Source organism: Magnolia sinica, chromosome 3 (genome assembly GCF_029962835.1).
Source record: "Magnolia sinica isolate HGM2019 chromosome 3, MsV1, whole genome shotgun sequence".
NCBI classification, from domain to species: domain Eukaryota; kingdom Viridiplantae; phylum Streptophyta; class Magnoliopsida; order Magnoliales; family Magnoliaceae; genus Magnolia; species Magnolia sinica.
In genome coordinates, this window is record NC_080575.1 from 13,276,745 (window position 1) to 13,333,447 (window position 56,703).

The 56,703-nt window shown below is 40.4% G+C and overlaps 2 protein-coding genes across 4 annotated transcripts in view; both read right to left on the bottom strand.

Annotated features, from left to right (window-relative positions):
- Window positions 1-4,133: 4,133 nt before the first annotated feature.
- LOC131239553 (actin-related protein 2/3 complex subunit 4) lies at window positions 4,134-33,333 on the bottom strand. Of its 2 annotated transcripts, XM_058237312.1 has the most exons (8): window positions 33,050-33,315; window positions 27,071-27,136; window positions 17,896-17,948; window positions 16,845-16,872; window positions 10,234-10,308; window positions 8,397-8,501; window positions 4,511-4,600; window positions 4,134-4,372 (listed from the first exon to the last, which is right to left on the bottom strand). In XM_058237312.1, exons 1-8 carry the CDS (start codon window positions 33,050-33,052, stop codon window positions 4,283-4,285), a joined length of 510 nt encoding a protein of 169 aa, XP_058093295.1. In that variant the 5' UTR covers window positions 33,053-33,315; the 3' UTR covers window positions 4,134-4,282. The 2 variants fall into 2 exon arrangements, with proteins under 2 accessions (XP_058093295.1, XP_058093296.1); XM_058237313.1 differs by lacking the exon at window positions 10,234-10,308 and having other exon boundaries at window positions 33,050-33,333.
- A 16,540-nt stretch (window positions 33,334-49,873) lies between these two features.
- Window positions 49,874-56,703, bottom strand: part of LOC131239554 (eukaryotic peptide chain release factor subunit 1-3) — an 18,395-nt gene continuing 11,565 nt past the window's right edge. For both annotated transcript variants that reach the window (XM_058237314.1, XM_058237315.1), the window contains exon 2: window positions 49,874-53,132. In XM_058237314.1, coding sequence (XP_058093297.1) covers window positions 51,779-53,092 — 1,314 coding nt within the window. In that variant the 5' untranslated portion in view covers window positions 53,093-53,132 and the 3' untranslated portion in view covers window positions 49,874-51,778. The remainder of the gene's footprint in view (window positions 53,133-56,703) is intronic.

The window sequence follows — 56,703 nt, forward strand, 5'->3', positions numbered from 1 at the left end:
CGAATAACAGAGGATCCGGACTCATGCATTATATATGTGCGTGTGGGTGGGTAAATAGGTTTGGATGAAGGTCATCCCTTCCGGCATTCTGTCATTTCTGTACCGAGAAGCTAAAACCCCTCTCTCTCTCTCTCTAAAACCCCAGTTTTCTCTCATTGAAAATCCACAGCTTCCTGCATCACTAGCTCCGCCATTTCTGAACCAGAAGCTAAAACCTCTTTCTTCTCTCTTCGTCTGAGAATCCATGGCTTCCATCATCCGCTCCCGCCTCCGGTCTCTAGACCTCTTCCAACCCCACTTCTCTGCATCATCCATCCCAACTCCCGAAAACCCCAGCTTGATTCTCGCCACACCCATCCCAACTCCCGACAATCCCAGCTCGGATAATGAAAATCCCAGTTCGATCCTCGCCACACCCATCCCAACCCCCAACGATCCCAGCTCGAAGAAAGAAAATCCTAGCTCGATCCTCGCCAGGAAACAGAAGTCCCGTGCCACCCTAGCACTCCTCAAATCCGAATCCGATCCCAATCGCATCATCGACATTGCTCGGTCAGCCTCCCTCAACCCAATTCGCAATCTTCTTAAATTTTTCAAAAAAATAATAATAATAATAATAATAAAGGACCGATCCGAACCTTGCCCAATCCGATCCGACTCGGTCAAGACTCGGATCGGTTCAAGCTAGCAGGTGTTCGGGTCGGTCCGAGTCAGATGACTCGAACTCAGTTCCCGATCGGTCCGAGTTCGGGTTGGGCCATGTAGAATCCGAACTGAGTCGAGTTGGATCCAATCCGATCCGACTCAGTCCGATGCCTATCTCTATTTGGTCTCTAAAATCACACAAGTATTTATTCCTAAGTTTGTTCAATCCACCCTTAATATCCATCGTCCATCATGTGGGCCTAACCTTTGATGTAAACCATTCATTATATTGGGCCTGCATTGGCCCTGTCTTCAATGTGAATGTCCATCATGTGGGGCCTATCAATGTGGACCATACACCTTGAGAGGCCCACTTTTGATGTGGGTTATCCATCATGTGTGGCCCACCTTGGATGTGGGCCGTCCATCATGTGGGCCCACCACCATTAATGTGGACCATCCATCGGTCTGGAGCCCACCTTAGATGTGAGTCATTCATCATTAGAGGTTGACCTTCAATGTGAATTGTCCTCATGTGGGGTGGGGGCCACCTTGATATGGCCATCTATCATGTGAGCCCCACCATCAATGTTATTGTCCATCATGTGGGCCTTATTTTAATATTCATTGCCCATCAAATGAAGCCCACCTTTAATATAGACCGTCCATCATGTGGGCCCCACCTTCAATGTAGGTCATCCATCATGTTAGAACCACCTTAATGTGGTTCATTCATCATGTGGGGCCCACCTTCAATGTCCACCAACCATCATACGGAGCCCACCTATGATGTGGGCCGTCCATCATGTGGGCCGCCTATCATACAAGATCCACCTAGATGTGGACAATTCATCATTAAGGGCTGACCTTTGATGTGGATTATCCCTCATGTGGGGCCCACCTTCAATGTTATTGTCCGTCATGTGGATCGTCCCTCATGTGAGGCCCACCTTCAATGTTATTGTCTGTCATGTGGGGCCACCTTCAATATCCACCGTCCCTCATGTTGAGCCTGCCTTTGATATGGACCATCCCTCATGTGGGTCGTCCATCATCCACGGCTCGCTTTGAATGTGGGCCATTCATCATTAAGGGTTTATCTTTGATGTGGACAATCCATTATGTAGGCTCACCTTGATATAAGTCATCCATTAAGTGGGCACCTTTGATGCAGACCTTTCATTGTGTGGGCCCCATCTTTGATGTAGACCGCTCATCATGTGGGCCCCACCTTTGATGTGGGGGGCTTCTTTGACATGGATCATCCATTACATAGAGAGAGAGAGAGAGAGAGAGAGAGAGAGATATAAGTAGAAAAGCGAGAAAAATAAACTTACGTGAACGAGTAACTTTTATCACATAAAATTACATACCAAACTAATTTAAATTTTTTATTAAAAAAAAAAGTAACTTATTTACTAACATTAGTTTTAAAAAAGTTATTGGGAGGTATCCAAACAGGACGTACGTGCCAAAAGAATTTGCAGTCAGGATGGTTAGGCATCTTCACGATTTGCGGAGCAAAGACAAAGCCTTGCACATGGATTAGATACATGGTGTGATAGTTCAACTAGTAGGTCCCACTGCCTAAGTGGTTCATCTTCAACCCTTGGTTAAAATCGCTAGGATTATTTGATTATAACTGAATTGAATGGCTGGATGCAAGATCCAATGATATATCTAAACTAGTATACATGGTCCACGAGGTTTACTCTTTCTCTGGTGGTAAACTCTTAGGAGTTTCAACTCCGGGTCAAGGGTTCGAGTACCCATAGGTGGTGAAATTCCACTACGGTGTGAGTGTGTGTGGGGGTGTGGGTGCGTGCGTAGTACAAAAAAAAAAAAAAAGCGTTCAATTTGAATTCCTTTTATGCCATTACAAGCAATTTGTAGGTAATTTGTAAGTACCCTTGTATCATCTATCACACTCTTTTGAGGTACCATACTTTTGCCCATACGACACTCAGACCAAGCTCATACGGACTTACAACTTAGGCATGAGACAACCCTATAAGAGGTTACTTGAGTGTGATGATTAGTGCCAAAGGACTCATACATTGGACACGTGGCATTTGTTTATGAACATTGATTTGATAAGTGTCCACCCATCAACAAGTTATAAAATAAAAAATAGTGTAATTTTGGGGTTAGGAGCATCTAAACATGATCTAGATGGTTTATTTAAGTTGCAGTTGTATGTCTGAACCAAGACTGGCCATTAGTGGATCCTACCGCAGGTGGCCCATCCTTCAAAAATCACATCGGGATCCTGGCCATTCCATCAGTGGCTAAGATTGTTAATCAGTTTGCTCTAGGAAGATGGGTTATCTTCAGTACGTCCACTTAGATCAACGGTTATAATTGATACATACCCAGGTCACACCTACTGTATCATCTCCCTTGTAATGGCATGCTACCCCATGCATAGCAAAAACACAACTAGTTTTTGGAGAGTTGGATAACTATGAGATTTAATAGTACACTAGAAGGTTATGTCGGGCCTATTTAGGCAATTCAAGCCTTGGATTTTACCCTCTGCAGATGAGTAGTGCAGACTCTCTACTACTTCAGAGAGGGTGTAAACCCAACCTGACCCCTTTCTCACACAACACATTCCTCATGGCTATTTTTGACCCAATTTGTTGGTTTTTGGACCACACAATCAACAACATAGATCAACCAAATGCACAAATGTGCAGTGTGAAATAGAAAATGCAACCTAGGGCCATGTTTGAATGCATGTATTCTAAGAGAAAAAAAAAAAAACCGAAGACGAAGAAGAAGAAAAAGATGTTAATGTTTAGGCTATGATTATTTTCATGAGGATTATTAATGCATAGGTTTCATTTTTTTTGGATCTTGTATCAATAGTGAGTGAAAATTTTACATTTGTGAGACAAAAGTTACCTAGTTTTTTTGCCAGTGAACACAAACTATGAATTGTAGTATCTTTTGTTCCGTTTTCCATCCAAACATCTAAACTATCAATGGAAAACCTCCATTACCTTTGGCTTCCAGGGAATTGGCCATATCCAAAAGACTGCAATGTGTCAGGTCAGCCCTAGGGACAAGCTGGGTAGTGGGTCAAGCTCAGGACAGAAATTAAGGCCCATTTTACTAACCCCGTCTGGCTTAAGTTGAACCCCCACCAGACCTCACCCACTCATATATTGATTGCTCTCACATTGCCTATGGAGGCTGTTGGAGTAGGCGACAGTACCCTTATGGGAGAACAAGGAAGACTGGTGAATTGCTTGCTTATAGATGGTTAATTTGGTATAAGACTACCACAACAGGACTTTTATGACAAGCCAACAGACGTGGTTGAATGGGCAAAATGCTATTCTATTTTTACTGATTCGTAGTAATCTTTTGATCGTTATTAGGATAGTTTTTTATCTGATGATCTCTCAGCATAAGTCTTGCTTTTCCTCGTTTTCTCTAATAAAATTTCCTTTATGCCAACAAAAAAAAAAAAGCCCCTACCAGATACAAAGAAATATTGGTTGGATCTACAAGCAGGCCTACATTTAAACAAAATACAAGCAAAGTTTTTTTTGTCTTTCTTTTTCTCAAACATACATGCCCAATAAAGATAAAGCCTCCCTTGGATGTTGTTATAGGCCATATCTGCATCTTAGATGAATTGCTTCAAAAATTCTGTTGCTACAAGCCGCCCTCGTGTATTCACGGACAATTTCAACTCATTGATCTCCTTATCAATGTCCTGTTGAAACCAGAAGAAAGCAATGCAAATTTTCAAATATGAACAAGGTGAACCAAATGAAAACATTTCTAGTAAATGCAAGAAATGGAACCAAGTAAAACGGAGATAGGTAAATATTTAAAAGCAAAAATAACTTGCCTCCATAAATTGCATGATAAAATCTATAAGCTTATGCTTCTGCATGTCCTCGCAATGGTAGTTCGTGATTAGAAAGCTAATATCATAACCCTGGAAAGAGAACATAAAAGGATAAGTTGACGAGTCATGGGTGATCTGGTAATTCACATATTATAACCCTCGAAAGAGAACATAAAAAATCAGTTGAGAGTCGTTCATATGGGTCACACACACACGGGAATGTTAATGTTGCCAGCTTCATCCACCCGCATTGGGATGTTAGCAATGTCTCTGCTTGTAAGTTGCATGTGGTATACTTATTTGTCAAACAGGATGGTCCATTCATTTGTACCACTTTAGGCTAGCTATGGTGAAAAAATAACACCGATTGGATGATCCTACCCATCCAATCAATGGCATGAAAAATGGACAGTCAACATCAAGCAAGGAAACAGAGTCGGTCCAATCATCATCTTAAAACATCCATTCAACAGGTCCTATCATGGATTGCTTACAATTACAAAGAAGCACTTAGGTTTGATGATGCTAACCATCCAGTCTAAGGCTTGTATGAAACGGATGGTTGTAATAAAATGGCCCATATTCATAGGATCATCTGGTCAGCGTGGTTTTCTACACATGCCTTGCCCCTGGTGGTGTGAATAAATTGACATCTCAAATAATTCACCCCATCAAGGCGTGATTTTTTACACATGCCTTGCCCCTAGTGGTATGAATGAATGGACAGTTCAGATAACATTGCCCATATAGATGGATGGATGGTGGATACAATAAATAAATAAAACTTTAGTGTGCTTCAGCTGACATAGCTAAGGAAGAGAGAGAGAGAGAGAGAGAGAGAGAGAGAGAGAGAGAGAGAGAGAGAGGAAAATGAATGATCTTGCTACTAAACTCAGCATTTCTGGGATTTTCTTCCTTTTTTATGTATGTTAGGGATATCTAAAATGCAGATACATGATTTTGGTATGCTTCAATTGGCACAGTAAAATAAAGAACCACCTGATTAAAACCTGAAAAGCTCTCATGCTTCATGTGAACTAAAAAAATATAATGTAGGCATACTACCCAATGCGATTATATGGGGTGTGAGGAATACAACTGAAGAAGCTTCAAGGATCTCACCTGCCTAGTGGATCAGTTCGAGCTGAAAACCACATCTTTGTCGGTTTATCTATTATATATAGCTCTGGTAATTTTTAACATTTCGCCCTCACAATTAGACTTAGGAACTTTTAATTTTACAAAAAATATGCATGGCGATTTTGAAATCATTAAAAAAAATAATCAAAACTATTAATTTTACAATCAATATGCATGGCGATTTTGAAATCAATTATTTAAGCAAAAATTAGACTTAGGAACTTTGGTTAGTAGAAGGTTAAACCGTCACTACAAATGTAGTTGTTTGGCAAGAGGAGATTCACATTTTAGCGCACAAGGCGCCACGAACCTGCTTCCTTTCACTTCTTTCAATGCATCTAGCCCGCAGCCAATGTTCATAGTATTGGTATTGTTACACGTATCGCTGGCTAGGGAAATAGAAATATGTATTGATATCAACGATACCCAGAAATGTATCCTACGGGAAACATGGTGGAATTTCTCAACGAAACTTTAGGAGATGCTAACATATACCTATTTGCACATTTAGGAATCAAATAATTACAAAACAAGACGCATACAGAATAAGTTTCCCTTTAATGGGGACCTAAAAGCATGTAACGCTAACTCAAGTAAGTATTGGGGAAACATGGAGAAAATGGTGGAATTTTTTTTATGAAACTTCAGGAGAAGCGAAAATATACATATTTGCCTATTTTAAGAATCAAATAATAGTAAAAAAAGAAACATATTTGCATATTTAGGAATCAAATAATATGTTTCCCTTTAATGGGGGCCTAAAAGCATATATCATTGACTCAGGAAACATGGGAAAATGGTGGATCCATCCATGCATGTGCATACATACATACATACACACATCCATCTAACCATCCATCCCCATCACACTAAAGTCGGCCCGGAAGTGTGGGTCCATAGGATCCGATGGTCTACTCGACATGGAACCATCACAAAAACCAAAAATGAATGGCGCACGTCCGGTGGTCCACCTAACCACTACGGGAGAAGAGAGATCTGATCACCCCTCTAACTCTGTAGTTAAGATGACCCCGGATTATGATCTACAACTTGGATTGTATAAGGGCAGGCCAGATGGACATATAGGATATGGTAATCACCCTCTCCATTTTCTCTCTGGATTCTCAGAGTTACGGGATGCATTTCACGGGATAAGACCTCCTCATCTTATAGGGAAGCATTGGGGAGTTTGGATGAGGCTGTAAGTTATCCAGTCTCATCCAATCTCACCCTTATCCAATATAAATTCAAAGTTGAGAGAGAAAACACATTGAGGAAAGAGGGAAACTCTCATGGGACCCACCCACTAGTGGTTGCCCACAAGTGGGCCCCACGTCCAACACACATGCATACATACATATAATGACAAGCATCCATGCATGCATGCATTCATGCATACATCCAACCATGCATGCATGCATACATACATACAAACACGCATGCATACATCCATCCATCCATCCATGCATGCATACGTACAAACACGTGTGCATGATCCATCTATCCAACCATCCATCCATGCATGCATACACACATATATATACATCATGCATGCAGGCATGCGTACACATATACATCCATCTAACCATCCATCCATCCATACACACATATATACATCCATATACTTCATCACACAACCATGCACCCGCAAATAAATTTCGAAATGAAACTTTTTTTAATAAAAATATTTTTTTGCAAAATTGATACATTGGCCATATTATTGAAATATTGCCAATAAATTGGCAATACAAGCGACACCTGAAATTTACAGTCTAACACACTAGCAATATATCACCAATACCTGGAATTTCTTATACTACTAGTGTTATCAGCATTGCCAAGCTGGCGATACTGATAATATCGGCAATACTCGGAACAATGCCCACAACGACCTCTCTTCTTTGTGTGTAGCCCATACAAAGCATCTAATTAGGGAGAGTGCGATAAAGGCTTCATAGGGCCCACCATAATTATTGTGTGACATTCACCCTGTACATCTTTTGTGTGCTCATTTTAGGATATCAGCCCAAAAATTAGGCAAATCTGTGACTTGTGTGGTCCAACAAGGGAAAGAGTGGCAATGGGCGCCGACTGCTCTATGTGTGTGCGTGCGAACATCCCCCACCCCCCCAAAAAAAAATTATCTCTCCCCTCCAAATCTCTCCCCCTTTTCTGTCTCTACATTCCCTCCTTTATGATTTTACGAATGCAATGGTTCTTTAGGCAATTGGATGCACTGCATCACTAGATTGTGCATGTTAGCTGCTTTAGCAAATGACACACTATCTTGACATCGAGTTACACTATTATCGATCACATTAGTACAGGAAAGCGTTGCAAATGACACCATCAAGGCATCAAAATCCTCTACCATGGAAGCATTTGCATTTGCACATATGGAATTTGGCTTCTATCTCTACTAACATTGTAAAGGTTCAAGGTTTTTTTTTTTTACACACGCACACACACCCCACACACTCATGCTAGTGGAATTTCACCACCTATGGATACTTGAACCCTTGACCGGGGTTGAAACTCCTGAGAGTCTACTAACATTGTAAAGGTTCAAAGTCGTAGCAGCATAAGTATGACATTTCTATGGACTCTTCTTCATACTACTACAGATAAACGCATATCAACAAACTGCCAATTAACACCACTATCGATAACATTAGCAATTGCTTAAAGACTAATAGTAAGAACATCAAAGCTTGGAGAGAGAGAGAGAGAGAGGAGCAAAACATACCTGTACTGGCTTTCTCCTTAGAACTTGGAATGCCTCTGCCCTCATCGACAAAAATCTAAGAAATTTTTTAGTTAGTATGTTTTCAAGCTCATCTGCCTGCTTTACCTATACAAGACGAAACATATATGGATATAAGAAGAAATCGAAAACAAATTGCAAAGGAAGAATATGCCTTTGCACATTAAAAATCAATTCCACATTCGGTAGAGATACCAATACAATGGCCAAAATACAAATAAAAGAAAATGTATGCTCTGGAGTATTTATGGTCTTTTCATAATTTGTTACTGTTAGGGTCAGATGCCATGAAACTACTCTCCCAACATATGACAAATGTAATTATTCACCTCGCCATTTTTCCTCATACCATATCTCCCAACATATGACAAACAGAATCATTTGCCACATAATTGTTCCTCTTTCCATATGCAGCCCAGAGACGCAACACACAAAACTTCCCTTAATTGAAAGACCCAAATGATGAAAAGATCAAGACAAGCATCCAATATGGATTTTGCTACCTCATAGTTGATGTGTTTAGATGATGAACTGTTGCCTCCTCCCTTCTGCACATGTAGCACAATCTAGGGAGCTTGTGTTGCCAATTTTGAGATGGCCTATAAGGTGAGGATTTAGTCTGTTGTGGCTGACCAGGCAAACAGCTCAACCTTGGGACCAACAATCCTCGAGCTGAAGGTGGAACTCTTCTCCAGGGTCTTCATATTCTTAAAGACCATTTCCATGGAAGAATGGTAATCGAAGACAAACCTTCCTATCTATCTCACGGGATCCAACTCAGCAAATGAGCCTTGAATGCTATCTTTTATACTCAACGGCTTTCAGGGTTAAATTTTGAATTTGTTTGTATTCCAAGGGAAGCTAATGATATTGCTAATTCCGTAGCTAAATCAGGGGAGATCACAGGGAGTGCTTTGTTAGCAGGCGGATTTTCACCTTCATCAAATAAATAGAAAGTGCATTGCCAAACGTCGATGACATTGACTATGTTTCAGGTTCATCTCACTGTGAACTGTAGTATAAATGCAATGTACTATTTTTTTTGGAGAGGTAACAACAACTTTATTATAAGCCTAGCAGCAGGAAAAGAATACAGCAACAAAAGAAACAATTAACAAAAAGGATAAGCTGGGATGGCTTTAACATATACGGCCCAGTTTGAAACGAGCCCTTTGATTCTAGAGATAACCTCCTCTGTGCTCTCACTGATATTCCTCAAGCACTGCCTATTTCTCGATCCCCAAATGGCCCATAGAACTGTCAAGATAGACAGCCTCCAGTAGGCTCTCCCAGCTCCATGCCAAGCCCATAGAAGGCCCTCTATCGACTTGGGCATCACCCAACCAGAGCAAAATAATCCGAGGAAGTTCCAAACCTTAAGAGGCAAAAGGGCAATGAATGAACAAGTGGTCAATCAACTCCTCGTCGTTCATACACATGAGGCATATATTAGGGAGAATTAGAGCTCTTCTTTGGAGATTATCTATCATAAGAATCCTCTTCCAACCCACAAGCCAAACAAAAGCCCCCAACCAGGGAGGGGCTCCATAAAACCAATGGTGGAACGGGAGAGGCAGACCATCATGCTGAGGGAAGTCCGAAATCAGCTGCAAGAGAGACTTAACAGAGAACTTCCTCGAAGCACTCCGCGAAATGCAATGAACTATAATTTTACTTTTAAAAAAATGCAACAGGGGCTTATGTAATCATTGAAATGCAAAGATACTGCTAGGAAATTCAGTATAGATGCCAATACTCGTAACATCTTTGTAAGCTTGCTAAGCAACAACCAATGACAGAAATAATAGATTAAATTCACCTTGATGCTAATGCGAATTGAATTGATAGATGTCTCTATCAAGCATTTTTCTGCTTCATTTCGACATATCAAAACCTGAAATAGCAATTGCAAAAGCGGTTTGACAATCAATAAGCAATCACATGGTTGAATTCAATATATAACAAAGTAACAAGTTCAGGCACAAAGTAGAACATTTTGAATGCTGAGGATCCATGAAACATCATGATTAGAGAGGGGGGGAAGAGGAAGAGGGAGAGGGAAGGAGGAAGAAGAGAAGACGAAATCCATGGGAGAGGGCAGGAGGGAAATCAGACAGTGAAGAGTAACATTAGATGGATGGTAACGACACTTTCACACAGGATGAATCCATGGGAACAGTATTCATCTAAGAATGAGAGAATAGGATGACACCTACAACCCACAATCATCTTTTCATTGTAATTGGTGGGCATCAAGAGTCATGAATTCTTTACCCACTTAAACTCTGCGTCTATCCTAAATAATTTTGGGGAGAGGAGGAAAAAAAGACCATTATTCAAGAGAATGAATGGATTCGGCCTACACTTGATAACCTTCCATTAAGTCCAATTTCAAAAGGTGAAGTGGAGAATCTTGAAAAACAGATTGATGAGGAAACCGAAGTAGTTGTTTCTTCTTTGGGGAGGAATAAGGCCCCTGAGCCAAATGGTTTTCCTATTGCAATTTTTCAGATCTTCTGGGATGAGGTGGAGGATTTCATTTCATTGTGGAATTTTATGAGAGTAGTTAGCTAACTGCGTGAATTAGGAACTTCTTTCGTTGATTGTATCCCAAAGAAGGGATAGAGTTGTTGTGGGATTGATGAGGACATCACGTCATGTACACCCTTACATACGTATAAGAGGAGGAGGCGGGTCACGCCGATTTTCCTGTGGCTAAGCGAGTACCCGTGATCATGTTGAAGACCACATGTGCATGTGCGAGCATCTGGAAGACCCCACACTGGGAGGATACACATGGGTTGCTTTATGGAGTGATCTAGACCGTTGGATCGGAGGGACGCAACGATCGGGCCATTGATCATTGATCGTCCACATCAGTTTTAGGGTTTAGTTTTTTATTATTTTTATATTTGGACACGTTATGAGTGTTTTAGTTGATTTTATTTAGACTAGTTATTTTTGTTAAAATTCACAGATGGGGGGATTTTTGTAATTTTTGAAACTTCTTGGATCTATAAAAAGAGGGGGCGTGCGACCTCTCTCCCATTGAATTTTGTGATTTAAAGAGATAGAGAGAGAGAGAGAGAGAGAGAGAAAAGCTCTTGCTTTCTTCTGCCATCTTTATGCGATTTGAAGATACTTCCATGCCATTTGGAAGGAAGGTTGGTGCGAGGCTAATCTTTATCAACGGATGTGCGAGGTCTCCATCTATCCCCACACCGTCTTCTCTTTTCTTCCTCATCCAGGTATTTTCTTCAAATTCTTAATTCTCTCATCTCAAATCTTCATCTTTTCCCAAACCCAACTTTCACATACCCATCCACAATCAAAACCCTAACCTTAAACTGAAAATTCCCAATTTTCCTACTTTCCCAAATTACCCAAATCCTAATTTTGAAATAGACTATATCATATGCTAATTGGATGTCCCTACATCCATTAGATCCTAATTTCTTTTTATTTAATGATCTTGAGTTACGATGTTGGTAGCTTACGCTAGGATTATGCATGGTTGTCTTTTGATTTTCATGATATTTGTGATGATTATAGTGATGTTTGTGTTTTTTTTGTTAAATATCTTAATTCCGCTATTTGATCTCACATGTAACTTAATTCATGCATCGGTCCTGCATCAAGGATTTTAGGCCAATCAATTTGATCAAGGGCCCATATAAAATTCTCACCAAAATCCTTGCTCCCACATTCTAGAAAGTATTAAGAAATTTTCCAAGCCACAAGGGGACTCAATTAATGGAAGGCAGATTCTCGATGGACTACTCATTACTCATGAGCATATCAGTTTGAGATATAGGGAGGGGGAAAAGGCATCGTCTGCAAACTTAACATGGAAAATGCCTATGATCACGTTGATCGGAAATTCCTTGATTATATGTTGCTTAAACTGGGGTATAGTGAGAAGTGGAGGAGGTGGATTCAAGTGTGCATCTGGTCAGGCAGGTTCTCAGCTCCGGTGAATGGTTTGCCAAAAGGTTTTTTCAAGTGCAGAACGGTGGCTAAAGAACCTTCAACTGCTTTGGTTGGTATTAGCGTAAAAAATGCCTCTTTTTTAGATATCTCGTCTTCATTTTAAAGATGACACCATTATCTTTTGTGATGAAAATCACCTAATGTTTCAAAGAGGTGTCTCACTTTAAGATCAATATTCACAAAGCAAAATTTTGGGTATTAGGCTGCATTTGGAGGAAGTGGAGCATGTGACAAAGGTGTTTGGATGTAAGGCAAGTAGTCTTTTGTCATCGTATTTGGGGCTCCCACAAAGCATGTATGGGATAAGGTAATCAAGAGAATTGGGAGGAAGTTGTCCAGTTAGAAGAGATGGTACCTTTCTCTTGGGGGTCACATTGTGGTGATTAAAGCTACCATGTTTAGTATGTTGACCTATTTTATGTCTCTTTTACTACCTAGCGACCGTGATCGATAGAATGGAAAGAATTAGGCGTGATTTTCTTTGGCAAAAGGACGAAAATAAGCACAAATTTCATCTTATGCAATGGAGTGAGGTGTGCACAGTGTTCGAGGTATCAGTATCGCCACAAGTTTCGTTGGCTAGGGATATATAAACAATATCGACATTGTTGATAACTGGAAATGCAGGGAAATATTGGGGAAATATGGGGAAAACAATGGAATTTTTCAGTGAAACTTCAAGAGAGCAAAAGCACACATATTTGCATATTTAGGAATAAAAAAATTACAAAAAGAATGCATACATAACAAGTTTTCATTTAATGGGTGCCTAAAAGCATTTGCTATCGTAAGAAATCGGTCCAATCATCCCATCGTCCCATCTATCCATTCAATCTTCCATCCAAACATCCATCGATATTTCAGAATTATGAAATGGTTGGGAAAGACACAGTCCAACCATCATTGGCGATATTATCGGAATATCGCCGACACTAATGATACAAGCGACACGTAGAATTTACATAGTCGAAAATATTGGCGATACCTTGGCGATATCAATATATTGGCAATACAAGCAACACTTGGATTTTACATAGTTGAAAATAGTAGCGATACATTGGCAATACTTAACGATACATTGCTGATACTTGGAATTTTTTATGCTACCAGTGTTCTTGGTATCACTACTAGTGTTATCAATATCGTCAAGCTAGAGATACAAATAATATTGGGGATATTTCAATAATATTGGGGATACTTCGAACAATGTATGCAAACCTATGAGGGTGCCGGCATCAAGGATATTAAATCAATGAATGATGCATTGATTGGTAAATGGTTGGGGAATTTAAAGCAGAGGATGATAGCCTTTGGAGGCAAGTGATTGCATTCATAATGGAGAAAAGACACGTGGTTGGTTCTCTAAGAGATCTTTCGTACATACAGCCACAGGGGTGTTTCACATCGTGAGATTAGAAGATAAGTTCGGTCAAGGCATAGCTTATGCAGTGGGGGATGGGGCATGCATTAGATTTTTGGGTAGACTCTGGTACTCATATAGGCCCCTAAGCACCTTATTCCCAAGATTGGCAAGTATTTGAGTGGATCTAGAGATAGCAGTTGATAGTTGTTTTTGGTGGTTAGCACAAGTGGCATGGGCTCTCCTTGTTAAACATCTTCATGAAGGAAGTGGAGGAAATGATTCCATTGCCTACTTTTTCTTTAAAGGCAGCCCCAATCATTTATGGAGGAAGACAGTTGGGTGTGGAGATATTCTATGTCTGATCCTTTTATGAGGAGTTGACTTCCCCATTCCGGACTGATGCTAAGGATTCAACAGCCTGCATTTGTTCTAATAAAGGCCCACCAAGAGTCATTCGCTTGTTAGTTGGAAAGGATCAAGTGCTCATTGTGGATAATCGGCAAAGAAGGCATGTGATGATTCCCAATGTTTGCATCCTACATCTTAGTGCCACAAAATTTGTGGACCATTCTTACATTGCAGATTTTCTAGAGTGATGTGGGAGCTCTTCCTTGGCCTATCCAATGCAGTTGGCTGATGCCAAGATCATTTGGGGAGTTCTTTCTTGCTTGGCTTGGGGTTTGCCTTGGTTAGAAATAGTGTTTTAGATAGCAAATAGTGTGTAACGTAGCATTCACCCCTTTGATGCTTGAAGCTTGAGCAACATAGCATGCAAAGTAAGTTACATGCTACTTCTAGATTTTTTTAGTTAAGGTTGTGCTTGGTTGCGCCAAATATCATGAAATTTTGCACCAAATTAGTCTGATTTATGATGAAACTTAACAACATTTGGTGCAACCAACCACAACTTAAAATAATAAGAAAATTACGCAAAGATTAAGTATAAAGATAAAGAAAGAGCAATCTAACTGATTTAATACTATTACTTGTATTATTTTACTAAAATCATTGAAAAGATATTAACTAATTTTTATTAAAAATGTGACAAATTGTTGAAAACATTAATTGATTTTAATGTCTTAGTGAAAAATAAATTGTAGCGTAAAGCTACATATCCCGTATCATAGGCTATGTAGCAAGTAGCGTATGTAAAATTAGTATGAAGCGTTGGCTACATGTAACTTACGCTACTTTCAGTATGAAGCGTAGGCTGCACATAACAAGGAGTAACGATACGGCTAAAAAAAAAAATTTGCATTTTTTTTTTTGCTTTTCTCCTCCATTTAATTTCTTTGCAAAGAATGATTGTTTTGAAGGCATTTCCGACCAAATCCAAATAAAATTCGAAGATGGAAACTTGTTTTTTTTTGCATCAAATTGAAGAATTGAAGCTCATAGGTTTTGTTTTACAAAAAATTTAAAAAAAAAAAAAGTAAACAAAATATTTTCTTTTGTTGTTTCGATCTGGAATCCAACTGAAAAAACAATATAAATTATTTCAATTAGATCTTGGATGATTTTATCTGGATTTTGGATGTTTTCCTCTCTTTTTTATTATTTTTTATTTACACAGTTGCTTTCTGGAAATTTGAGAAAAAAGTTTTTAAATTAATTTTTTTTACTGATTTTTGTTATCATGCTTGAGAAGTATTAAAAGATTATGGATATATTGATTTGTTGAAGATTTGGGAAGGGGGGGGTTCTTCTTTTTTAATTTTCTTTACTTACGTAGGTATTTTCTGAAATTTTCAAAAAAAAAAACTAGTTTTTTTTTCTAATTCTTATTATGACACTTGAGGAGAATTAGAGGACTATGGATCTACTGATTTATTGAAGATTTGGGGCTTTTTTTTAACCATAGGTGTATTTTCTTTAAAAAAAAATTAATTAGTTTTTTTCTGATTTTTGTTATGATTCTTAAAGAGTATTAGAATATGGATCTACTAATTCGTTGAAGATTTAGGTTTTTTTTTATTTATTTACAAATGTATTTTCTAAAATTTTCATAAAAAAAAGTTCTAAAATCGTTTTTTTATTATTATTATTCTTGTTATGATGCTTGGGGAGTATAAAAAGACAATGGATCCAATGATTTCACACATGCTTTAAAAAATATTTTCTACATTTTTCTATTTTCGAGTTAATTTTTTGGGCATTTTCTATTTTTAAAGTAATTTTAGAAAATTTATATTAATTGATAGATAATCATATTCACAATATATGATATCAATTTCTGACATATATCAACAATTTATACAAATAAAAATCAACACTACACCTTACAGTAGGTCAACCCATCAGGATAGGACAACATTCTTACCAAAAAATGGTCCAATACACCATTGAAAACATGGTCAAAACACACACACACACACACACACACACACACACACACAAAAATGATAGATTCTTGAATATCTCTTTTTTTTCTATTTTTCTAATATTTTTTACATATTTTTTGCTTTAAAAAATTTCTAATCGATACAGGCTAATATGGCCTGATACGGCCCCGATACTGACATGCGACGCCATATCGTATCATTTTTCTGATGGGCCAATACGGCGACCGATACCGTCATTGAGAACCATGAAGCTACACTGTAAAATAAGTATAAAACGTAGGCTATACATGACTTGAGCTATTTTTATAAATTGCGCTGCATTAAGGCTAGGTCACACGCTATATAGCAAAGCTATTTAAAACACTAGTGAGAAAGAGAGGATTCTCTGGAGGCAATCGCTTCTCGCTAGCTTATGGTCAATTTGGGCCGAGAGGATTGAAAGGTGTTTCCAAAATCAGCAAAGCCTTCGAGATGTTGTCTTTAGAAGGGCAAGATTAGATGTCATTGCCTGGGCCTCAATTCTAAAGCCTTTCTTGCATTGCCCTGTAGCTTCAGTTTGATTTGTTTTGGTTTCATGTGTTGTGGTTTATGAGGTCCTCATGTCCTCCTTTTCAATAAAGTTACTGTGACCTTTTTAAAAAAAAACTGTAAAAATGGCACTTTTTTTTTCAGGTCAAGCTGTAAAATGGCACCAATAGTCTTGATCATTATGTCCATGTCAAATATGGTCCTTACCGGATTCAGCAAAAGTTCCGGGCTGGTCCTGCAAAATATAAAGGCAATATCAGATCCTTACAGATGAAAAAGATAATAATAATAAATCTTCATACCAAGCATCTACGAAGGAATCATAGATGCAGGTGTCCATTCAATAATCTGGTCACAGAATTTGATAAGTGGATCCTGATGGCTTGGATATCATCCAAGGCTGGTGTCATGATTCTGAAAAGCTGTTACCACATTCCAGTAATGAAACTATGAAAAAGGTTATGCCTTGTAGCATGGTGAAAAAGTAAACATCACAGTGGCACACGTGTGGCAGAACCAGGGGGCATTAAATGGGACAGCATTTACATGAGAATTAAATGGACACCAAGTAAATGGGTACCCGTACGACATGACAGATACCACTAGGTCCCTACTAATATAGAACAGAACAAAAATTACTAATAATCATCATCTCCGGATACTCAAATAATTAGTAGTGACAGCACTCAAGATTTTCCTTTACCAGCAAGGTTTAAAAAAAAAAAAAAAAAATTTCAGTTTCTTTCTCAGCAAGTCCATGAGTGTTGTGAAAAAGTCTCCCTGGTTGTGGAAGAATGAACTTATGGCCCAAAGAGTTCAAACTGCTACAACTGAGGGAAATCAGGAAAAGATCTTTAACCCAGATATAGAGGTCCAAGGGCATCAATTAGCTAGTCCACCCACATGAGGCCCATCAAACTATTGACTAAAAGAAAACATCATAAGTTCAGAAAACAAAATTGAATGTTTAACTTAGAAATGTTGTAGACATTGCTTGACTATGATAGTGCCATGGAAGTAAACAATTAATATCTTGTTAAAACATCTCAAACATTCACCTACACCTCAATTGTATCTGCAAACATTCTAACACTCTTTGATTTACTATAAATGTTATATTATAGACAGCCACTCTCATTTTTGTCATGCTTTTATGTTTTGCGGATTTCTTGAAGAATCAGTTTCCTACAATGTGCAAGTCCAACATGGAAACAAAGTTTCATTCCAAACCGATGTCAGGAAAAAAAAAAAAACTTACTTTAGTTCAACCTCTGGCTTGTTATGTCTTTCAACTTCTTGACAAGGAAAATTCTACAAGGAGCAAAGAACAACAAAATGAATAACAGTGAAGAATAGACTACATAAATAGTCGTTCAAACAAATTGACTGCAATGCATAGCTCTAAACTAGAGTTTGTTTTGACTTCAATGCAAACTTGCTAAATCTCACATGGTGTAAAATATTTTGGAAGTATTTCTCTCCAAGGCGTTAAAACAATTTCAACTATAAAGGTCATACAACAACCAAACCCTAGCAGCCAATTACAAAATAAATCAAAGCAAAGAAAAGAAAGCTAGGAAGCAAACAAGTTAAGAACAGCAACCATCGCTCAATTTACCATGTGTTTTTTTTCATGACCCAGGATATGCCAATCCTATTGCAGATAATCTCACAAAAGGTGTCTCCTGAGCAGGTCATGTTCCAAGTTCCCAATATCCACTGTCTAATTAGATTTCTGTGTGTGTGTGTGTGTGTGTGTGTGTGTATATATATATATATATATATATATTGAGGATTAAATCTTTTTAATAAAAATATTAGTTGCCAATCAAAAAAGAAAAAGAAAAAAACACTATATGGATCCTCATTAAAAACATGTATTGTTGTGTAATGTGACATGTGGAATAAGGAATGGTAGCGTCAAGTATTACAATTCATTTTTTTTTCACGAAAGTGGCTAATTTGGCATTTTTTCAAGCAAGTATGCTAGTTGGATCATTGACCATTCTATATCGAGCATTCCTCTCCTTATCAATCATCCACGATATCACTTCAAAGTTCAAACATACTGGTAGTAGAGGAACAGATTTGAAGCCTGGAATATCTTGGAAGTCACCCTGCATTTATTCCTTACTCGAAACCGTCCTCCACAGTATGGTCATTCCTACTGAATTCACTTTTCATGCTAACCACTTTACACCCTCAGTCAAAATCACCATTGAAAAAATAAATAATCCAAAAGAATCAAAAAAGGGTTTTGCCATATCGTTTGTTTAAATTTTCTTTTCTTTTTTCAAAAAAAAAAAGCAAGAAAAGAAGTTGAAATCCATACCTATGTAAGAAAATAAGTTAAATTTGTTTTTCATTTTCATGCATTGACATGGATTTCACACAAGAAATTTCGATTTTGAAGGTGGAAACGGAAGAAATTGGGGAAATCCAATTTTATTCCATTTTCACCCTTAAAAAATGTGACTTATAGAAAAAATATGTGGATGAGTCTAGGCTGATCTACAAATTGGCCATACCCTATCATTTTTTGGGGAAAAAAATCTTTTTTTAACAATTAACAGACAGCGTAACGGCCGGCTGCTACACCATTACGTTGCGGCCCCTAACCATTGAATTTCTTCTAAGAAAAAAAATGTGCAAAAAATACTAGAAAATTCAGAAAAAAAAAAAAAAAATGAGAGGATTCTAAATATGTATTCTTTTCTACTTTGAACATATTTATTATTGTGTAATGGGCTATTTTTATATGGCCCCAAAATGGGCCAAAATAAATGCAATCCATGGGATTCATCCTATTAATGCATATCCCAAAACATTTGACATTATTCCCCTCAAGAAATTTGAGGAAAAAATTTTCGCTATTCATCCTAAAAATTATCTGAAATTACCAACAAAAAAAAAAAAAAATTAAGAGATGAAAAACACTAATTTTGTGCATGCATGTGGAGAACTAAACTCCATACATGTATTTGAACAATGTACACTCCAAATATTTTGACAAAAATTTTTGAAAACTACTGAAAATCAAACACTAACCTAGCAACATTTGGTCGATTTGGTACTATAATGTTCAATCAATGCATTTGAAACAAGGAAAAAAAATTACGTACTGTTTCGATTTTCTGTAAATTCAGCCCCAAATCTTTGATTCTTCGAGAATAGATTAAATCTTGTGTTTAATATTCAAAATTATGCAAATCTAGTCAAAATTAATCTCAAGAAGCAAATATGTCAAAAAGAGAAGGAAAATGGGGGAAATGAAAAACAACCACCAAAAGGGTATATATGCATAATGGCCCTAAGTCGTTAGCAAAGTCATAACGGAGAGTTATGGGCCTATTACGGTCCGAAATTTTTCACACAAGCCATTATGACCTCGTATCACGTAATAGCTAGTGCCATTACTGTTATGTAACAGTTTATATTTATATATATATATATATATATATATATATATATATACACACACACACACACACACACACACACACCTCGATCAAAGACTCGATCCTCAATTAACCCACATATCCTCTGATCTTTTCTTACTTCCTCAACTCGCATCCTTTTGGGCCTTTCCCTTCCCTTCTAGAGCCTTCAAGTTGAACCAACGAACTCCTCATTGTTGCAGTTCTTCGTCTCCATTATGGTATTAAAAAATTGTTTTGTAACGACTGTTGCATAACAGTAATGGTGGGAGTCGTTGCGCAGTATGGGGCTGTAATGCCTGTTCTAAACAAATGGCATGTAATGGCCTTGTAGGGCCAATAAGGCCCATAACAGTCTGATAATAGGGCCAATATATTTTCTTCTTTAAAAAATGTCTATTACAAGGCCGGAATGGCCGTTAAGGGGTCTAAGGCCATAAGGATGGTCATTACGGCCACCATTACCATCATTGAATACCTTGGTCTCCTTAGTACATGGCCAAACCATCTAAGTTCAACTTACCTTCATCTTATTACCTATTGGTGCTAAACCTAAGTACCCTCAAATGCATTTCTTGTCCCTCTCAACATCCTCATTTCTGCTATGCTAATCCTATGAACTTGTACCTTGATTCCTAGCATTATGCCCCATAAAGCATGGCTAGTCTGATAGCAAAACTATCGTCAGTTTCGTTAGTATGCGGAATCACATGAAACTCAAAAGGCACATCTCTATTTCATCCCCCCAATTTTAATTCTATGAGCAACATCCTTCTCGATCTCTTTGCTTGCCTCAATTAATCATCCAAAATATCAAAAAATGTCATTTTGTCATACCTATTGGTCAACATTTTAACTGATTCCTCGTTTTCACTCCTATTGTTATATACTTTGTTTTTGACCGACTATTTTTACGACCTTTAGATTCTAAAGCATCCCTTCTTAGTTGTAGCTTTGCATTTACCCCCGCCCTCGTCTTGTCAATCAAAACTATGTAATCTGCAACAATATGCACCATGGGATCTCTTTCTATAAATCCCTTATTAACTAGTTCAAAACAAATGCAGAAAGGTAAGGGGTCAACGCCAACCCGTAGTGCAAGCCAACAGTAATTGGAAACTCAATTGTATCTCCACTAGAGGTTGTCACATCATCATTTACTGCTCCCTCGCACACATCCTTAATTATGTCAATATATCCTCTTGACACTCCTTTGTTTCTTGACACCCACCATATAAACTCTCTCGGGACCCTACAATATGCTTTCTCAATAAAGACAATGTGGAGATCCTTCCTCCAATCCCTATATGTCTCCACTAGTTGTCTAAGTAGGGAAAATAGCCTCAAAACGAATCGTTTGGTGCATTGATGAGGGGCCCGACATCTAAGGGTCAGGTATCATGGTTACATGGGAATCACATAGCATTAGATTGAGTGATTCAAAGAGTGACGATAAGACTTTGTCCCCATCTACCTGCACATACACTGCAGATGATGGAGGCAACAGGGGCGATAACCACGACGATAGCAGCAGCAACGGTGAGAACAACAATAACCTTCGAAATCAGAAGCCTCTTAGCCCATTCAATGAGAAGGGGCGGTTTGATTATGCCAAGTAGGACCCGAACCAGGGTGCTTGTCCCACAACCACACATCCATAGGGGCGAGACAAATCAGCATTTCTCACATTGTAAGAAGCACCTAGCATTCAATGAGGAGCTATTGCATGGAGCATTGCGTCCATATACATCAACAATAGGAAAGGAGATCCACTTTCATGTTGCCTTATGGATATGGCTCATATGGCTATGGCATGAGTGATTCCAACAGCTATGACACCCATTTGTGGTCACGGAGTTATGGCATGGTCTTGAGTACAAAAACAGATACGCACAAGGGTACAGTTATAAACAGATGTATCCAAAATACAGAAATGAGTATGGAGGTGCCCAGAAGCAGTAGTAGCCAATGCTACTGAGAGCGATGGTGACAGTTAAGGTGATTACTCGGAATCCACCATTGGGTATACCAGTGCACATTATTGAGGATGACTATCAATGATATGTTACAGAGTACCTGTCCCTGTATCATAACACCATGCGCTGGCAACATTACACAATTATTTGGAGTAGCAGTATTATAGCCACTTGGGTACAAATAGGGACGATGACTTCGAGTTGGCTCATTACTCCATGTGGATCTAAGACCAAGGTATATCTTTTGTTCTTGTTAGTTTTTGGTTGTAATTTTTGTGTTTTATTGATTCAATTGTATGGCATCTGAGCCATATGAACTCACTTTAGAATAATTGCATCATTTTTGGATGATACCCCATAAGTTTCATCCCCTGAATAATGGAAAATTATTGGTCTTCTTTTTGTAACATATTGAATTCAAAGTGTATAATCATGCATCTTTTAACAACTCCTGAAGCTTCACCAAAAAGCTCCACCATTTTCCTGAAGTTCTCCCAATGTTACCCTCATACTGCACATCACGTGATGCATGCGATATAGCTGAATGTTTTCCACGATATCTCCAAATCCATATTTGCACCCCATATTCCAATCATCCAATGGGATATCGAGGTTGACCAACAGTTGGTCATTGAACATCAAGCCCATCTAATTTAGATGAGTCCATCCATGCGTCCTAATTAAATATGGTGTCTACGCAACCTTCCACATTAAAGAACTGGACCATCCAACTATCTAATTAAAGATCTTAACCACACCAGTAGTTTTGATGAAGGATCAAGACCCGTATACCAATGTACAAGCTGTTATGATTCGGAACATATGCAAGTATCCAGGCAAATTTTGGACTCTATAAGATTATTTCATTTTTTTCTAATAAGGGCAACCAAGATTTTATTAGAACTCATAGGAGGAGAAAATACAAGAAAGATGATGAGGAATCATCCAATGAATACAAAGAAGAATTATCCCCCAGCTATCCTAGAAAACCTCAACGGGAGAACCATCATAGGCATCAATGGCTCTAGCCCACTCTATCACAAGCCAGTAAAGGCATCATTTCTTATTACTTCTATTTTTATTACAAATTTTTAGGATACATACTGATTGAGATTACCAGATGAGTTTTTGGGCCAATAGGCCTCAAGCATCGACTTCCTTAACTTCAATAAGGACTTTTTTTTTTAATCTATAACCTCAATAAGGCTTCAAGCCCTGGTTGACAAGCTACAAAGATCCATCAAGGCAATTGCCAAGAATCACAATACAAACAGAAGGGCAAAGTACCCCTTGTCCCCTTCTCCAGCCAGGGAATCAGCTTTACAGTTAACCTGTCTAGGAATCTAATAAGCTGCTGGAAAAGCCACATCCGACTCCCCCTTTGAAGTTTATCATTTATTCTAGACATTTCTTTTATTGGTTATTTTGAACGATCTTAAAATGAGGCTTTGGTCTTTAAATATAAACATTAGGAAAATTTTAATGAAAATCAATTGGGTTTGAGTTCGTGCATCAGTGGTAGACAGAGTGAGTTTCAACATTGAGGTCTTGAGTTCAAGCCCACACTTTTTTTTAAAAAAAAAAAAAAGGGAAGTCAATTGTATCGTCGACTCCCATGAGGAGTCCTTAGATCCTCTCTTTGGATAGAACGCTCTATTTTAGAGAGAGAGAGAGAGAGAGAGAGAGAGAGAGAGAGAGAGAGAGAGAGCAATTTTATTGAGAAGGCCACAAAAGTGGCAAAGAATGCAACCCACATACCACCAACATGACTAAGAAAACCCAAAAGGATTACAAGCCAAATAGACCTTAACATACACCACCCAACTACAGAGCCTTTTCACACGCCTAACAACCTCATTGACCCCTACCATTTCATTTTGGAAACAAATGCCATTTCTAGCACCCCAAATTGCCCAAAAAAACAGTCATGAGAGTCAATCTCCATATTGCCTTTCCGCCCTATGCCTCCCCCATGCCATGCCCTCAAAAGATTTACAACGGAACTTAGCATAACCCAATCAACATGGAAGAAGGTGAAGAAATGTGACCAAACTTTGGCAGCAAAAGGTCAATGTATAAAAAGATCATCAATTGATTATGCGTTGTCCATGCACATGAAGCATATATTGGGGAGAATGAGTGCTCTCCTCTGAAGATTATCAACAATGAGAATCTTCTTACAGCCCACCAACTGGACAAAAACTACAACCCTTGGAGGGGTTCCATAAAACCAATGGTGGAAAGGGTGAGGCGGCAAAGATAAGTCAAGAGGATCACGAATACTTTTCACTAGGGATCGAACTGAGAACTTCCCAGAAGAATGACCCTTTTCAGATCATCAAATTTGCAGTGTCCGACGCAAGGAAAACACAACACACTTGAGATGATCTAAAAGCTCTGCAAACTCCTTGAACTCCTCATCCAACATATTCCTCCAGCAAGGACTCCACACCACCAAATCTCCAATTATAGAGAAGCAATCCACCACAAAAATGAAGTGGTTAAGAGCAAGTTGCACCACCCTGGGGAAAAGATCTTGCAGGGTACAATTACCACACCATATGTCCACCCAGAAATGAATGCGGCAATCTTCCCCCCAATGCAAAAGCAATCCACCTACGGACAAAATGATCGGATGTCGAAACCACTTTCCAAACGTTAGAGGCTCTATATAGTGACGATCTCTTCATGAACCAACCTCCCTCCTAAACCCTATATTTCTTAGTTATGATGTCCCCCATAACCATCCTTCTTTCGAATCAAATCTCCACGTCCATTTCCCTAGAAGAGCCAAATTCATATCTTCCATACTGTTAATCCCTGCTCCCCCCTCAGTAATTAGTTTACAAACCTCTGACCACTTTAGCAAATGGAACTTGTTAGAATCAGGGCTCTATTCCAAAAGAACTCTCTTCTAAGTTTATCGAGCCTATACAGCACCTCCTTAGGACATTTTAAAAGGGACAAGAAATACACTGGCATATTAGAAAAAGCGGACTCGAGCATCAACCGACCTCCCAAAGAAAGATACCTACACCTCCATGACACAAGTTTCCTCTCAATTATTTCAATCACCTTATCCCATAGATGCTTAGCAAGTTTCCCAATACATAAAGGGAGCCCAAGATACATTGTGGGAAAAGACCCAACTTTACAACCAAAAGTGGCCGCAAGCTGGCTCAACTTATCATCACTTGCATGCACACCCAACATCTCGGACTTGACAACATTAATCTTTAACCCCTACACCACCTCAAAACAGACAGTTAGCTTCAGCAAGCTATCCACCGGAGACTCTTCCGCATCACAAAACAATAAAGTGTCGTCGACATACAGTAGATGGCCAATGAAATACCCATCCGCAGATGTTTTGAAACCACATAATAAACCATTCACTTCCCCTTTCCGAAGCATCGAGCTTAGCGCCTCTCCCACAATAACGAACAAATAAGGGGATAAAGGATCCCCCGCCTTACACCCTTGGATGTTTTAAAGAATCATTTCAGAGAACCACTAACCAGAATAGAGGAGGGCAACTGCACGTGTGCTTTCATCCAATCTCTCCATTTCCGACCAAAACCCAATCTGCCAAGCATGTAGTCGAGGAATTCCCAGTCCGCATGATCATACGCCTTTTCCAAATCCAATTTACAAACAATACTGCTCCGCTTTTCTCTGAACCTGGAATTGATGCACTCATGAGCTATTAGCGGACTATCTACAATGTGCCTTCCTGCCACAAAAGCCCCTTGAAACTCCGAGATAAGCCTGGAGAGAACTCCCTTGAATCTGATAGCAAGAATCTTGGCCAACAATTTATATGGGCCTCTAATGAAGCTAATCGGTCTATAGTCTTTAAGCAGGGTAGTCCCTTCAACCATAGGAATAAGGGCAATAAAAGTTGGCCCAAGCTCTTTGGATAGGTAGCTACGATCATGAAATTCAGTTAGAAACTCCATAATAACGTATTTGAGGAGGTCACAGAATCTTTGAAAGAAAAGCATAGGAAAGTCGTTCAGGCCTAGAGCCTTATCCCCACACATAGAACCCAAAGTTGCTTTAACCTCTCCCTCAAAAAAAGGAGCTTCCAACCGCGAGACATCAACACTATCCAACTGCAAGAAATCAAGCTTCTCTAATCTTGGCCTCTTCCAATTGTTCCTAAAAAGGAGATTTGAATAAGACTAGACTATAGAGTCATAGTTCTTTCCTTTGTCCAAAGTTGAAATCCCATTAACAATCGAACCAGAGATTTTGTTTCCTCGGGCCTGCGTGCTAGCAATGCTATGTAAAAACCCCCATACCCTTCTTTGAGCCATACTGCCCTTGATCTCTACTGCCATTTGATCTCCTCTTCCTTAGAACGCTTAGCATAACTGAGAGAGAGCTCCGTCCTCCTATCTCTACCCTCGGTAGAAAGATCCCCTCATGAATATGTTTCTATTTTACATTTTTTTAATAAATTTGAGTTATCCATTAGAAAAAATGACAATTGATATCCAACTGATAAGAGCACAATCTATAAAGCCATACATAAGGATGAACAACAATGCATAGTCAATTGAATTTTATATATATATATATATATATATATATATATTGCTTGGTTCCTACATTTGGTAATGTTTTAGGAGTTAGATGCTTCCAAGAAGAAATTTTTGAAGCAAATCTTCCAGAACCCTAAAGGTGAGACTCCTTAGGGTTGTTACCATTGTGGTGGAACTCCACAACACTATCTTGTTTAATTCTATGTTACCATATAGCTTTATTGGTGGATGGGGTAATTATTAAAGAGACTGAAATGAGGAAATAATCTCTCCAAGCCATTACAACCTGGAAAAGGTGTAATCCAATGCCCTTCTTGGATAAGAACGGAGCTAAACTATTTCTGGCTTCAATCCCAATCAGAACTTTTGAGAAATGGAGAGTCATATCGCTGCTTCTGTATCCACATATGGATCAGTACCCATAGTTGGTACCACAGCTTTTCATCCTTTTGTTAATAAGAAATCCCACTTACCTGCAGACACATCGCAGCCTCCAAAGTGTTTCTTATGCACGTCAAGTATGAGCGCAATGTGTTCGCCTGGAAATATTGACCAAAAAATATTTTTATATATACAAATAATGGCAAACAATATTGATTGGAAAACAGAAGAAGAAGAAGAACAACAACAACAATACATTTTTAAATAAACCTAGAAAGAAATCACTCATGGAAATCAGCGCATATCCACAATTTAACTGTCAAATTTTCACAAACAATCCCTTACACAATCAGTATGAAAACTCTCAAATACACATTCAAATTAAACAAAAGCAAAAGCCTGAATCCCAAAACTTCATCAATGATCAACCTGGTCAATCAAATCAAATGCCAAACTGTCTGGAATATCAATATGAAACATCCAACCAGTAACCCAGATTTTGAGTTACGCCATACTTTAAGAAACAAAAAACAAAAAAAAAAAAAAAAAGGTTGTTAGACGGACCACATGCATGCATCCACCATACATGCAGCACACCTCTATACCAATCCAAACTTTCCAAATCAAAGACCACAGTGGATGGGTAACCACCGAAAAATCACCCAGATTGGACAATGCTAACCCTTCCATTCACCATTGAACTTGGACAAGCGGCATCTTCTTTTTCAATGGCGCATTTCATGGTTACTAATCAGACAGCTAGGAGCATCCAATCATTAAGGACCATGTGGTGGAAGCCACAAATTGGATGCACTTGAATGATCCTTCCATGCCCTGATGGAGTACAGTGTTTAAGTTCCTAAACAAAATACCTTAAAAAATAAGAAATAATGGCCAATTGGAACTTCTACTTGCAGTCTTGCACAGTTACACCCCCTATTTTTTATACATAGGTTCCCACTTCCCACCTGCTTCAAAAAAAGATTGCATTGGTTCCCTCCTTGATAAAAGTGGCCCCTAATCATCACAGCGCGGACTCTTGGCCCTGTACCAATTCTCTGTACCTTATTACCAAGGGGAAAACCCATTGGACAAGATGTATCCATCATGGATCTCACACAACACAAAACTGACCATGATCAAATAACCACAGCCACAGAATTCATGCAAAATGGATGGTATGAATGACACCAGTCTTACGTTCCATTTTGCAAGCCTGATACAATCCCATCTAGCCATGCTAGCATGGAGAGGATCTTTGGGGATTTAGTTAGAATTCGCTTCGTAGGGAAATTAAGATCTTTTAAGATCACGCTACTCATTATAGAAAGCTGTTGAGAAAACAAGTGATTATAAAAGGGGATGTACTTTGTAATGGATTTATCAACCAAATTATGAGAAGTAACTGGGTAACGAGCTTATAGGATGCTGTGCTCCATCGAAGAACCTTTTGTATTTTATTTCAAGATTGCATATGAACCATTGGGTTCATATCACATGGTATGAAAGAATTGGTATAATTCTAGTGCATGACTATCACAGGGGCTGAAAAGAAACGGCTCCAAACATAGCAGTCCATGGCCCCTTTAACTTCACAAAACAACAGATGATCATGCTATCAATTAGCAACTGGAGGCAAGGTTTACTTCTAGTGACCAGAAATTGCTTAGGGAGTCGACTGACACGATTCAAGAATTGGCCATCCAACATGCTAAAGCTTTGAAGAGTTAGTTCAAATATCATCACTAGCTGATCCCTTTTTTGTTTTTGTTTTTTCCTCTCTCTCTCTCTCTCTCTCTCTCTCTCTCTCTCTCTCTCTCTCTCTCTCTCTCTCTCTCTTTGAGAGAGAGAGAGAGTTATGGTCCAATTTCCGATAATATATCCCGAGAATGATTACAGTCCGATTACAGGTCCCAGGGACGATTACGGTCCAAGTACAAGTCCTAGGAACAATTACGATCCGATTGCAAGGTCCCGGGAATGATTACGGTCCAATTGCAGGTCTCAAGAATGATCACGGTCCAATTGCAGGTCTCGGGAATGATTATAGTCTGACAACAGGTCGGTCCAACTAGAATGATTGTCTCTAAGATCCTGATTTGGCTAAAAACATCATGTAATCATTAGAGTCAAATTGGGACAAGGAGGTGCGGGAATTTCAAAGTTAGAAGAGACGAATCTAGCTTTATTAGGTAAATCGGTTTGGAGATTTGGGTCGGAGGGAGAGGCTAGATGGAGTGAGGTAATGGTGAGAAAATATGGGGTAGACGAATGGGGGTGGTGGACAAAGGCTTCTTCATTGTATCAATCTTCTTATTTGTGGAAATCGGTTGTGTCCCAAAGAGAGAATTTGGGAGGGTATAGGTTTTCATTTGGAAGATAGTAAGAGTGTTAGATTTGGGGAGGATAGGTGGGTGGGAGATGTGAAATTGGGTGAGAGGTTTCCATTATTAATAGGGCTAGCCAGGGAAGAGGGGGTGCAAGTGAGTAGTTACTTAGTCACGGGTGATGAGGTTGTTTGGGTTCCTACCTTCGAAAGAAATCTGCTAGATGAGGAGATTAAAGAGTTGATTCAATTGCTTGAGATGCTTACTTCCGTTTCTCTAGTGTAATCGGATGTGGATTCCTTAAGGTGGTTAAAGGCTAAGTCGGGTTCATTCTCAGTTAGGTCATGCTATCGGTTGTTGAGTGTAGGAAATGAAGACATTGGGCTCTCTCCAACGGCCTTTCTTTGGCATTATGGTGCCACTACGAAGGTGGCGCCTTTTAGTTAGCTGGTAATGAAGAATAAGGTGCCAACAGTTGACAATCTCTACAAGAGGAAGACGATCCTTCCAAACATTTGCTTGACGTGTCTAAAAAATGTTGAATCTATGGATCATTTGTTTATTCATTGTGCATTTGCTAGGGAGGTTTGGAATCTTTTTCTTCAATTCTTTGGGATTCTATGGGTGTTCCAAAACAAAATAGAGGAATTCCTCATTGCTTGGCATGGTGGGGATCAGGGAAATTAGGGAAAAGGGTATGGAGATTAGGCTTGTTAGCGATTCTTTGGGCTTTACAATGGGAAAGAAATGAGTGATGCTTTAGAAACAAAATGTGAGAAGCAGTGCAGGTCTTTAGTTGGGCCATTCAAGGAGGGAGCAGAAGTGTAGTTTTGGCTTTCTTTCTTCGTAGTTGAGCGTTGAGGCTCTTGGTGCAGATGTATATTTCTATATATTTGTAATTATTGGCCTCGGCCTTTTTTAATGCAATTTCCTCATTGTTCAACAAAAAAAAAAAAACACCTTTTGGGCAAAAAGTCCTTTAACCCATCAGACATGCTCTAATATCCTTGAAAATATTAACAAGAATATTTGGAATATAATCCTCCCCCTTAGCCCAGCTTAACCAAGACAAAGCCCAAATCTTAACATCAATTTGGGGAAAGCATATAGAAACAACATGGTCTCGATTGTCTCCTTTAGGACCATCAATAATGAATGAGTAGCACACACTGCTAATACAGGCCCAGGGTCATCAATAGTTGATCCTTCTTGTTACATTAACGTTAAAAAGGGACCCAATGATCTACTAGATCTAGCATCTAGATCAGTCAATCACAACAAAGATGGGCACAATCGTGGTGTTAACAATTCTTAAAACCATCATTGTAATGATGGTGAAGCACACATATTTGGATCGCATGGTGATCAACATCAAAATTTTCACAGCATGAAGGTAGAATTTCTACAATGGAAGGAGGGTGATCCAACTGGTAGGATATCACAACAAAAAGATACTTCTGCTTCCACTGCACACCTGATGATCTAAAGGTTGAGATTGCTTCCATTAGCATCAATGGAGATATTAACCAGTGATCCTATAGGTATGAGTCAAGTGAGAGGGTTCCCACTTGTGAGGAGTGTCAGAGGTTTGGTGGTAAACTTTGGCCTTTCCAAGTATGAGGATGTCCACGGTGAACTTGCAAAAGAACTGTCAAGAATTGACTGTATTGGAGTATCAAAGTCACTTTCAATTACCCTCAAACCAAGCTTGAAATTGGTCAAAATGACAATTGGTGGGAAAACTAGTAGAAGGCCTTCATTCGGACATATATCATTAAGTCAAGATGTACAAGCCATGCACTATGACATCGGCAATATAATTTGCTCGATTGCAAGAGTAGTGGCTTGCAAGGATAATCACCAAACAGAAAAGGGGTTAACCAATTGATTGATCAAATAAACTAAAGAGACACTATCAAATACAAGTACCATGGGCCATAATTTACACATGAGGTAGCTCTAATGCGGGGCATTTTCACACCGGGCTCGAGTGAGGTGGCCTGTGGGATGCAAGTACACACTCGAGGTGGGTGGCCAGCAAAACCCATGGATTTGGGGCCCATGTGAGGCGGGTGGCTCATGTTAGACGGAACCCACGGATTTGGGGCCCACAAGGAGGGTTCGGCCGAAGACCTAACCCATGGACTTGGGGCTTGGGCTATGAGATAAAGGGATTAATTCGCCATGCTCTAACAGTTCGAGCTTTTAGAGTAAGTGGTTAATTGTCTTGCATCAAGCTCACACAATAAGAAGTCAATGAAAGATCTACACAAAGACTTCATGCTAGCATTACAAGAAAAGCGGCAAAAGGGCCATTGTTGCAAATAGAAAAAGCTATTCCTTATCAAACACGTTAATAAAACAGTTTGATCTAACGAGTCCGATGTTGATGGGATCCAAGGGAAGTCCTACAACAACCTTGTAGACAAGATTGATTTGGAGAGTGGCAAGATGAAACGATCCCATCTAGTCATTCTTAACATGAGGGATCTTTGGGATTTGGTTAGGTTTTCTTAGTAGGTATATAAGACCTTTTAGGATCATGCTACTTATTGAAGAAAGTTGGTGAGAGAACAAGGGTCTGTTTGGGTGCCACTTAAAAATGAGACCATCTCATCTTAGTTAATAGTACTTGTGAATTAGAAATGATAGTTTATATAAAGAGGCTGGCCTTTCTTCTTCTTCTTCTTCTTTTTATTTATTTTTTTCTTTTCTTCTTCTTCTTCTTCTTCTGTTTTTTTTTTTTTTTTTTTTTTTTTTTTGGCCCCGGGGGGGTGGGGGTTGTTCACTTTGCACAGGGAAGTTTCCTGTGCGAAACTCAGTTTGTAGATTTGGGGCCCATGGTTGATCTATCCAAGCCATTGATCTAACAGCCCCCAACATGGACGTACCATTCCCAAAAAAAATCCCCCCAATCAGTCAACTCTAACCTTCCCATTAATGAGATGCAAATACATGATTAAAAAGAAATGCATGAACAAGCCACATTCAATGGAGGAAAGACCAAAGATTCAATTGCTAGAATCTTCTGGTTGGGGAGTTTTTTGGGAAGGGTCCGCCAATGATGCGGCCGTCAGATTAATGCCTTGGATAGACCAACCATGGGCCCCAAATCTACAAACTCAGTTTCACACAATGAACTTTCCAGGGCAAAATGAATAGGAAACTCGGTCTCTTGTATAAATTCTCGGTGATCAGGATTATTTTTGAACACTCCAAAAAAAAAAAAACTGTTATACAGAATTATCGTTAACCAAAATGAGATGAACTCATTTTTAAGTGGCACCCAAACAGCCTAAGTGATTACAAAAGGGGTATGCCTTGTAACGGATTTTTTAACCAATTTATGAGAATTAACTCTGTAGTGAGCTTATAAAAGGTCGTTCTCCCACAAAGAAGAACCTTTTGCATTTTATTTCTATGATCTATGCATATGAAGCCAACAAGGCCCTTATTCGCAAGGTCATGACCATACATTCAGGGTATTGGACCCATCTGCAATCCACAGTGGGCCCGACATATAAATCCGCACCAGAATAAGGTACGAAGAATGCGTACTGGATCGTAGTAGCTGTGACGAAGATTCATTATGTAAAATCGAAAAACAAGAACAAAGATAGATTATGCGATTAGTCATGATAAATCGAGGAAAAATAAAAGTAAATCTATGTAGAATCGCGGAGTTAGATATATTAAGAATAGGTCGAATTCGGATCTGAAAAAAGTAGGGTTTTTCTGGTTTACCATTTGGAGATTTCTTTGCAGCGTAACTGTTTGTGATTTTGCCGGAATGAGAGAGAGCAGCGTTTGGCTTCCGCGAATTGGAAGAATTTTTCGCTAGCAGCAGACACAGGTCGCTGTAAATTGAAGGAAAGAGAGTGTTCCGAGGTAATTGGGCGACGGAGAGATTGAAGAAAGGAACTACGGCACACGTGCAGAGATCCTGGCTGTTCATCAGGTGGGCCGACCGTAGACATGCACTGGCCCACCTACGATAGGAAACAAAAGAGTCGCTTCCTTGCGTTTTGCCCATCTCGCGACGCAGAATCCAGCGTATGTCACCATCCACTGGGGCCCACATGCTAAGATGTTTAAATAATCTGAACCATCCATGTTCTTGCTACTATTATAAATAAGCTACCCAACAAAAATCAAGCTTTTGTGATGTTTTAACCTTTGATTTTTAGCATTGAATATCATCCATTGAAAATATTTATTGTTCTAAATTCGTCTAAAAATAGTCATGTTTAAGATCACCCTTTCCCTGCGTGAAACATAGCTTGCAGTTCATAGCATGGACAGTTCCGATCATCTGATCACTCATCGTGTGGGGCCAGCAGAGTGCTAGGCCACCGTTAATAAATCCACACCGATGGTACGATCAGTTCTAAAGTCAATCGAAGGGTAAGAACATCCTGGCGATCGGACGCGGATTAGCTACTGTCAGCTTCAGTAGCGAGATTTGCTACTGAAGTGACGTCACCAAATACCGTGGGCCCCACCATGATGTATGCGTTGTATCCATACCGTCCATCCATTTTGAGAGATCATTTTAGGGCATAACTCAAAGAATGAGGCGGATCCAGAGTACAAGTGAACCCAACCACCGAAAATAGTGGGGAAGTGACGCCCACCGTTGAAACCTTCTTAAGGCCCATCATGATGTTTACTTGAGATCCAACCTGTTCATAAGTTCACATAGACATGGACGAAGGGAAAATCGAAAACTTCTGTGGCCCCATGAAGTTTTTAACGGTGAGCATCACTCTCCCCACTGTTTTCTATGGTGTGGTCCACTTGAGCTTTGGATCTGACCCATTTTTTAGATCATATCCTAAAATGATCTCTCCAAATGGATGGACGGTGTGGATACTGATTAGGAACTTGGTATTGCCCCATTGAGGAGATAGGAAGGACCCATTTTACGAACGGTCTAGATCACCGAGACAGCCCCACTTGTACACCATACCCTTGAGATTTGATTTTACACAAGTGGGCTCGTAATCTGAACCATTGATACGAGGACCCCATCATGACCAGACGGTTCCCAAAAATCCGTTCATGAAACAATCATAACCGTTATAAGAAAATGATCAACGGTCCACATTCACTTGGAAATAAGTCGAGAACTGGATGCCTACGACCTTCCAGTCAACGTAATGGCAAAACTGATTTTTTTTTAAAGTAAATGCCGAGTGGGCCCCACTTAGAGGATGGCCCCTTCTGCCCCACCACACGATTGAACAGACCTTTCATATGGTAGATCCTACGGCTGGTTTGATTATAGATCCCCATTGCATATATGGTGAGATCCAGACCGTTGTTTCTAACTCAACTTTAACCGTGAGGATCCATAGTCAATGATAATTTTGCCTGGATTTTTATGGTGTGATCTTCTAAAAGACTTGCTCGTGTGTATCAGGAGGAGCTTGGCAATACATGCAAATGTGGCACACGTGTGCCAGTTCCAAGGCCTATCAGTGCTCTGAATACGAAATTTTGGTCATTTTTCTAGTAATCGCCCACTTTCTACAGCAAGTATGGCCCATCTGTTTGTTGGGCATGGTCGCGGTGTATGAACGGTCCTGATCGCTTCTACGTTGAAATGGGAGCAGAGGGGCGGGAAATATTCAATACTTGAAACATGTACGAATTACGTATCGATCAATCCCAACCATCCATAGTGAGCTCCCTTGTAGACAGATCATGGTCCAACGCCGGTGTAAGATCATTGCTCGGATGTCGAATTCTGCCAGGAATAGTATTTGAGGGCATGCCAGAAATGATTGTGCAGCTCCATACCCATACACAAAAATAAAAAAAATCAAAATAATAAATAAATAAATTTAAAATTTAAAAAAAAAAAACATGTTAAAACTGTTAAAGCTGGGCATCAGTCCGGATCTAATCGAATTGGGTCTAACTCGATCCGATACAAAATCTCAATGGCCTGATCTGAACTCAATCCAATCCAGGATCGAGTCCGAGTCACCTGACTTAGACCGATCCGAAATGTGCATTGCCAAATGAGATCCGAGTCCGACTTGGTCAGGAAAACCGAGTCGAATCGGATTGAGCACGGTTCGGATCGGTCCAGATTTTTATTTTTATTTTTTTGAAAATTTTTTTAAAAAAATAAATGGTTTTAAAGAATCCTAATCAAGACCCATGACACCTAATGACTGGAACAGCCAGATTTTCAGATAAATGCATATAAACTGTGGGGACCATATTGGAAGAATGCCCCAAGATCTTCTCTCAAGTTTTTAAGAAATTTCCTATAACATCCCGGGAAAATCCGTACAGAGACCCGAGTTTGACCACAGGCGGAACTGCCCGAGGGCCATACCCGACCGACTAATTACGACAAGAGTTACGTAAGTACTAAGCATTAGGTAAATTAAGTTCGGGCCACCGTTTTACAAATGATGAGAAGCTAGGATCGTAAGCGCCACTGGCCCAACGCCATCCGAAGACTTGGAAGAAACCCTAAGGATCCGCCCTCATGGGAGTGCCCTAAAACTCCGTAAAGGACCTAGACTGCACATCGGGGGTCCGCTAGCCTTGAAATTATATAACAATGTCCGTCTTACTGGGTTCGATGACCATCGCGGGAATCAAGCCTGAATAGTGTGTAGAAACACTCAACTTGAGCAGAGAGACAAGTACATGAGAAGTGTAAATACTCTAGAGGAATGAGCTGAAACTTAAGTGAATTGGGTCGTCCACTCTTACGCAAAGTTGAGGATTTCGGATCGTCGGTTTATGATCAAACTTCATACATAGAGTAAGAAAAATTCCCTACACACATCCGTATAATCGTGGCCCCTATTAAACATTTATAGCCATTGATCTGACACAGGCTCCCCACGACCAATCTGTTTATCCGATCGCACCAAAACTGTCCTAGCGTTGATCCATTAATAGGGAGTCTACCCCATGGCATAGATGAGCCCGCGGCCCTCCTAAGGGCCTCATTATTCAGAAATAGTCGCTCATAAGGTATAAGTATCATATAAAGTTGTTGTAGGGTCATTTACACACCATTAAGAGCTATATATAGCTCTCAATTCACCCCATTTCTCCTAAAATTGAATTTAGAAACTCTAAGGCGAGAGAAAGAAGAGAAAAGAGAAAGATAGAGAAGAAGAGAGATTGGAGTAGTGCTTGCCATGAAGGGAAATCCTCTTTCATCGACTCACAAGCCTAACCACTACCACTCCCGCTACCGGAACTCCCCCGACTACAACTTAGGGTAAGTAATACAAACTCATTTAGAGATGTAGGTCTCCAAATGGGTTTTCTCCAACCCTAAGTAACCTGTGTGCTCGTTTAGGCAGCCGACATCCTTCCTTGGAAACATATTCCTAGGAGCGAGTCTGAGTCGGGCGTGCTACCGAAAGGTGCAGACTATAAATGCTTAGGTTACGATTTATCAATGTTTTTATTATAGTTAATGATTTATGATTTGCTAATGTAAAGCCTGTATCCTAACCCGTACCGTTCCGTAGGCTTCTGCGGTCCTCCCGGTTAAATTCTGGTGACCCGCGTTCTGTTATCGGGGTTTGCACGCAACCCTGAGACATATCCCGTTATTCAAAGTCGGCTTGACCCGAGACCTATACCCTTGCGACCGTGCCACCGCCGCGGTTCCGACGTCGCGTCTCGCACGCCGATGCAATACCCAGGGAAGGAGATGTGGGCCCACGTTTAGTTTGAGAAAAATACCGCACATTGCAATTCCGAGAGAATCTCTACGAAATGTCACATCAATCCATCAATCAGTCAAAGTACTCTCATCACCTCACACCCCATCCCCAAGTACAACTATCCCTCTCCTAAAGTCAATACTCTCTTACAACCAAGTACACCTACATATCACTCACCATTCCTCTCTCCCATCACTCCTCTCCCATCATCTCTCTCTCTCATTTTCAAACTCCACCTCTCCAAGCAACCCACGTCCATGACTCTCCATGGGATGAGCTTTGTGTGGCCCACTCCCTACCATCTAATCCAATCCTTCAAAGCCGATCTCAACCATTGAATCATACCCATTCGAGCTCTAGATTGCATTGGCGGAAGAAGGAAGAGGAGATCTTAGGTGGGTGAATCTTCTTTGTTTTTTTATGGGTGCTCTTCTAAGGTTTGATTTGTATAATTTTGATGATTTGAGGGCCCACTTGTGGTGGGACCCATCTTGATGTATGCATTGTATTGAGGGGCCCATAGTGGCGAGGTCCCTCCGCTACTCTCTCTCTCTCTCTCTCTCTCTCTCTCTCTCTCTCTCTCTCTCTCTCTCTCTCTCTCTTGTTGATGTGTGTGGCCCCCCTCATGCGCCCCACCATGCACTAGGTATTATGTCCACGCCATCCATATGGGGCCCGCCTCATTGGACCGTCCAGATGGACAGGCCAGCGCCCAGATGAAGAGAAACCATAAATATCATCTCATTGTGAAGCTGGCGGGCCACACCCACCTGATGCATTTGTTTTAACCATTCGTGTGGGACCCACATGTTGTATGGGTTATACCCACACCATTCGTACATGGGACGTGGACCCGCTGTTGAACGAGTGGATCCACACCGTCCATCCAGGCTCTTAAGCCACGGGCTGGGAGATGTAACAATCCAAATCTCAGGTGGAGTTCACGGTCCACACGAGGGACCACCTGGTATAGGTGTTGTATCTACCGTCCACACGTGTGGACCCACTTGGCATTTCTGTTTCATACAGGCCGTCCAACATGGCCCCGCCTTGATATACATGTCTGATCTGCACCGTCCAAAGGTGTTGAACGGTGGCAGCCATCTTGAGCTGTGTGTTATATCACACCGTCCACTGTTTGGACGGTGGAGATCTACCATGATGTATTTATTTATTTATTTTATTTTATTTTTACTCTGTCCAGCCGTGGCCCACATGGTGTATGTGTGAGATCCACACCATTCGCTGCTGCATGGGAGGATGTCACCATGATGTTTGAGTTTTTCCACACTGTCCACTGATGAGGACGGTGGGTCCCAGCAGTTGCAAAGCTGCTGTGATTTTGGCATAGCAACTCCGTGCGCCACGATGATGATGTGCATCATCCAAGCCGTCCATCAGTTAACGTCCAGGGCTCGACGTTGATGCTTATAATAAATATAATATTTTATAATATAGTTTATATATATATTTGGTGGGCCCCACATGGGACCCACCTCTGTGACATGGGCTGGCGGTGTATGATTACACCAGCTATGTAGCTGCTGTGCACGTCAGCCAGCTATGTGGGCCAGCGTGATGCGCACGCTACATCTAAACCGTCCATCTGTTAGGACGGAAGCAGTCCTGTGGGTCCACCAGCTATCTAACATTAGCGGCTCTGTGGGTCCCACACACTGTATGTGTTTCGTCTATACCGTCCAAAAGGTGGAGCCCACCTGCTGTGTAGTTTTGTGGGTCCACACCATGTATGTGTTTCATTTATACCGTCCACGGGACGATGGGACCCACCTTGATGGTGTGCTGTATATCCGCTCCGTCCATGGGACAGTGGACACCGCCATGATGTATTTGTTTCATCCACACTGTCCAGATGGTGCTGGACGGTGCTGGACAATAGCTGGATGGTGCTGATTTACTTGGGCAATGTTTAGATAGTGCTGTGTACTGCCCCACCATGATGCAGTGTTGGGTATGCGCCGTCTGTGCAGTGGCCCACCTTGATGCTTGAGTCTACCACGCTGTCCATCCATTTTTTTTGGGACGAGGCCCACTTGTGTGTGTGTTGTGAGGTGCACCATGATGAATGTGTTTCAACCATGCTATCCATCTGTTTTGTTAGACCTTGGGCTGCCCCACCAGGCCCACTTGATATATATGAGGCCCACCTGTTGTATGAGGCTCGCCTTGATGTATTTTGTAGCCTATCTGTGAGGCCCACCTTGATGTAATTGTAGGCCATTGTGATGCTTATGAGGCCCATTGATGCAACCCACTTGACATGTATGAGGCCCAAGTGCAAGGCCCACCTGTTATCTATATTGGGTCAATGTGCAGGGCCCACCTATTGTATATTCATGGCCCTTTTTGGCGTGGTCCATTGAGGTGTATTCATGGCCCTTGGTGATGTATATTAGGCCCATGTATGCGGCCTACTGTGATGTATGTATTGTATATCCATGACGTCTATTTGTGTGGCACGCAGTGATGTATTTGCGGCCCATATGATGGGGCCCAATGTAGTATATTTGTGACCCATTGATAAGGCCCAAAGTGATGTATTCATGGCCCTGCTGTGTGGCCCATTGTGATGTATATCAAGCCCGTGTGAACGACTATTGTGATATATAAAGCCCATGGTATTAGGCCCATTAGTGCAGTCCATTGATGCAATCCATTGTGATGTGTATTAGGCCCATATCATGCGGCCCACTGTGATGTGTTCGTAACCTTTGGTAAGGCCCATGATGATGTATATTAGGTCCTTGTGTGAGGTCGTGGGCCCACTGTATGTTCGGCCCTATGTGGGCCACTCCTTGGGAGCAATGTTGGTTAAATGTCCACATTGATGGGTAATAATGGTTGAATATCCTCATTGTGACCTTCCCTTAGGCCTTGTTAAGCTCATTCTTGCCGATTCCGATTATCGTGACCGATTTACCGATTTTGAGTATTGATCGATTTTGATTATCGTGGTCGATTGACCGATTAGCGATCGAGGCCGGATACCGTGACCGATTTACCGATTTTGAGTATTGATCGATTTTGATTATCGTGGCCGATTGACCGATTAGCGATTGAGGCCGGATATCGTGACCGATTTACCGATTTTGAGTATTGATCGATTTTGATTATCGTGGCCGATTGACCGATTAGCGATCGAGGCCGGATATCGTGACCGATTTACCGATTTTGAGTATTGATCGATTTTGATTATCGTGGCCGATTGACCGATTAGCGATCGAGGCCGGATATCATGACCGATTTCTCTATTTTGAGTATTGATCGATTTTGATTATCGTGGCCGATTGACCAATTAGCGATCGAGGCCGGATATCGTGACCGATTTACCAATTTTGAGTATTAATCGATTTTGATTATCGTGGCCGATTGACCGATTAGCAATCGAGGCCGGATATCATGACCGGTTTACCGATTTTGAGTATTGATCGATTTTGATTATCGTGGCCGATTGACCGATCAGCAATCGACGCCGGATATCGTGACCGATTTGCCGATTTTGAGTATTGATTGATTTTGATTGTCGTGGCCGATTGACCGATTAGTGATCAAAGCCGGTTATCGTGACCGATTTTCTGATTCTGAGTATCAATCGATTTTGATTGTCGTGGCCGATTGACCGATTAGCAATCGAGGCCGGTTATCATAACCGATGGCCGATTCCGATTTGTCGAGGCCAATTGTATAGGCCGATTCCGATTGTTGAGCCTGATTTCGATTATTAGGGCCGATTTCGATTGCCAAGGCCGATTGTCGAGACTTATGTGATGTACATGAGGCCTATGTGATGAGGCCCATTGTGGTGCATTTGAGGGCCAGGCGATAGAGCCCATTGTGATGTATATTAGGCCCATGTGAGAGGCCTATCGTGATGTGTATTAAGCTCTTGAGTAAGGCCATGGATCCACTATATGTTAGGCTCTATGTGGTACATTCCTTAGGGGCAATGTTGGTTAAATGTCCACATTGTCGAGGTTGATTATGAGTACATAATAGCATAACATCATGATACATGCCCATGCGCATCATCTACATGTTTGTTATGAGATGCGGTTGATCATTGCATATGTCATTGAGCATGTTGATTATGAGACTCCCTGATAGGCGGAGGTTATCTCACATGAGCGCACGGTATGCACAGGATTGATGCATGACTGGATTGTATGACTCATGCATCTTGCATTGTGTGTTGTGATTACTGTACGCCCTAGCGACATCAAGGGCGTAGCCTCCACAGGTATTTCGTGGATGGCCAGATGGGACATCGAAAATCTGTTCTACATAGGGTGCTATAGATATCCCTGGGTAAAAGTCCCTAAACCCTTTTGGTTCCAGAGGTTGCTCCAACTTCTAGACCGAGTGGATGCATGGTTGCATGACGGCCGTATACCGTAGGCCGCGTCTCCCACTGTGTCGTGGTCGGTTGGAAGGGAGTGCGACCTTACCTGCCCGAGAGGAGGGGGCAATACTAGGCTGAGTCTGACCAGCTCGAGGAATGAGTCCGCTATCGACGAGCTGGGCCCGATATTGGCAGACGGATAATGAAGTCTCTTCCACTCACCTTGTTGTGCGCGATGGGACGACAATCTGGTTTGGAGTGTAATAGACCCCAGTGATTTTTCAGAGAGTAACCATACTGATATGTGGACTTATTGAGTAGGAGTTGCATATTCATACATTCATTTCATTTGCTATCCACTCGGGCTGGTGGTGCGTAACTATTTGCTACATGTACCTTCGCATGGCGAGGATTTCAGTTGGGCGCGCGACTAAGCTGAGATCAAGAGTTTACCACATTGAGTCTGACTATCCAAATTTAGGTATGGGACTGGTTTGGATAGAAGTCCCTAGTGATGGACCCCATAGCCTGCGATACTACGTATTATCATCCCGACTTCACACTCCAGCATGGTCATTTCATTTGCACCGCATACCACATTACATCCGCAGTACTTAGCATTTTAGGTTGCTATGTTTCTGCATTATACGGCCTAGATACGACTGACGGTATTCATGGACTCATCAGGATTTGTATATTGCATTGCATCAGCGGCATCTGATATTTGGTTTGTTGTCTCGTCATTGCATAGTTGATCTACATTGCTTCATCAGTATATGATATTATTATTTTTATTATATTTCTGCGTCGCATAGCATTGATAAGACTGATGGTATTCATGGGCCTATCAGTATGTTTTCGTATCACTCTGACTTCGTATGATTTATGATCTTGCTAGTGTTTCTGATATTGTATGATTATGCGTTTAACAGTATTTTCACTTACTCTGATTACTCTGATATTGTTTACTTGGCACTTACCTTATGCATACACTTTCAACACCCACTAAGCTTTCTATAAGCTTATGCACGATAGATGCGTACAGGTGATGTTAGGTTGCAGCAGCATTGAGCCTGGAGCGTGCAGCGGTCTTTTGGAGCTTTGATTTATTTTATAAACGTACTTTCCTCTCAGTATTGTACTCAAACGATTATATTAGTGGATATGTGATGATGATGTTGCCTTTGTGATTTGGATAATCTTATGGTTATGTTCATTACGAGATAAATGTACATTGAAAAATCCTCCTTGTAGGATCCCATGATCGGAATCTGGCGTATATATGCCGGGAGCCGAGAATGGGGTGCTACGGAGGCTGTCAGTACCGGATTTGGCGATCGAAAATTTTGTGAGCCCGGTTTCCAAGTTTGGGGCATGACAGCTAATGTAGGTTTTCTTGTTGTCATAAATATACTTATATCTATATCTAATGAATTGATTAATTGCAAGTTATAGTGTGATGTTGTCTATGTGTTCGATGAAATGTCTAAATGAATAGTTTATCAAAATTTACTTACCGAATGCTAACCCATATGTTATGAATGTTTGTTAACATGATTTGAATAGGAATAGGGTCACGAGTGTAGTCCAGGCAACCAGTAAACTTCCACGTTTGGGTGGCTGAATTGGGTTAGCCACCTTGGGTAAATTCGAAAGATATGGGTCGGACATTGACTATCGACAGTGGCTAGGCCATGAGGAGCGCTCATGCACTCCATGCCGGTTATGTTAGTGTGCGGCTGTGCTAATTGAAATTGCCTAAACAACCGGTTGACCTATTGTATGTTCACCATGTATGAGCACAATTGCTTGAACCTAAGGTACCCCCCTCACTATTGTAAAGATCCACCTTTAAGCATGTTACCATTATCCTCAAGACTCGTGAGTTGGACATGGTGGTATGGGACACCATGCCCGCGTTGTCGGCCTATGCTGGGGTGACGAGCCTCCTCGTAGTGACCGCGAGCATCACTTCTTACAACTTGCCTATCGTATGTATTTATTTAGGAGTGACGAACCTAGACGGATCAAGAACACAGGAGTAGGACTGTTGCAGTCGTCCAATGCCTAGTGATTCGGTTAGGATCGATGTTTAAAAGTGAAGTATCCTAGCTTCCCCAAATTGTTGGATGAATAGGCATAATTAATCACTCGACTAACATGATCATGCATTGCATTAATTAAAATGTGGCGAAACAGGCGTTAGAGTCGCATATTTGAGGAAGTGTTATCATATGGGAAACAGGTGGTCAGAGTCGCGTATTGAGGGAGTGTCGATGGGTGAGAGCATGCATCATTACATAAACTCCATTCTCGCATTAAGAAGAGTAGTTAGGAAGTGATTGCCTTATATTGCCTTATCATTACTGTATTGATTGACTTTATAACATATATAACTTTTGCTTCATGAAACCACTGAGTTGATCACTCACTCCCACTCTGGGACGATGTTTTAAAACACCAACCAGACGCTAGTGTAAATACAGGTACTGTTGATGCCGATACATTGGAGCAAACTTTCTTGGACGAGGAGGAGAAATTCTCCTATTTCTACCTCTCGGATGGGCCGATGTAGGCCATGTACCGTTGGACAGGGAGCGCTGGGCATATAGGCTTAGTTGGATGTTACATTACCACATTTTGTTATTTTTTAGAATTGTACATATATGTGTGTGTGTGTGTGTGTGTGTGTTTTGATTTCACATCTGCTTTAATTACATTAAACATGGAGTAAGATACGACCGTCAGATTGAACAATTCTTTACAAGCTGCTCGAGTGAAAAACTTCTTATTCAATATGATCACCTACCATACTCTACAAACACTTTTAAAACCTTAAGATCCTGTCCAATACCCATAGAAAGATAGTCAGAGTATGACCGTGCATCTAAACAACATAGCGATACATGGAAACAAGTTGGCATCTATAAATGCATCAGTCTCTTCCTACATGAATATACAACAAACACTTCCCTTCTTACTGCAACTTCAACCTTATAGAGCCAATCGACTAACATCTTCCACTTCAAATGTGGTCTCATGAGCCCAACAGTCATGGATATATGCGCTTTAACTCATTATCTCCCTTTCGGCGATATAGTATATCCCAGCTTCGCCTAGGACGACGAGCACTACTTCATCCTTCCAGACAGGAGTGACAAAGTTTGCTCCAACTTTATGCAAATCTAGCGCAGGACCCATGCAATTGTTAATGATCAGGAGCACACGAGATTTCTGTTAATGTGGATTTGCCATTACTTACTTTATTGTGGGTGTTGTACAGATCATAAAAGAATATGTTCATTTGTCGAGGTGCTAGCCCAGGGACGACAAGTAGCTTTTGCTTAATTCGTGCTCAGCCATCTATATCGCGGCATTTATGAAGCAACCACCAAAGGTTTTTACTACAATGGAGGGCTTCTATGGCTTCTTCAAATACAGCTTTGTGAATAATTTTGTTCTACTTTTATAAATCTTATCCCTTCCTCTGATTCTTATAATTCCTTCTGCCAGTGTAACATCTTTTATCATAAGTCTACTCATTCGTTTACAAACTACATGAACTACTCTCTCGGCTAAGTAAACCCAACTGCTCTTTTTGCCCTTTTAACGATAAAGAATTCGGTCTAAACTGGTTTACAGAGGAATATAAGACAACCAATGTTGAGATGGTCGAGCTCATAAACAAAGCTTTGGAGAGTTATTTCATTTGCAGAGATCTCCCTAATGACGGCACCGTGGAAACAAGTGTTAATGCTAAAGTTAGGATATAAAAAAATATATTATCCCAATCTTTTCGCTCGCCAATTAGGTCTACCTCGATGCATTCCTTACCCATTCGCCCACAGAACTTGCAATTAACCTCCACACCATCACTTGCTCATGGATTCAATTAGCACTTTCCACATTCTCCAGAACAATTTTGAGACTGCAGGTTCTATGTACCTCTTATCTTCCACAATTGTCCTTGTCAGATGCTCACTTTATGTAATTTGTGGAAAGATTACTATGAGAGATTGGTTATTGAACTTACCGAGCTCATCATTGCCTAACTCTTTCCGTCTGTAATAAGGATAGAGAAACCTATTGTAAAGAAGAAGAAACCAGCAACCACGGGCAATAAAAGGATCACGGTACCAAAACCAACTGGGTCCCCAATCCAAGGAACGACACAGTCATGGAGAACAACATCGGCCACTTTAACCATACCCTTTCAGTAACGATAAGGACGGTCGATCCAATATCTCCCCAACCAAAGCGCTAAAAGGTTACAGTTGCTGGCCATGTTCAAACAGTATTACCAGCTCAACTGGCCTCAACATCTATAGCTTCATTCATTCTTAGGAGAATTTCATATCTATGACCTCTTCCAGGTCTTATTCATGTTGTTCCTGCATTTCCCGTCATATCAGTCGTGCTAATAAAGCTCTTCCGCAACAGCAAAGACTGGCCAAACTACAAAGAAACTTTTAGGTATTCCTCCTGCGACTAAGGTTGTTCATGCCTCTGAAACATTATAAAACCAAGTGTTGACCAGGAATACATCCTTCCAAGTACTCTTGGAAAATGAACAAAGCTTGTAAAAGATATAACAAGCTCACTTCAATTGAGCCTTCAATAAATGGATGAAAGATTGAATGATCCCAACCTTTCTCTCGATCGCTATCTTAAACCTTACAATCCAAATCCACCCCTTTTTTCCTACTTTTGGTTGTCCTTTTACAGCAGCTATCAGCGATCCTACCAAAATTCAATCAATGATTGACCGATACTACGCTCTTGTTGTTCACTTTGATTTAGGTTAATGTTTTCTCTTCCTTTTCTGTCTATTTGCTTTATGTTCTCTGCTTCTTCTAACATCTTTCATCTATGCAGTGACAAGGAAAATTTTGGCCACTGAGAAACAAATCATTCCTATGGTATCAAGACTTTAACAACCCGAAATAGCCATTGTTGTTGTTGTAGCCGACGAGCTAGTTATTCCAACAGAACAACTCAATGTCTCTGATTCCGAAGTGACTACGAGCGATGTCCCTTGACCTGATGATCAAACTTCAGGGGATACGGAAACTGCTTAGTCAATGGAACCTTTCCATGTTTTCTCCAATTATGAGGTCACGTCGATCGCTCTCGATCAAGAAGATGACGAGCCCATTGTATTGATGCCATGGAGTTCCCAAAAAAATTTCTTCCCATTCTACTCTGCACCATCAATTGGTGAACCTACTTCAGTCAAAGCTACTATGCATCCATGATTATGGACGAGGAAGAGGAAAAAAACCACCTCGGCCATCTACTCTATCAGATACTTCTCATGGTCGAGCAACGACTACTGGAACTCTTGTGACTGATGACGTTATCGTTCCATTACCTCCTCCGGCAATGATATCCTGATACTAGTGTTTCAAACTAAAAGGGTCGGACACAAAAAATGACTGATCTTGTTGTTCAAATTGCATCATTGGAGAAGAAACTACGAGCATTGAAGAATCGCCATGAGGAGCTAGCAAAGATCAAGGAAGAACAGAGAAATGAAGTCAGCACATTAGTCACCTTTGTCCAGAGCAAAATTTCATGTCAGCCAGGCCAGGTGAGTGGCCTTGAAGACTCAAGCAGCTCTTGATCAACAAGAAGTTAGGCGGGTAAAAACACTATAGAAAATGGCTATTTTTTCTTCCTTTGACTTCTAATTCTCATGTCGTCCTGTATAGCACATGTTATTTATGGAATCGGCCAGAGTGTTATTTTTGTTTCTTATTATTTCTCGATTGCTTTCTACTTGGCATTTTTACTTCGTGCACCGTTTCCTTAGCTGAAATAAATGCAATTGTGGCTGCATGCCCCACCTTCTTGAAAGGTGATACATTGCCTTTCATGCCATTAATATGCATAATTTTTGCCACGATGCAACGAATATGGGAATGATTCGTGCACTTTTATTTCTATTTAAACGACACTTCTCATTTTGGTTCCTCACGCTGGCAAATTTCCTTTGTAACTAAACCTCTTCTTCTTTCAGAGTCTTCAGCCATTATGCCTGCAACTGAAACTTCTTCCTATCTCTCACAGGCCAAGGCCTACCCGAGGAAAATTTTCACTGATGATCTCGCTTTCTACGGTCAATCCCCCCTGTTGTTTGACAAGGATGCCTTCATCCGGGAGAGTAGGAAAGCTGCCCTGACTGATCCAGCCCTAGGAGAGATCCTGGAGGTCTGGAGAGCATTTTACCGCCCCGGGAACACCTACTTAGAGGAGTTAGTGGCAATGAGTCAGCTTCTTCCCGAAGCAAAAGGCTTCCCTTCATAATGAAGCACGTGACCACCCTGACAAGGAAGCTTGGAATGAATGCCTTCGCTGGACTCGGCAACATCAATTCAATAAGACAGTGATGCGAGTTCTCTGAGTTCTCCAAGTCCAATGCAAGGACCTTATGGATGGCATCAAAGAGATTGAGCGTCTATCATGAGAAAGACCACAAGGCCGCAGCAACCTGGAGAAACATTTTGGCTTTCATGACTCTCACCTCTCAAATCACTACCTTTCAAGTTTGGTCGCAAGAGAGCAGCACGCGAAAGAAGAAGACACGCCATACTTATCGGCCACCACCGTGTGGACAAAATTGTACACCACCTCGAGCATGTTGTGACCATGGGACAGTCCTGAAAAGACAGTGTTGGGTGGAAGAGGCCAAGTCTCGTGCGCAAATAAAATTCGAGGAAATCAAAGCAACGCACACCTAAAACTTCTGCTCGGTTGAGCCTTTGTTTCCTTTATTGCTTTTTCTGTTTTTCTTTTCTTTTTCTTCTTTTTGTAATCAGCTAGGGGGGCTCTTTATGTTTTCCCTCCTTTCTACATCAATAAAAGATCTTTTTTTTACTAATCTTGTCTCTTCTCAACCTAGTTCGGTACATATTTGTAGTTAGCAGTAAGGATATTCTACCCGGCTTCGAATCATTTCCCACATATTGGGAGAATATGCCTTCATAAACTTTTCATTAATCAAAGCTCCCTTCCCTACATGTCGCAAGGAATATAGGATCCTCCTCCAAGAATTTGGAGGACTGAACAGTACATCCCTAGTCGGTGACCATTTTTGAATTGCAGAGTCTCTTGATCTCAATAGTAACACCACCTTTCAGACCGTGTCTCCTTCAAGGCTTTTCCTTTAAGCTCTTTTTGTTGTAGACTCGATGCTTTTTTTTTGTTGTAGACTCAAGCAACTTTAGCCTTGTTCGGTATAATGGAATTTAAGGTCTTCAATCGCACTTTGTATAACTCTTTTAACTCAACCATTTGTAAACTCAGGCGGCGTTAAGCCAGCTTGATATGCAACTCTACAACTCTTTTAACTAGCCTTTATAAACTCAAGCGGAGTTAAGCCAGCTTGCTATGCAACTCTTATAAATGACTTAAAAAGGTAAGTTAAGCCAGCTTGATATGCAACTCTTATAAATGACTTTAAAAGGTAACACCGCATCATCCCCACAAGTGAATGCAAAAGGACTTACCCCGGTAGCTTGATTCTAGCGTGATTCATTCACCATGGCTTGCTTCCAATGGCGCATTGGATTATTGTCTGGGTGTCCCACATGTCATTTTCAAGGTTTGGGGACACTCAGCAAAACTGGTGGTAATAAAATGAATCTATTTGACTTCTAAATGATTTTATGTTAAAAACATTAATAATTTCGGGACAAGATCACAAGAAATAAAAAACTGTAGAGACTTTGCAATAAAATAGCAGATGAAATTTTATTTTTTTTAAAAAAAAAAATCACAATATTTTCAAAATCTCAGTGGTGTTTATCACTATGCTTGTGGTTGAGGGCAGAGGAAAGAAGAAAACAGAAAAGGCCATATTCAACTGCCATGCCGGCCCCAAAAAAAAAAAAAAAGAAAGAAACCTGCGCAGATAATGTGCACCAACGTGCAGCATAGTACCCAAAAAAAAAAAAAATCGATGATAAGCTGTCCAAAGCCATACAAGATGAACTGCTTAGCAGCAACCAAAAAAAAAATGCAAAGGCCAAATTGGAAAGCCAACAGGCGTATCAAGCTGGTCTAACTCGTTATGTGGGCCACATTTACAAGGAAAAGACATACAGCCCAGGCATTTTCATACTGGGCCACACCTGATGCATGGTCCAGACCTTTCACTCGCCTGCATTTGTGGAAGTAATCTTCATTTTTTCTTCTGTCGGTGTTCCTTTTGGACGAAAAAAGCAAGCACCCAAGAGAGAGAGAGAGAGATCATAAACAACTAGAATAGGCTGCAGGTTAACCTACAACCCATTTCTATAAGTAATTCCTTTTGGCAAAAGGAGAGGAAATTTTGAAGCCATACAAAAATGGGAATATGGGACACAACTTGCAACCGATTGTAGGTGAATGAGTTCTCTCATTTCTGATGACAATTAATGAACACAAACGTATGGCAACAGAAATATAACAGGATGGAAACCAAAGAAAACCAATCATTCAAGAAAGACACAGCAGAGATGATCTTTTACAGTCAGAGATGTATATTATATAGTCATGAGAGTTATCCCATGAGGAAACTACTAGATGAAGTTCTGCAATAACAAGCACGAGACTCAACAATAGTCATGAGACTCATCCCATGAGATAACTGCTAGATAAGGTTTTGCAATATCCAATGCAAGACTCATACACCATGAGATACCTACTTAGAAGGTTTTGCAATATCCAATGCAAAGACTCATACACCATGAGATACCTACTTAGATAAGGTTTTGCAACACCAATGCAAGTAGCTGCTGGGTCCGCATCTCATCAACATCAAAGACAACACCAAAATAAAAGCAACTTTGTAGCATCCGCTAGTGAAGGGCGATCTGGTCTTTTTAGTGAAATACATGCAGCTCTTGCCCAGCACAAACTCCTGCCCAACCACGGAAATCTGATGTTTATGGAGAGGGAGGGAGAGAGAGAGAGAGAGAGAGAGAGAGAGAGAGTACATTAGAAACCAAGCAATTTCCAAAACCAATTGTTAGAAAACATGCACAACTTGAGAAATGATCCAAGTCTTTTAAAACAGAAGCTGTGGGAAGTACACTGTTCTTGCAAAACTCACCTGACAAATTGTCAGCGAATGGGGTGTTTTCAGAGTAGGAAGCTTGGCAACAAATTAGGGGAAAATTTCCTCTAAACTAAACTGGATTTGGTATGGCTGGGTTCTTTTGAAGATGTTTTTTTTTTTTTTTAATGGGGAAATGCTTCAAGAATTGTGTTCAAGTGGATGGTAGGATTGAACAGAAAGGTAGTCGGATTGCATCAAGCCGTCTAAATGTCATTGCTGTTCTATTGATGACCAATGTGAATGCTTTCAGCATCTGTTTGCTCATAGGTAGTGAATAAGATATGGAGATGCTTCTCACAAGTATCGAATGTTCAATTTGAGGAAGCTCATTCTTTTCAGCCATTGGGTTGTGGTACTCTATAGCAGCCATGTGGAACAAGATAAATGCTGTAAAGGGAAATACTTCCTTTTCTAAAATGATGGGAAAGTAGGAAAGCACAGAGCAGAAGGTTCTTCGAAAGGAAACAAAAATATTATAGGGTGGATTCAAATCATCATCAAGAAGAGAGGGAGGGGGATTCCAGATTTTTCTCTCATTCACATCTTGTCTCTGCAGTCCATGAACATCAAGATTCATGGAGTGACAATAAGATAGTTGACTCTGGTTGTGTGAGCTCTTCCAGCAGAGGCATGTTTTAAGCTGAACGTTGGACACAGAGTGGTTGGTGCTGGTCATTTTATTTTTGCTCTCTCTCATTCTTTCTAATGGTCATTGCTCAAAGCCGATAGTGTAACTTCATGCCACTCTTCATGGAATCCGATATTGCCATAAGATGAATATTAGATCAATTCAGGTGGAAAGCATGTGACTTGAAATCCATGGTTGAGATGATAATCTAACTCTTGGAATTTAGTTCCTATACAGCAAAGAAAATTTCCATTCGTGCTATAGAGTTAAATTGCCTGAAAATTAAGTCTTATCCTTTTTTTGAGTCCACGGACTTTATATGATGTAAGGACATAGTTGAAGAAAATCAGATTTATGTCCTCTTAATTTGTAATCCATTTTTTTTTCTGATCAATGAAATTCCCAGGTGGAAGTCCTCACCTTTCACTTATGCATGTGTGAATATATTTATAAATGCCAAATGCAAAATAGATGAATTAGATCTATGGTTCTGATGAGTCTACTAATAAGTAAATTACCAAATGCAAAGGAAAAAATAAATAAAGAGGAAGGTGCAAAACCTTAATTTTGGTAGACCGTGCATGCATGACTCAATCATGGATGGAGCAGCTCCCGCGGAGCGGGAACAGCCGGCACAAGCTTCCGTGCACCGGCTAAGGTCAGAGTTGATTGATTGCTAATCAGAATCTTCGTACACTTCACCATCATCAGACAGCTCATCAAACGCCCTCATATCAAGCTGATAACGAAGGATCCCACCGATGCCACCAAACCCCCTACAGAACTGAGAGCCCTCTTGAGACTTGTTGGTCACAAACTCGAGGGTACAACCGAAACGCTTGTACTCATTCGCAAACCATTCCAACAGGGATATTTTCTCCTGGACTTCTAACTCAGCAGAAGAAGCCTGGTCACGGAAATTGCTCTGATCAGCTTCTTGATCCTTATTCAGGTGCTTTATAACAATTTCTCCAGTAACACTATTCTTTAACACATATCTGTTTATATCCAGATTCTCCCACACAATCAGTGTCTCAACTGCACCCATTTCTAGAGCCTTCAGTGTGTCATCCACCCCAAAAACATACTTCCCAGTATCTTGGCTTATTTCCTCAAAATACTTGCCTATCAATCGTTTTTCCTGTATGAACTTTACATTCGATAGAATCTCAGATGATAGTTCAATGGCCTGATTGAAGCCGTTCTCTCCTCCATAAGACACATCAACCACGTTCAGTATCTTGGCCTGAAGACGGGGATCAAACATATCAGACTGGCTCAATTCCGTCTTGAAGTCAGCAGAACCAGCCAAGATTAATCCTGCGACATTGGGTTGACTCGTAGCAGGATTGATAAAGAACTGGGTGGCAAGCTCAGCTGTCTTCCTCACGTAGTTGTGACGCTTCTCCATCCGCAGACGGGCAAATCGCAAAGCAGACTGCCCTCCTCTTCCATGCTTCTTTGGGAGATCAACGGTAAATTTGTGGAGCACCTCACGTGTGTTTCCACTCAAAGTTCCAAACAGGGTTCCATTCCCATCCATGACTATGAACCCGAATTTATCATCAGATTCTAAAAGTTCATTCAAAGCCTCAGTGTGGAACTTATTGTCACAAAGGTACAGCGATGCGTTAATAGGTTTAAAAGGCTCAAAGTCGATCGTAACCTTCTTTTCTTTCCCATCTTCCGTAACAATGGTTCCAGTGTACAACACCAATCCATTCGGAGGAACCTTGTTATAAAGTTTTAGCCTCTGCTGAGCAGAGGTAATGGCACCCAAAACAGACTGCCGGTTAACCCTGCTCTTGATGTTCGAAGCAGTCCCGAACTCATCACCAAGCATTTTAGTTACTCTAGAAATCTGGTCACGAGGAGGCATGATTAGAGAGATCATGCTGGTGCCATTTCCCCTTGCAGCTTCAAGGGCCTTGATCAGTTTTTTGATCTTCCACATCTCAATGTTCTTATCAGTTTCATGACCGTCTGCCATTGCAAAAGGATAGTTGCAAACACGGGAAGCAGTAATCTACCTGTGCATATTACAGATAATTCGTAAGTACACAGATCAGCATATTGGCATTCTAATGAAACATTTTTTAAAAAAAAAAAGGATAACAAAAGAAAGAATGGAAAGACATTCTATATCTCATAAGCATGGTATAAACCGTCAACTGACATGAAATTCATGGAAACGAGTCAGTGAATTAGCAATCAGTTTGGCTGTTTGCCACAGCAATGTTATGAAGAAGCATGGAGAAGAAAGATATAGCATAGAGAGACTTATATATCCAAACTTTGCATGTCTCATAATTCAAAGAGATTAATTTCTTTTCATCCTATGCATAAGAACTAATTCATCCTATAAAAAACTAAAAAAGAACACATCATCATCTCTGATTAACTTGCTTCTTCCCCACCTTCTTGCATCCTGGGGCGCGTAATACAACAAGTACCCTTTTTTCCACCTTCAAAGGATGGAGGGATACAACAAAAGAAGCATTGAAGGGCAGTTCTTATCTTATACAGCAAAGCATGTACATAGAAAAGAAAATAAGGCTCAGCAAAGACAACAGAAACAAGGGATAGTTTTTTTCATGGATAAGAAAGATATAGCATAAGGAGAGAAACATGTATATCCAAACTGTGCAACTGTGCACCTGCCTCATAATTCAAAGAGATTAATTTCTTTTTATCCTATGTATAAGAACTATTCATCCTTATTCAAAAATAAATAAATAAATAAACATCACTGATTGACTTGCTCCTCCCTCCACCTTTTTTGCATTCTGGAGCTCAAAATACAATGAGCACCCTTTATTCCACCTTCAAAGGATGGATTGGAGGGGGTATACAGCAAAAGAAGAAGGACAGTGATCCTTATCCAAAAAAAACACATCCATAGAAAAGAAGTTAAGGCTCAGCAACGATGACAGAAACTAGGGATAGTTTCTTTTCATCCATGCCTTAAGCATGCTTTGATAGTAATGCTTCCCTCTCTCTTTACTACGGAGCTGCTTTAGGACATTACAAAGAGTTTGGGGACGTTCACTGCTTGATCATCAATGAACAATTTAGTCATTAGACTGAAATAGTCATAGTTGACTTGATGACTACATCCTCAATCTGTTGATTCTCGCTCCTACTGAGCAGAGTACAAAAAACTCTTCTACAATATCTGGAATACTCCCCCTATTTTCAGCTAATCTCACGTCCTCATTACAGCCATCCATCAACTACATTAGCATTGAACACACCAACCCAAACCAAGGCCATGGAAGAAAACAAGAGGTGGAGGGGGAGCTCGTTAAAAACCTTAATATTAGGAAGCAGAGATGACATGAATGCGTTGTTGAGGGCATTCTCATATAGAGTAATCCTAGCAGGCTAAAAAGTACCGACGAAGGAGAAAGACACTTATACTTGTCTGAAGATGATGATCCATGCCTCCATGGCATGGTAGGAGTAGGCATGAATCAGTAAGGAGGTTGAACTCTCCAGCATAATATATCCACGACAATCAGAACCATTGTTCTAGTAGGCCACCACGTGGATAGCCATAGCCCAAATATCGATATAATTTTACAGTCCCAACCATCTCATTGCTGGAACATCTTTCTCATTGGGCTTGGACCATTAAGGGTCAATTTGGCTACCTAGAAAGTATCCCTTATAGATCAAAACAAAAGCAACCATGCACAGGTAAGTAGTTTCTGGAAAGTAGCCCCTATGGAAACGAAAAATTAAGCCCCCCACCAACCAAACACAGTGACACAATTTCTTTCCCTCCCTCCCAATGACTAAATGCAGTTTTCTGAAATCCTTGGAATAGTTTTCCAAGAGGCCAAACACAACAGGGATAATCTCTCTCACAAATATTTTAATCCCTGGAAACAATCCCTTTCTACATTTTAAGATTCCAATGAGCCAGACAACCCCTTAGTTTTCCTTGTTTTTTCAGCTATCCACTTCAGAACACCAATGGGAAAGAAGGTCCAAAGCATGTTTATCCATATGGGAGCGGATATGCGGTGTGCTGATTCCTCCAACACAAAGTACATAGGGTAGGATTGCGTGGGTCATTCCACTACATACTCTATGTATATGCAATGTAATTTTATATACGAGTTGATAATGTTATTTATATATTGCTTAATCATCGTCATCTAATCATTATCCCAATTAATTGGGGTAATATATGAATCAATGAATGTTATTATTCTAGATCCCGTATCATATGCATGCTTTTTCTGAAAGGGTAATGAAAATTTTTTTATTAAAGAGGAGTGCTGAAAAGAACTTAGCAGCAGATACAACAACTAAAAGCCCAATAGACGAATTACATGTCAATCCTTTAAACAAGAAGACCAACCCAAGGTATCTATATTCCCCTTTCTAAAGACATCCAACATGCTAGCCTCTACATCACCCTTACTTTTTTACTGACCACGCCCCCATGCAATGCTAAAGACAAACCCTCTATGGAACCCAACATCACCCACAACACCGTGAAATGGGAGAAAAATCTGCCCCCACACCTTTCGAGCAAATGGACAATGGATGAACAAATGATTTACCAACCCTACGTTTTTTGCATGCACAAAACACAAGCTGGGAATAACCATCAACCTCTTCTGAAGCTTATCATTAGTACGCACATTGTTCCTACCCACCAACTAGGCAAAAGCCTCAACGGGTGGCCAAAGAACCAAACAAACGATGTGTGATTGCCTCCCATTTGAAGCCAATGAACCATTAAACTTGTTGGCTTTGGACTTCGGTTTGAATTCAAAGCCAAAGCCCATTCAAACCTATCGGCTTACAACGCCATCTCCAAAAGCCATAAGACTATATTAGATGGACCACACATGATCATCACAAATATTTTGTTTTCTTTCAGAGATCAGTGTACCCCCAAGTGGGAGAATGTACGACTCCTATCAGGTGGGCCACACACAATCATCGGTTTTGATTTGACCATTGGATTATTCAGATTGAACAATCCAGTGGGCCTCACTACGGTCGTGATCATTACATATAGGTTTGGGGCGGGACGCTTGAACCATGGTCCCTATACACGGTTATTAAGTCGGATATGAAAAACAGTGTGAAGACTTCAAAGGGGAGAAGAGTGATGGGTAGGCTTTTTCAACCCTCTTTTGTTATAAATACTTGTCTTGATCCCCTCACCAACACATATAGAAAACCCTAGTCTCATTGAGAGGTTTTCATAAGAGTGTAAGGTGCGGAAGATCAAGCATCCTTATCATAACTTTGCAGCATCGAGAATGTCTTCCCAACAAGATATGCACCTATGATTACAGTCTGAATCTCCATTATTGACGCATAAAAGATCTATTTAGTTTTTTATTTTTTAAATGGCTGGAGTTGCTGAAATCCATGATTGCAGCCATCTACATGCCCTCTAATGTCCGCCACTGCTATTGATCAAAGATCGGGGTTGTTCCGTGGCTGTCGGCGCTGAGGAACAGATCTACGATCGCGGCTGCTACTGCTAACGCCGAGGAAGATAACAACCATAGCCGGTAATAAATCATTGTCGGACCTCACAAATAAGGCAACACGGGTCAATGCAGGGCCTGA

What these genes read in the sequence shown, in the direction of transcription:
- LOC131239553 (XM_058237312.1), bottom strand. An exon ending in CGGAACTTTTGCTGAATCCG is followed by an intron (nt 10,309 to 16,844) that starts GTAAGGACCATA and finishes TTGCTATTTCAG; the next exon opens with GTTTTGATATGTCGAAATGA. An exon ending in CAATTCGCATTAGCATCAAG is followed by an intron (nt 8,502 to 10,233) that starts GTGAATTTAATC and finishes CGTCTTGTATAG; the next exon opens with GTAAAGCAGGCAGATGAGCT.